At 42.3% G+C, this 72089-nt stretch overlaps 1 pseudogene; it reads right to left on the minus strand.

Annotated features, from left to right (window-relative positions):
- Positions 1 to 42403: 42403 nt before the first annotated feature.
- On the minus strand, positions 42404 to 44789 carry LOC120878796 (annotated as a pseudogene).
- Positions 44790 to 72089: the final 27300 nt, after the last annotated feature.

The raw sequence follows: 72089 nt of genomic DNA on the forward strand, positions 1-72089 counted from the left end.
ACATAGAACATCAGTTTTTTTTCCAGAACTACAAGACTTCCACGTTCCTGTGTTTGAATTTCAAAGGCCGATAAGCACTTCTTAGCCCAAACCAAATAAAAGGTATCTCCAGGGTATCGAGGAAAATCTTGGGGACACACAGAACCTGGAAAACACCTGCTGTTGGTGGAGCCGAAGCTCATGGTCTCTGAGGATAGCCTGCAGGGTGATGTAAGGTGATCTGGAGGCTGCGGTGACCGTGGTGGACACCCCAAAATATGATGTCCATTCAGGGCTGTGTTAACTGAACTTGACTTAAGCACTGGGTTAAGAAGTTTCTGGGGGGTGGACGTGTTGCTGGAAGTCAATGCTATCTGATCCCTGAGGAATATTCTGGAATAGTGCCTCCTGAGTGGAGATGGAATTGCCCACAGGATGGGGAGGGCAGTATTTGCAGCAGAGATTATGTCACGCGAACATGGCATGACAGAAGGGGGCTGAACAGAAGGTTGGGCACAAAGGAGGCTGTGAAGGCCAATGGAAGGGTCTGAAGGGCTGTTTGAAGATCGTTTCTTGTGAAGTACAGCCCTTGGCAGCTAAAATCAAAAAGTTCACTCCAACAAAGCCAGAATTATAGAATTCAGGAGACAATCTCCTTTCTCAACCTAAGGCTTTCTGCCCTGTCAACCTAAGACTTTCACCATACAATAAGAGGGTGGGAGAAGTTACCAGGTGATGGAGAGCAGTTCAAGGTGACTCATAGCGGAAGATATTGCAGCCAATAAATGGCATCAACCACCACTTGTTCTCTACAGGAGTGAGCATATATAAGACTTTCCCAATTAACTGAATTTAAAAACCAACAAGGACCTACCGTATTGCATGAGGAACTGTAGTCAATATTCTGCAATAACCTATAATGGAAGACGACGTAAAGAAAAAAAGAATATGCATATTTATGGTGGTGGTTTTCTCTGGGTTTCCCTGATAGCTCAGTTGGTAAAAAATTCACCTCAATGTAGGAGACTCTGGTTCAATTTTTTGGGTCAGGAAGACCTGCTGGAGAAGGGATAGGTTACCCACTCCAGTATTCTGACCTGGAGAATTCCATGGACTGGATAGTCCACAGGGTCACAAAGAGTTGGACATGATTGAGTGACTTTCACTTTCACTTTCACAGTGGTGGTTTAGTCAATAAGTTGTATCCAACTCTGACTCCATGGACTGTAGCCCACCAAGCTCCTCTGTCCATGGGATTCTCCAGGCAAGAATACTGGATTGGGTTGTCCTCCAGGGGATCTTCCTAACCCAGGGACTGAACCCTTGTCTCCTGCACTGCAAGCAATGTCCTGCTTTGCAGGTGGATTCTTTACCAGCTGAGCCACCAGGGAAGCCCCTGCGTGTGTGTGTGTATATATATATAACTGAGTGCTTCCCAGGTAGCACTAGTGGTAAGGAACCCGCCTGTCAATGCAGGAGAATTAAGAGATATGGGTTCAATCCCTGGGTGGGGAAGATCCCCTGGAGGAGGGCATGGCAACCCACTTCAGCGTTCTTTCCTGGAGAATCCCACGGACAGAGGAGTCTGTTGGGCTACAGCCTATGGGGGTCCCAAAGAGTCGGACACGATTGAAGCAATTTAGCACACACGTGTATAACTGAGTCACTATACCATGCACCTGAAACTGGCACAACTTTACAAATCAACTGCATTTCAATAAAAATCTAGACAATGATTAGGCAGATACTGTGGAAGAGAGCGGAGGCAGGGCAGCAAGGACCATATCCCATGCGATGCTAAACCTTCCTCTGCTCTGGCTCTGTATCAAGGGGATTGTTTGCCCAGGACACTTGTCATGTTTCAATGCAATGTGCGTGCTAAGTCACTTCAGTCATGCCCCACTCTCTGTGACCCCATGAACTGTGGCCTGCCAGATTCTTCTGTCCGTGGGATTCTCCAGGCAAGAATACTTGAGTGTGTTGTCATTTCCTCCTCCAACGGGCTCTTCCAAGTCCAGGATCAAACCCAGGTCTCCTGCATTGGCAGGTGGATTCTTTACGAGGGCCACCTAGAGTCATCTAAAATTTGTCGTGAGGGTGTGGGTGTGGGGGTTGGTATTCTTCCCTCCAGAGTGATTTTTGGCAGCCTACTGCAAGAATTTAATAACAGTTCTCTACCTTTCCAAAGCCACAGGCCTGATCTCCTGTCCAAATCAGCCTGTCCTGGTTCAAAAACCCAGTTCCCCATGAGTGCAGGTCAGTAGCACTGCCCACTGCCCAGCCTGGCTGTCACACGATGCCCCAGCCCTCAGCTACTTCTCTGCTCCACATTTGAGGGTCACCCCTCTCCCTCATGGGCTACATGGCACATATCTTTTCAAGAATTTGTCTGTGTTTGTAAGACAAGATTTGCAGCTAGTTACCAGAATCATAACACTACTGTTTAACTTTAATTAATTGAGAAAGTGTTGTCAATACATTTTAATGTAATTTCTGTTTTGTTTCTGTGTGAGAGCATTAATGCTGTCATCTTATGCATTTTTCTCTCACAGCCCTTAATATAACGTAAGTAGCCACATTTCACAGGGGCTACTTGCTGACTGAAATTCTGTCAGGAAAACTTCCGCTGTCACTGATTTGGTCTGAGCTTTTAAATTGCCTTCAAATGCAAAACAAACATGATCTGTTTTTGGTAAATAGCACTGGCTTTGGGATGTGTAGTACTAACAGTTAAAACATCAAAAAAGTTTTGACAATCAAAGAAGGTTTTGATTCTGTACACCTGTGTTCTAATTCAGAAACAGCCCTGCAACCCAACAACCCTTCCTACAAGTGGAAGAAGGGAAAAGAGAAAAGGGAAGAGGTAAGACATCAGTATCAGGAGGGCCAAGAGGAGCCACTCCACGTTCAAGGTCAGGAGGGGCAGAGGTGAGGAGATACCCCTCGTCCAAGGTAAGAGAAACCCAAGTAAGACGGTAGGTGTTGCAAGAAGGCATCAGAGGGCAGACACATTGAAACCATAATCAAAGAAAACTAGTCAATCTAATCACACGGACCACAGCCTGGTCTAACTCAATGAAACTAAGCCATGCCCTGTGGGGCCACCCAAGACAGGTGGGTCATGGTGGAGAGGTCTGACAGAATGTGGTCCACTGGAGAAGGGAATGGCAAACCACTTCACTATTCTTGTCTTGAGAACACCATGAACAGTAGGAAAAGGCAAAATGATAGGATACTGAAAGAGGAACTCCCCAGGTCAGTAGGTGCCCAATATGCTACTGGAGATCAGTGGAGAAATAACTCTAGAAAGAATGAAGGGATGGAGCCAAAGCAAAAACAATACCCAGCTGTGGATGTGACTGGTGATAGAAGCAAGTTCCAATGCTGTAAAGAGCAATATTGCATAGGAACCTGGAATGTCAGGTCCATGAATCAAGGCAAATTGGAAGTGGTCAAACAGGAGATGGCAAGACTGAACATCAACATTCTAGGAATCAGAGAACTAAAATGGACTGGAATGGATGAATTTAACTCAGATGACCATTATATCTACTACTGTGGGCTGGAATCCCTTAGAAGAAATGGAGTAGCCATCATGGTGAACAAAAGAGTCTGAAACGCAGTACTTGGATGCAGTCTCAAAAATGACAGAATGATCTCTGTTCGTTTCCAAGGCAAACCATTCAATATCACAGTAATCCAAGTCTATGCCCTGACCAGTAATGCTGAAGAAGCTGAAGTTGAATGGTTCTATGAAGACCTACAAGACCTTTTAGAACTAACACCCAAAAAAGATGTCCTTTTCATTATAGGGAACTGGAATGCAAAAGTAGGAAGTCAAGAAACACCTGAGGTAACAGGCAAATTTGGCCTTGGAATACGGAAGGAAGCAGGGAAAAGGCTAATAGAGTTTTGCCAAGAGATCACACTGGTCATAGCAAACACCCTCTTCCAACAACACAGGAGAAGACTCTACACATGGACATAACCAGATGGTCAACACCGAAATCAGATTGATTATATTCTTTGCAGCCAAAGATGGAGAAGCTCTATACAGTCAGAAAAACAAGACCAGGAGCTGACTGTGGCTCAGATCATGAACTCCTTATTGCCAAATCCAGACTTAAATTGAAGAAAGTAGGGAAACCACTACACCATTCAGGTATGACCTAAATCAAATCCCTTATGATTATACAGTGGAAGTGAGAAATAGATTTAAGGGCCTAGAACTGATAGATAGAGTGCCTGATGAACTATGGACAGAGGTTTGTGACACTGTACAGGGGACAGGGATCAAGACCATCCCCATGGAAAAGAAATGCAAAAAAGCAAAATGGCTCTCTGGGGAGGACTTACAAATTGCTGTGAAAAGAAGAGAAGCGAAAAGCAAAGGAGAAAAGGAAAGCTATAAGCATCTGAATACAGAGTTCCAAAGAACAGCAAGGAGAGATAAGAAAGCCTTCCTCAGCAATCAGTGCAAAGAAATAGAGGAAAACAACAGAATGGTAAAGACTAGAGATCTCTTCAAGAAAATTAGAGATACCGAGGGAACATTTCATGCAAAGATGGGCTCAATAACGGACAGAAGTGGTATGGACCTCACTGAAAGAGAAGATATTAAGAAGAGGTGGAAAGAATACACAGAAGAACTGGACAAAAAAGATCTTCATGACCAAGATAATCACAATGGTGTGATCAATCGCCTAGAGCCAGACATCCTGGAATGTGAAGTCAAGTGGACCTTAGAAAGCATCACTATGAACAAAGCTAGTGGAAGTGATGGAATTCCAGTTGAGCTATTTTAAATCCTGGAAGATGATGCTGTGAAAGTGCTGCACTCAATATGCCAGCAGATTTGGAAAACTCAGCAGTGGCCACAGGACTAGAAAAGGTCAGGTTTCATTCCAATCCCAAAGAAAGGCAATGCCAAAGAATGCTCAAACTACCACATAATTGCACTCATCTCACACGCTAGTAAAGTAATGCTCAAAATTTTCCAAGCCAGGCTTCAGCAATATGTGAATCGTGAATTTCCACATGTTCAGGCTGGTTTTAGAAAAGGCAGAGGAACCAGAGATCAAATGGCCAACATCCGCTGGATCATGGAAAAAGCAAGAGAGTTCCAGAAAAACATCTATTTCTGCTTTATTGACTATGCCAAAGCCTTTGACTGTGTGGATCACAATAAACTGTGGAAAATTCTGAAGGAGATGGAAATACCAGACCACCTGACCTGCCTCTTGAGAAACCTATATGCAGGTCAGGAAGCAACAGTTAAAACTGGACATGGAACAACAGACTGGTTCCAAATAGGAAAAGGAGTACGTCAAGGCTTATATTGTCACCCTGCTTATTTAACTTATATGCAGAGTATATCATGAGAAATGCTGGGCTGGAAGAAGCATAAGCTGAAATCAAGATTGCCGAGAGAAATATCAATAACCTCAGATATGCAGATGACATCACCCTTATGGCAGAAAGCGAAGAGGAACTAAAAGGCCTCTTGATGAAAGTGAAAGTGGAGAGTGAAAAAGTTGGCTTAAAGCTCAACGTTCAGAAAACGAAGATCATGGCATCTGGTCCCATCACTTCATGGCAAATAGATGGGGAAACAGTGGAAACAGTGTCAGACCTTTATTTTTCTTTGGGCTCTAAAATCACTGCAGATGGTGATTGCAGGCATGAAATTTAAAAAATGCTTACTCCTTGGAAGGAAAGTTATGACCAACTTAGATAACATATTTAAAAGCAGAAACATTACTTTGCCAACAAAGGTCCATCTTTTCAAGGCTATGGTTTATCCTGTGGTCATGTATGGATGTGAGAGTTGGACTGTGAAGAAAGCTGAGCTTTGAAGAATTGATGCTTTTGAACTGTGGTGTTGGAGAAGACTCTTGAGAGTCCCTTGGACTGCAAGGAGATCCAACCAGTCCGTTCTAAAGGAGATCAGCCCTGGGTGTCTTTGGAAGGAATGATGCTAAAGCTGAAACTCCAGTACTTTGGCCACCTCATGCGAAGAGTTGACTCATTGGAAAAGACTGATGCTGGGAGGGATTGAGGGCAGGAGGAGGAGACGACAGAGGATGAGATGGCTGGATGGCATCACTGACTCGATGGATGTGAGTTTGCGTGAACTCTGGGAGTTGGTGTTGGACAGGGAGGCCTGGTGTGCTGCAGTTCATGGGGTCACAGAGAGTCGGACATGACTGAGCAACTGAACTAGACGGAACTGAAGACATCAATATAACATTATTCATGGGGATGTGTTTGGTTTCTAAAACGCATTCAACCCTCCAAAGAGTAACTCAGATCAAGGATACGTGAGTGTGTTGCCAATCTTTTCTCTGGGGGATCTTCTGGGCCCAGGGATTAAAACTGAATCTCTTGCATCTCTTGCATTGGCAGGTGGATTCTTTATCACCGAACCATCTGGAAAGCCAATATACATCAAAATATATGGTTAATGTCTCTATATATTATACATGAAAGCTTGCACACGTATGTTTTCTATAGCTGTAATGCACACACACCTCTTGCCATGCCAGTGATGTGGTTTCAGTGTGGCTAATAAATTTGTAGTTGTGTGATTTTCATGACATTTGATATGTGAAGTTTATATTACATTTTCAGAGTATTATGTGTGGAGAGATTTAGGAATCATGCTCATCTAGCTTCCAATATTCTCCACACCAAAAAAACCCCACAAATGTTACAGATGTAATTAAAAGACTCACCTAGTTTAACAACCTTTGATAACCGATCATGTGGGGCTTAAACCATGTCTGCCCTCTGGGGACGATGTGGTTCTTCCAGTGAGTCTTCACATGCTGATGGAGAGCAGGTGGAGGGTGCGATTATTGCCCTGGTTCTCCAGACCTGAGCTTGGATACTGTGCAGCTTTTACCTCGGGGTGGGGTGGGGGGAGGTGGTCTCCTCACTCCACAGACTGGCTTTGTCCAAAGAGATGTTGGCAGAAGTGACACAAGTTGAAGCTTGAGATGCGCTGCCATTGCCCTGACAGTGCACGCCTGCTGGCCCCTGGTCCTGTAGGTCCCTGGAGGCGGAGACACAGAAGCCTCCTGACCAAGCCTGCAGCTCAGAGCCGGGCCCTGACGGCTCATCCCCAGACACACGGACACAGTAAACACTTACCATTTTAAGCCATAGGATTGGGAGCTTGTTTACTGTCGGTAATATTGGGTCAATACTAAAACTGGATAAGAAATTATTAATTACAAAACAGAGTCACAGATGTAGAAAACAAACTTGTTACAAAAAGGTAAGGCCGGGAGTGGGGGGAGGAATTAGTACATGGATTGGCATTGACATGTACATGCTACTATGTACAAAACAGATGACCAATAAGGATCTACTGTAGAGCTCAGGGAACTCTGCTCAGTGCTCTGTAATGACCTATATGGGAAAAGAATCTAAAAAAAGAGTGGACATATTTATACATGTATATATATATATATAACTGATTCGCTTTCACTTTACTGTACAGTAGAAACTAACACAGCACTGTAAATCAACTATATTCCAATAAAATGTTTTAAAGATATGCCTAATAATTTTGAGTTAGATAGTCTATTGAATTTAAGGCATAGCATGTTTTATATTGATTTTTCAAGAAGTTGATTTTTATGATATCTTTTCATTATTCAATTATTATAGGACATTTGATTTCCTTCTATTTAAGTAACTGTTCAAGCCGCTTGATTATCTGTGTCAACAAACATTAGGTTTTTAAGTTTCAGTGGTATGTTGTTGTTTAGTCACTAAGTCGTGTCCAACTCTTTGCCACCCCATGTACTGCAGCCCACCAGGCTCCTCTGTCCGTGTAATTCTCCAGGCAAGAATACTGGAATGGGCTGCCGTGCCCTCCTCCAGGGGATCTTCCTGACCCAGGGACAGAACCTACACTGATCATATCCCCTGCCTTGCCAGGTGGGTTCCTTACCACTAGAGCCACCTGGGAAGCCTGGAATACTTCATAAAGCTTCTCAAAAACTAACAAGCTAGTAAGAAATTATAAGACCAAAATCTAAGGGAAAGATCTCTGATCTTTAAGATCAACATTCAAAACTGCTTTTGCCTAGACCAAATTTATTAATATTAATCCAAAAGGAAGTCTGGAACTTTAAAGGGGCATCCATATGGTTGAAAGAAAACCCATACCCCACACCACACGCATAAAATCACTTCATGCACATCAAAGACCAAATGGATCCATCAAAAACCTGAAATTCATATTGGAGCATATCTTTATGACACAGATAATCAAGGGACTTGAACAATTACTTAAATAGAGGGAAATTGGATGGTAAATAAAGATATAAAAATGTCCCCCATCTCATCAGAACCTGGAGATGTGCCTTGAATCCACATGAGACACCATCCCAGAGTCACGAGTTTGTTTAAAGTTAAGGAGCCTGACCACACAAAATTGTAAATTTCTATCCAAACATTAGTTACTCTTATGATCTAATATGTTTGTAATTCATTTAATTAAATATATTCCAAATCATTTAAAAACACTTCTATAATAATTTCCAAAGAAATCTCTAAGGTTATCATTTACACATTTCAATATTTCCAGTATGTTTCTCAGCCCAATATTGTCTAGTCCTGAAATGTTCCTGCAAGCACACCTCAAAGAACAGAAATCAACAGAGCCCCAGCCAACATTCTGAGTTCAAAGGTGACCCGTGTATTTCCCCAGACCCAGCAGGAGATGGGGACAATTCCAGCACTCTCCTCCCATGCTGCTGTCCTGAGAGGACTCTGGATTCTGACGTTCACTGTGCAGATTCCAAACCTGGGTATGATCAGGACCAACTCTGTTCCACTCGGCTTCCTGGAAAGAGGCTAAACCTTGGAAAGGTCCTCTTTTGAGTCATTTCAACAGTTGGAATGAAATTAAATTAATTGAAACAGCTGTATGTATCCATATCTAAAATAAACACCTGGTAGTTATGACTTTGAAAGTTATGACCCAAAACAATCTGAATAGCATGTCTTACTGTTGCCCCAGGGTTTTTCAAAGGCTTCCCAGGTGGCACTAGTGGCAAAGAATGCACCTGCCAAGGCAGGAGATGTAAGAGACATGGGCTCTTCATCGCCTGACACGTGGTTTTACCCACTCCCCTTCCACATTGCTTCCATAAGGATCAGATTTATTGGCAGGCTTTTTCCTCTGGAAGTATGTATGCAGAAATATGATAGTAATTTAAATACAGCCAACTAATAGATAGCATGAAATGCAATTCATACAAACACTGAAATGTATATTATTGTATATATTGGAAGTAAAATTTAAGTAATAACCCCAAGAATGAGATGGCTAAAACCTAATAAGGCACTTTCATTGGCTCTCTATATGTTCTGCTGATCTGTTTTCCCACTGAAATTTTTTTGAAGGGAAATGATATTCTAAAACACTAAAGCTTGCACTGTTTTGGGCAATTTACATGCTGGCACACCTACTATTTATAGCTTTTAAAATTATAAAATTATAAAAGCAAAAAAAAAAACAAAAACACAACAACACTGCTGTTTATACCGCCCTGGTGTAAATTTCTAGTTTTCTGAAAAATATCAACATATATTTCATTTACTCTCTCTTTGCCCTGAGCTTTCAATTGCCTTGAGCATGCAATCCACTTTCTAAGGAACTGCTCCAAAACCCCAAAGTCTTCCCTGACTTGATGAGTGAGAAATGCACATCCATCTTTTTTGAAACAAATTTTTATATCATCATTAATTTCCCCACATTGTGCAGCTTTTACTTGTAATTTCTACCTCTTGATTAAAAATAAAATCAGGCAGGCAGGGCAGTGGCTGTCATCCAGCCTCATGTTGACAGTAGAGAAATATTGACAAAATATTCTTTTTCAGGGTGTGAATTTTCCACTTTAGAGCATTATAAGAATAATGCTTGCAGCATAATTGAGACTTCACTTTTTATTACAGGCCTCACAGCAGGTGACCACAGCAAAGGATGTGTTGCCTATGAAAATCTTTATTTATATGAAAATGATACAATCATTAAAATGCAGGTGGAACATTGTTATCATTCAACACATCAGATTTTAATATAGTGAAAAATCACCTTTAACTTTTCTGCGAATTATGACCTAGAGGGACCCTTCACATAATGATTGTGCTGTTTCTGTCAAAGTCACAGTCAATTCTGATACATTGTAGAAATTGAAATTAGATCCAGAATGAACTTGTGAAGGGTTGAAAGATGATTGGAGGTGTGAAATGAAAATATCTCCTGCCATATCAATAAACAAGAAATATCACAGCCATCAGCGATTCCTGGCCTCCAAATGTGAATGAGCGCTCCCCAAACTGTGACCCAGAGAATTCTGCCACTCCCTCCATGGTGACCACTAAGGAGCTCGGGGAATGCGAGAGGCAGCCACCTGTCACTCCTCAAGGCAAACAAGGAAACAGGATTGGCCCCAGATAGCTGAGGTGCACGTGAAAGGAATGAATTCAGTGAGCTTGCATATTCTATACACAGAATGTGAAATTCCTTAACTTGATATCTCATCTAAGATATTCAGACCGCCTGCTACCTTTGTTGCAAACTTGTATATAGTCTGACTCCACCTCTTGCCTCCTTGGAGCAGTTTTCTCAGGGCGACTGAGATGCTGTCTCCTGGGCTCCAAGTCCCACCAAATAAACCCTCCCACCAAATAAAATAATTCTCTATTTTCAGGTTGTGACTAATTTTTAGTCTACAGAGGTTGAGATTGCATCCCATTGGCAAGTTTATCCTCCAGGAAAGAGCAACATGCTGAGTGTCCTTATCCTTGCTTTGCTAAGCTTTCTGGGAGGGTTGAAGGTTAAACCTGGGTCTGAAGGTAGGGTCTAAATGTACATGAACATTGGAAAAAAGAGAAAATGAATTGAGATGGCTAAGCTGGAGGAAACAGATGCCAGCACATACCTTAGACGACAAGCCTGAAGCTGTTGCTACTTCCCAGTATCAGAACAAAGCCACATGCAGCTGTAATGGCCATGTCTGGGGTTGCAGGACATCATAGATAGCTGCTTGTGGGGGGGGGCGGGTTGTGACTGGGGCTGCATCTCATAGCAGAGGGCTCAGCCAGACCACACAACGTGGAGGGCAGGGTCCCCCCTGCCGGACAACCTTGGCGCTAGAAGCCACCCTGGGCTTGGTTGGCTCACGGTTCTCAAGGGAAAGGCTGAGGTCCTGGGTATCTGACTTGTTAGGGTGCAAGGAGCCACGTTTAGATGTAGACGTTGCAAAGGAGAATAAACCAGAGCCGCTGGCTCCTGGGGCCCTGCAGCCACATCAACAGGGGCAGCACAGACAGCGTGCTGCCGTCTCCAGGATGTGAGTGCTTTCTGTCCTTGAATACGGAGCTCTGTCACTACGTGAACTACTGTCGGCTTCCAGCTCCAAGATCCCTTGGAGAAGGGAATGGTGACCCACTGCAGTATTCTTGCCTGGACAATCCCATAGACTGAGGAGCCTGGTGAGCTACACAGTCCACGGGGTTGCAAAAGTTGGACACTACTGAGCGACTAACACTTTCATATCTAATATGTGTTCAAATAATCTCATTCAGTTATCTGCAGTTATGTAGATACAGAAAGAAAATGGTTTACATGCAGATTGTACATGATTTTAGCAATTTCAGATTTATAATCTTACCCCCAAAATTAGTGTTTTTCAACTGCCTTGTGTACGTGTGAGTGAAAGTTGCTGAGTTGTGTCTGATTCTTTGCAACCCCATAGACTATATAGTCCATGGAATTCTCTAGGCCAGAATACTGGAGTGGGTAGCCTTTCCGTTCTCCAAGGTTTCTTCCCAACCTAGGGATCGAACCCAGGTCTCCCACACTGCAGGTAGATTCTTTACCAGCTGAGCCACAAGGAATGCCTTGTGTACATGTGATTGACATAAATTTATTATACTATAGAATTCCAATCCAACAGGTGGCATTTCAGATATTTGTCAAATAAACTAGCCAGCTTCAGAGTAAAAGTAGACCAAGTCAAAAGTTATAGTTCTATATTGCCATAAATACAGTATAAATCCATGGGAAAAAAGTTATTCTATGGAGGGCTGAATAGGAGGGGGATTATAAGAAGGAAACTGTCATTCCGTTTACCTCTTAGCTCTGCTATAAGCCTGAGCTTGGAACTTCAATTGCTCAAGTTTGAGAATAGCTCTTCATTTGCTACTCATAGTTTTGCAAGTAGCTGAACCTCAGCTTTAGTGTCAGTAAAGAGAGGATGATAGAACTCAGAGGAGTGCATGGCATTTAGAAACAGCAGCAGATGTAGCTATTATTACTATTACAATAATAACAATAGCCATTCATCAACATCATGATGGTTGCCTTCCTGTGTCCAGGCAGCTGTGATGTGAAAATGCCTCATGTTGAGGAACTTCATAAGAACGTGGCCACTTCCTGGTAACCTACGCCTTGACAAATGATTCTTGTACATCAGAAAGTAAGACTGTTTCTTCCAAAGGTGAATAAATTCAGGTGTGTTGGTCCAACACAGGCACTGAGTGCAATGCTAAAGAGAATAAACACACATCTAAAAGGCAATAAACTTTCACAAGTCACTGAATTTAAACGTCAGTTAAATTACTTCACAGTGTACCTTGTACCAAAAGACATGCTGCTTAAAAGATAATTAAAAGTCTGTAATGTGGATGAAGCCGCATCTCCTTCTCTAAGTAATTTAAACTGTATTAACTTGGATCACAGCAGGAAGCACAGAGACAAACTCGGTGTGCTCTTATGCTCTTGGAGGCCTGCGAGCCTGCTGTGGCTTGTTTCTGATGTCAGGGTGTGTGTGTGTGTGTGTGTGTGTGTGTGTGTGTGTGTGTATCTCCTTCAGGGTGGCACTCTGTTCTCTAGCAGGCACTGTGCGCAGGTAAGCATATGGCATCTGTGTTCTCATATCAAGGCCACACAGAATCCCTGTGATGGGAGCGTCCTACGCAGCTGGCCTTGCTAGGTGCCTCTGTGATGAAATGTGACCTGAGCTATGGGAGGCATTTCTGAAGAAAAGGTTGGGACTGTTCAGCCTTGTAAGTGCCCCTGGGCGATCACCTGGGAAATGCCCTTCTTAGTGGAGTTGTTTCTATAGACAAGGGAAACAGTGTGAAAGACAAACCCTACTATTTACTGAAAGCTGTTCAGCAAAGACTTTAGGGGCAGGGGGATGACAGTGACTCTTTCAATTTGTTTTCTTCTAGAAGCTATTGGCTTACAAACGGCTAAGAAAAGGAAGAAGAAATGACCATGTACATGATTTTCCTACCTGCTTACACTTAGGATAGTTGCCTGACCCACGTGTTCTGAGTAAGGAACTGGTGGTGTTCGATGGGCAGTCTTTAGCATACAGGGTTCCTTTTCCCCTTAGCTGAACCACAGACATCATTACGTTTAGTGGGCTTCCTAGGTGGCACAGTGCCAGTGCAGGAGATGCAAGAGATGTGGGTTCGATTCCTGGGCCGGGAAGATACCCTGAAGAAGGAAATGGCAACCCACTCCAGGATTCTTGCCTAGGGAATCCCATGGGCAGAGGAGTCTGGTGGGCTACAGTCAGTGGGGTCACCAAGAGTTGGACACAACTGTACACACACAGAGTGGCCAGAGACTCTGATAAGAGCTGTGACACTTTTATCAGAAAGAGGCATGTATATGCTCCCATTCAACTTACATGGCTCATAGGAGCCCCCGTGTTCTAACATTTCAAGGACCCACCTGATGCCTGTGTGTGTAGCACGTAACATGCGTAGCCCCCTCCAGTGTAGATCTGCCTTTGTTCATTGTAACGAAAGCTAACCAAATTAGGAGTCATACTGACATTCACGTGACAGTCTGCATATTAAAGGTAAATGTTGATTAGAATGGAAGGTAGGTTAAGTGTAACTTCAGGGAACTAAATAATCAGACTTGACCAGCTGTTCTCTTGATGCTGAAATCAGGTACTTTGTGGCGATCCCTGTCAGAGTAAGCCTGAGAAGCACATTCTGAGCTTTCACAAAGGATACAGTTTCCCATTGCATCTTAGCAGTAAAGGGGACCAGACTGTGCTAGCCCAAATCATGCCAGGATGGCAATGGCAATGAGAGGTGAGGGTGAGGGCAAGTGAGCAACAGTGACAGAGGGGAACCCTGCTCAGTTGTGTCCATGGGATTTTCTAGGCAAGAATACTGGAATGGGTTGCCTTTTTCTTCTCCATGGGATCTTCAAGACCCAGAGATCAAACCCATTTCTCTTTCTTCTACCTAAAAGCAGAGCATAAATTCCTCTTTGTGAAGGGGTCCTTCTCTACAGCAGAAGAACAGAATAACTCTTATACGAGGACACTGTCTCTGGACTCGTTGCTGACTTGAGTCTATAAGCAAACTTCCCGAAATAACTCTTATCTTCTATTAGCTATCCTCAAGAATTTCCTCCCATGATTCACCATCCCTCCATGCCACACCCCTCTTCCTCCTCCAGGCAGTCTCCATGATGTATGGTCCTTTGTTAAGAGGGAGTATCAGCTGCCAAAGGGCTTCTTTGGGGGGCTACTCCTTTTCTGTGGAGCCACTCACACAGACGTAGAATAAACCTTTTTGCTGTGAATCTGTCTTTTGCCAGTTTAAATAGCAGGCTCAGTCACTGAACCTAAGGAAGTTGAGAAGACTTGTTTTTCTTTCTCTACAGTAGCTAGATACAGTCCTTTCCTAGAAATATGAGACGATTAACAACACCGCATCTCTCCCTTCTGCCAGCTTGCCCCCTTTCCTGGTGCTTTCTCCCCTTTAAAAGTTAGCACAGACAGAATGCATTGATTTTATCTGTCTATCTCGTGGCCAATAGTGTAACCCCACATCCATTCATCGAGTCAATTCACAGAAGACAGGTTGTTGTAGTCTTTCTTAGTTTCCTCATGTTTGAAGATTCCTGCTTCATTTAAAAAATGTTCAGTAATGATTAATTCAGCCAAGCTTTTGATGGTTTTGCAGACAAAATCATGCTGGCTAAGGTCAGATGGTGGAAAATTCTGTAAATTAGTGTATCACCAGTTGACTTGCCTCTGGATTTAAATTAATAATTTGGGCAAAGTCATAAATTAAGTTTAAAATCCTAAATTTATTTTCCTAGTAGGGGTTATGTTAGATGTTTGTGTTTCCTCCCCTCCCTGGAGTTCAAATAAACTAACAGCTAAGGATCTGGATGAACCGTTTTGCCTGATTTAGCACCATGATTTCTCGCCAGCACCACATGGGCTTCTGCAAGCCTTTTCTCTGTCCTCTCACATCAAGAACTTGAAGGGTCTGAGCGTCTGCCCTCCCTGAAGCTAAGTGAGCCTGTGCACTTGAAGAATGCTGGCCAAAGATTCAAGACTGGAGCCAGAAACCAGGGGCCTTTTACCCAGGACACAGCAAACAGAAGGAGCCTTGGGTTCACATCCATTTCTCTTGTCCTTCCGCCCACAGGGATGCTACAGGTGGTGGGGCTGCTGCACACACTTTACACGGGTCAGGTCTGTGTTATAGTGGAGAAACTCACGCGATCCCTAGTTCATAAAGTGGCTGCAAGCAAACCCGCTCAACTTCTGCCTCCTCAGGGGGACACTGTCTTGATTATCCTGGTCAGGAAATATCTTCCTTCCACTGTGCCCCTCTGCATTCCATGGACATTTGCTGTGCAGACATCCTTGAAAAACTGAGGCAGGACAGAAGCTGTCACCAGATACGTAGCACCTCTACAGAGAAACCCCCCATCCCAACACCTACTTCCCTTCCTCGTAGTGGGGATGAAAGACACTTGCCTTTTAAATCAAAGGTGGGTGTGGGTAAGGAAGAAAGAATCACAATAATTCTTATAAAAATGTTCATTTTCTACCATCACTATGTTACTATGTTATAATTTTTAAACATACAAATTCTTACTCATGAATATTTCTATGTCACTTCTGATCCAAAGGGACTTCTATTCTAAATGATTTTGAATTTAACATGACAGCCTAGAGCAGACACTTATGCCCATTTTTTCTATTCCAAACCATTACTTATTTGTTGCATAAAAATTCAGAAATAAAATATGTGTATAAACATATATTTGTCTCCAAAACTGGGGTAGTATTAACTAGGCTTTAGATGGAAAGTAACTCTAATTATTGGTATGAGACATAGTGTCTCTCTTCTCTGTGGATGAATTCCAGGGTTTTCTACTAATTCTTGAAAAATATTTGCTTTTCTCTAGGTAGAATGCATGGAGGCAAAATAGCAAATGTTTAAGACTCTATACAAAATTTCTACCCATGAGGCCAAGGGTCCTGAGGAGGAGACGGGAGTAGGGGGCTCACTTTGCAACATGGATTTGATTAGCTATGTTATTTTATTTATTGGATCCTTGATTTGAGGGGACTTCCTAATAATGAAATATAGCATTACTAAAGTCTTAATTTCTTTCTGTAACTGGAGTAATTGCCATTGATCCATTTATTTTTCCTTGAATTCCTTTCTATTCACACCTTCCTGGCTATGTTTTGTGGCTGGGTGGGAAATGGTGGGGGGTGTATCAAGGCAGTGTGATGCTCTCTCACCTGCACTGTCCTTCACTGGGAACCCAGGGCTGGTCCCGCTCCCTGTGGTCACTACAGACAGGTCTCTCCTCCACTGCTGCTGATTCTACACTCAGAGAAGTGCCCAGCATTATTAGTTACCTATTTTTATATAGAACAGGGAAATACTCAATACTCTATAAAGACCTGTATGGGAAAATAATCTAAATAAAAGGGGATATATGTATATGCATAACTGATTCACTTTCAGAGAAGCCTCAGCAAGAGAAGCCCCAAAGAACGTTCAAACTACTGCACAACTGCACTCATCTCACACGCTAGCAAAGTAATGCTCAAAATTCTCCAAGCCAGGCTTCAGCAATACGTGAACCGTGAACTCCCTGATGTTCAAGCTGGTTTTAGAAAAGGCAGAGGAACCAGAGATCAAATGGCCAACATCTGCTGGATCATGGAAAAAGCAAGAGAGTTCCAGAAAAACATCTATTTCTGCTTTATTGACTATGCCAAAGCCTTTGACTGTGTGGATCACAACAAACTATGGAAAATCCGTAAAGAGATGGGAATACCAGACCACCTGACCTGCCTCCTGAGAAATCTGTATGCAGGTCAGGAAGCAACAGTTAGAACTGGACATGGAACAACAGACTGGTTCCAAATAGGAAAAGGAGTACGTCAGGCTGTATATTGTCACCCTGCTTATTTAACTTATATGCAGGGTACATCATGAGAAATGCTGGGCTGGAAGAAGCACAAGCTGGAATCAAGATTGCCAGAAGAAATATCAATAACCTCAGATATGCAGATGACACCACTCTTAAGGCACAAAGTGAAGAAGAACTAAAGAGTCTCTTATCAAAGTGAAAGAGGAGAGTGAAAAAGTTGGCTTAAAGCTCAACATTCAGAAAACTAAGATCATGGCATCTGATCCCATCACTTCATGGCAAACAGATGGGGAAACAGTGGAAATAGTGATAGATTTTATTTTTTTGGAGGGGCTCCAAAATCACTGCAGTTGGTAACTGCAGCCTTGAAATTAAAATACGCTTGCTCCTTGGAAGGGAAGTTATGACCAACCTAGACAGCATATTACAAAGCAGAGACATTACTTTGCCAACAAAGATCCATCTAGTCAAAGATATGGTTTTCCCAGTAGTCATGTATGGATGTGAGAGCTGGACTATAAGGAAAGCTGAGTGCCAAAGAATTGATGCTTTTGAACTGTGGTGTTGGAGAAGACTCTTGAGAGTCCCTTGGACTGCAAGGAGATCCAACCAGTCCATACTAAAGGAAATAAGTCCCGAATATTCATTGGAAGGACTGATGCTGAAGCTGAAACTCTAATACTTTGGCCACCTGATGTGAAGAACTGACTCATTTGAAAAGACCCTGATGCTGGGAAAGATTGAGGGCAGGAGGAAAAGGGGACGACAGAGGATGAGATGGTTTGATGGCATCACTGACTCAATAGACATGAGTTTGAGTAAACTCCGGGAGTTAGTGATGGAGGGAGGCTTGGTGTGCTGCAGTTCATGCTGTTGCAGAGTTTGACACGACTGAGTGATTGAACTGAACTGAACTGATTCACTTTACTCTACAGCAGAAACTAACAAAATTGTAAATCAACTATCTCCAATAAAAGTTAGAAAGAGAAAAGTGCTGGCAAGCGGTCTGCAAAGAGAAGTCACCCTGTATCATTTGCTAACTGGCTGCTAAACAAAGAGATGAAGGGACACAACGAGTGACTATCACAAAGAGCTGTTGTAGACTATTAGAATCTCACAAGAACCAGGGGCTGTTTAAATATAGTGGGGGTGCTGCTTATACAAGTCTTCCCAGGTGGCTCAGTGGTGAAGAATCCACCTGCCAATGCAGGACACTCAGGTTTGATCCCTGGGTCAGGAAAATCTTTTGGAGAAGGAAATGGCAACCCACTCCAGTATTCTTGTCTGGAAAATCTTGTGGACAGAGGAGCCTTGAGGGCTATAGTCCCTGAAGTTGCAAGAGCTGGACTCAACTTGACAGGAGCATGTACTATCCTTATAAAGACAAACCCTGATTATTAACATCTTTGAAACTTGAGATGGCAGAGTATGCTCTTAGCACAATTTGGGAAAACATCAGAAGGCACAGACAAATTTTGCTTCGTACACAGACATCATTGCTGGTTATGGAATCTTTGTCTTGCTTTTTTCAGTATTTTTCAATATAGAAGAGAAACTAGAAAGAGTAAGAAGAGAAGGATGAGGAGAGGAAGAAGAAGGAAAAAGCCACAACAGAATTATGAAAACACAGAAGAGAAGAAGCGACTGGGAGCAAAAGTAAAGGAGGAAAGACAAAAATAAAATAAGATTGAAATATAAACTTCTGGATATTACAGATGGTAAATAAACATCAGCCAGAAATCTTAGTACAACTTTGAGAAATCAAGACTCCTCTTGAACATGACAATCTGTACTCAGAGGGAGAGAAGTAAAAAATTTTTCAACTAATTAAGAGTGTTAATAAAAACATAGAGATATAAAAACTTATAGAACATGCAGTTGCTTGGCATGAAAATATTTCTCCGACTGAATTCATATACTGTAGTTTATATGTATAGTTTTTATAGAGAAACTATACTATTTAAATTACACACACACACTCTAAAATGAACTTTATTCCAAGATGATAACCACGTTTGGCCTTTATTCATAAGATTCTGCAGTGCTAGGGGATGGCCGGGCTGGGTCTGTGTTAGCTGAGAGGACCTAGCTCTACCAAACAACGTTTCTTTCCCTCTAACTAGCTTGTCCTTTTTTCCTGGTTGGAAAAAGTTCAAAAGAGGACGAAAGGGTTCAAGGGCTCTGGACACCCAGATCTGGCAGAAACACATCATCACTTCTGGAATTATTGATAACAGCAAATCCTGAAACGACACTGATTCAAGGGGTGGAGAAATAGATCCCAACTCTTCATGAAAACTGCAGAGTATCATTGCAAAGTATGGATACAGAGAGGCTATTGATTAAATCTGTGAATTCAGTCAATCCAATTGCTAGGTAAAGGTGGATGGATGTGCTTTATACATGGATGTGTTTCTGAACTGAAGATTGTCTGTGGTCTGTTGTGTAGACAGATTAGAACTCAGGCAACTCAGTCTGCCTACCTGCCAGAGGTTGGTTTCTTTATTTAAGAGATTATGACAGGGCAACAAATCAATGTGAAAAGACAGCAAGAGTTGTATACAATCCATAGTTATGGGAATCCATCACAAATTTATATTTTTATATGTTGTCCTTGGTATTGTGTTTGGTTCCAATCATTATGGTAAGTACATATGTATTTTAGAAAAGCAAAAAAAAGACTTTTTGTTTACTTGTCTTTTCTTTTAAACTGTCTGCTATGAAAACCTGAGTGAGTTTATGTTTGGAATGATCTTACTTAAAATAGATCTGAACTTTCCATGGAGGAACTGAGGAGAGAACTGAAAGACATTCTGTGCTCATCACCCAGAGAAACGTGGCTGGAAATGTGCTTTCACCTCACTCAAGTGGCATTTTGGGGGTGATTTGACTTTTTTTTGGTGTGTTCTAGCATTTACAGAACTCGTTTTTGGGGTACTGGGAGTAGACTTTGACAAGACAGATGGTTATCCTTGTGAATGGTTGAAAATTTAATATTACAAGAAGTGTGCAAAGTGACAACACATATTAAGAAGTGGAAAAAGCAAACAAACAAATATAAGCCCACAGAGAGAGTCTCAAGGACGTGAAATCAGGCTTCATCTCACATTGTAAACAGTGGGTCCTGGAGAGAAAAACAGCAAAGCAGCATTTATTAAATCACGTCCATGAGGTTCAGGGTCAGTGATATCCCCAGTGAGGCAGGGTGGTCAGGTAGCTTCCTCTCTTACATTCTCTGTCACTCACACACACACACACACACACACACACACACACACGACATATACTATGAACCATAAAACAAGCAACTACTTTAAACCAGTATTTATATTTCTTTGGCTCTCCCATCCACAAAATCATGCAAATAATAGGGAAGGTATTCATGAAACTCTTAATATAAATAATATAAAAATCCAGTCTATGTCCTAAAATAAAGATATGACCAATTATGTTACTTTCACATTATATGTAGCCTTTAAAAGTGAGGACAAAGATCTTATAACAACAGAATAAAATCTTACATATTTTATTACATATTAAAATCTTACAAACTGAGTATTAGTAACAATTGGAACTAAGCTGTGATACTTTAACAGGGGTTGAGATGATACATTGAAACATGTTTAGGAGAAAACACATTAAAATTGTGATGTAATTGGTAAGGATGTGCCAGGCTGTTTTCTTCATTCTTTCCTAGTTTTTCCATAGTCATTATACTTGCTGTTATAATAGTAGATGCATTTATAAATAAAAATAATTACATAACTATTCTTTATACAGAAGCAAAAATAACAAAAGCATAACAAATGCAGAGCAAAGAGAATTAGGGGAAGGTTGAAAATAAAATCTCTGCCTATGTTCTTACTTTTGTTTTCTCCAGACAATGAATAATTTTTATAATTTTAAACATGAATATCCATCTAGCTAATTAGCTGAAGATTGTAATTATGGAAGCATATGAAGTGAAATCTCTCTAAAAATAAATCCTTATTAAACCTTGAAAATACACCTTTGATAGTTTCAAAATAAATGAGCATATTTTTTTAAAAGCTATTGTTATTAAAAAAAAAGTAACCACAGTGTTAAAGCTCTTACTCCTGTAAATAACAAATATTTTGCAGTTCTGAAGAACAAAGACATCATTTTGTTTACTGTTGTACTCTTAGCAATTATCACAGAGTTTCCACTGTTCATGGGGTCGCAAAGAGTCGGACACGACTGAGCGACTGAACTGAACTGAACTGTTTATGGAACACCTGCTGTGTGCTGGACACTGTTTTTCAGGAAGGGGACTCGGAAGGCACCAAGGTTTTGCTTCCCTGCTGTCCAAGTTATAGTAGGAAAGAAGAATCAATATGAAAAAAAAAAACACTAATATGTTCCCAGAGCAGTACTTGTTATAGACCTTAAGACATCTTGATAGATGTTCAAAGAGACTGGGGGGAAAACTTGAACTGGCTGGTCAATGGAGGCCTCTTTGATCATGTGACCTCTGAGCCGAGACTTAATGGCAAAGAAGGAGCCAGACTTGTCAAGATCTGTGGCAGGGGGGTGGATGGGGGAGTTGTGGTTCAGGTTGGGCGGTGTATTTCAGGCAGGACTGAGCTTGGTCAATACGAGGACTTGGGATGAAGGTGACCAGGAGAAGAGAGTGGTTGATGAGAGCCACATCAGGCTGCCAAAGCAGGGTGTTGTCCCCAGGGCACTGGGAAACCCTGGGCGTGTCTGAGCATAGGTGTGACATGGAAGGATTCATGTCGTCAAAAATGCATTCCTGCTGCTGTGCAGAGAAGGAGTCCCAGGGAACAGCGGTCACCCTGAGATCAATGAGTGGACTATGGCCTTTGGATAGGTAAGAAATTACAGCACCTTGCTGCTGCTGCTGCTAAGCTGCTTCAGTCGTGTCCAACTCTGTGCGACCCCATAGACAGCAGCCCACCAGGCTCCCCCGTCCCTGGGATTCTCCAGGCAAGAACACTGGAGTGGGTTGCCATTCCCTTCTCCAATGCATGAAAGTGAAAAGTGAAAGTGAAGTCACTCAGTTGTGTCTGACTCCTACTGACCTTGAGCCAGAACAAAAAAGTTATCCTAGAGGAAGGGGGTGGGTTGGAAATATTTTAGGAACAAAAGCAAACGTCCTTGCTGATTGCTTGGACATGTGAGGGAGGGAAGACAAACACTGAGGCGTGGGTTGTTGACTGTGAGCTTTGAGTGTGGGGGTGAGGGGTGCATTTACTCCATAAAGACTGTGGTCAGAGAAACAGCTTTTCTGGGGTGATGACTCCGTGCTGATTCAGGCAGGTCACGTTTGAGATGTCTAGAAGCATTCAAGCAGAGATCTCAAATATGCAACTTGTATCTCTGTATATCTGGAGCTCAGTGGATGGATTTAAGAGTCAAGGTCATATAAATGATATTAAGAGTGGTGTCATTTGAGATGGATGAGATCACTTAAGCAGAGATGACAGAGTCAGAAGAGTCAAGACCCAAGAACTAAGTCACATGAATTTCCAAAGTGAAGGGGTTTGAGCATGAAGGTACCAGCAGGGAAGACCAAGGAAGAACAGCCACAAGTGTGAACAACTTCACAGCAGCTGCGGGTATTGAGTTTCAGGGATGTACTCACCAAGTGGGTGGAAGCATGCTCTGGAGTCTGGTAAGAGAGCTGAACACAGTGAAGGCAGAGTGGTGACTGATGGATTGGAAATAAAGCAAGCACTGGTGACTCTGACAGAGGCGTCTAATCAGATGGGTCCCAAAAGAAGGCAGTATAAGGAAAGGAGAAAGAAGAAAAGCTGTAAATGAGACTCTCTAGGTAACATTTCCAAGACATTTTTCTGCAAATGATTGGGCACCAGCTAGAGGTGTCAATGTCATATTTATTTATTCTTATCTACATATATAGACATATAGACACAGGCATGCACCATCATACACACACACTTTTTTTTTAAGGAAATTACTTGTATAAAGCGCAAGTGTGTGTGGGTACACGGTCATGTCCATCCCTGCAACTCCATGGACTATATAGCCAGGATCCTCCGCCCCGGGATCTCCCAGACTGGAATACTGGAGTGGGTTGCCATTTCCTTCTCTAGATCTTCCTGGCCCAGAGATTGAACCCATGTCTTCTGCATCTCTTGCGTTGCAGGCAGATCCTTCACCACTTGAGCCATCAGGGAAGCACAGTTATGCCTTTAGTGGTTCCCTTGTCAGTTTCTCCTGGGCCATCACGAGTCCCCCCCACCGCCACCCCCCTCCACTGCCCAGAGAGCAGGGCTTGCTCTCCATGTATGCATGCTTATTAGAAAGAATGTATGTCACTGGCCAGTGTAAAAAATTTGCCATTGTAAACAAGCTGAATCAGCAGGAGGCCCTTTAAAGATGGTTTTGTTTTTTTTGTTAGCAGTTAGGAACTTGCCACCATGGAGGACTTGATGACCTGTGGGTGATTTCCACAGCACTGAAAACCTGCCCTGCGATCTCTACATCCTTGTAACAGTTCTATTTACATGGATGCACTTCGAATAAAGCTGTCCCCTGCTTGATGTGAATGAACAAGAAAGTCCTCCCAGGCACTGTTTCTGTCTGTCCAAGAGGCGGGGAGGGGCATGCGTCATACCTGGAGCCCCAGCCACAGGCTATCTACCAAGGCTGCTCAGTAGCTTGCATTATTTCCATTTTGAAATGAAGTAGACTCAAAACAGTCTAGTATCTTACCCACATAGTCTAGTATCTTACCCACGTAGCAGAAAGTAGCATTCTTTTTGAGGCAAGTCAGACTGAACTTCCCGTTTTAAAAAGAAAGATAAAAAATGAAAAGCTCAGTGCTCAACCTACACTGTCTAAAATGAAATCTCCCTTCCAGGCAGTTCCAGTTAATGTCCTGAGTTTTTCTGACCTCTCTTGTGACACCATTCCCTCCCCATCCTGCTCCCCCAACACTGAAACAAAAACCACATTAAGCTAACCAATGGATCTTTGCACTTCAATTAATCTGAGGTGAGTGGAATTCTGAAGTTATTTGATACATTCACCTTTTTCCTGTAGCTGGAGACAGCTGAGCTCAACTATCACAGAGGGAAATGCACGTGAAGCTGTTAGCCAAGATCTGAGCAATGGAGACCCAGTTGAAATAAAAAGGTGTTTATTTGTTAGGACTAAAGCCCAGGAGACACAGATTCAAGAAGCATTTGAATTGTGTTCCCCTGACTTCAAAGTGGGGGAGGCTTATAAAGGAAAGAAAAAAAAAATTGCAAGGTTACTGTTGGTTCCATGAGTTTTTTCTCAAGAGTTATAATTGGGGCTGGTGAGGAGTAGGCTGCTTGTCAAACAAGGATGGTTGGGTCTGAAAGGCTTCACAGCAAGAGGTCACCTTGAGACAATAAGGCTGCAGCTGTCAGTTGCTGTTCCGAGTACATCTGGTGGTGTACTTACAGCTGGAGCAGTTCAGAGAATGTTCAAGTTCTCAGTGGAGGTAGGACCAAGGTTGAGCCCAAATCCTCCATGACCACCTGACTCCATGTTTGTATGTCTGATCTGATTGTTCCATCATAGTTTCAGTTTGTCATGGAAGTCCTCTAGACTTATTTGGTGATGACTCAGTAGCCTAGAACACCTTGGCCAAGTAAAGTAAGACCCCTTGAGGGAGGGGTCTTAAATGAAAAGGGGCAAAACAATGTACCCTCAGCAGCACTTCATTAGAAAACCCACAGAAGTAAATAAATAGGATCACTGTTCCAATTCAGAAATATTTGGTAATGGTTAGGTATTAATATTTAGCTGTACTTGAACACAATAAAGAAAATCAGCTTGAAATCATACTGGCCATGTTGAAACCATGAAGTGAGAAGGATTCAGATGTGAATATTGAATTCATGTAACCCTATCTTTCTAACAGGAGACACAAAGTGAAGCAAATAAGAAAAATATGTTAACCAAAACCAGAAACCCTAAATTTACCAATCCACTCTCGAAACTGAGATGTAGAAATCGCAACCAAGGGATAGTCCATAGATGATAATATAACCTATTTTTACAGAAATATATTAGGATATATGACGTTTTACACACATTTTTGCATATGGTAATTCAGTGAGGTTAGCAGACATTTTATGGAGTCAAAATGGCTCAACTCAGCCAGTGTCTGAGTTTCACATACAATGACTGTTACTTTATATCATAGCATATAGAGGTTTTGATATGTATTTCAAATTCCGTCTTCCAAAGAACTGATTCCAAAACGTTTCACAAACTAATACAGTGTTCTAAGATTCCTACACTGTGAAGGGTGGGCTGAGTGGGTGGCCATTGTATTCTAGTTTTGTAAACAGTGAGACTGAAGGACCTAGTTTCAGATTCACAGTAATCACACTAGGGTACAAAATTTTCTTGTGAAAATTATGCTTCATAGATTGTATTGCTTTGAAGATTTACATTCACATTTTACTATGCTTATATTATAAAAATAATAACAAAATTTAACATTTAAAATGAACCTTAAGAAACTGCTTTAAGGGTGAACTTTCTTTAAATAGTTCATGTTCATCTCAGTTTATCTGTCCTCTGGTTTGTGTATTTATATTCATTTGGAGCATCAGATGTTCAGTTCAGTTCAGTCATGTCCGACTTTTTGCGACCCCATGAATCGCAGCACGCCAGGCCTCCCTGTCCATCACCAACTCCCGGAATTTACTCAAACTCATGTCCATCGATTCGGTGATGCCATCCAGCCATCTCATCCTCTGTCATTCCCTTCTCCTCCTGCCCCCAATCCCTCCCAGCATCAGAGGCTTTTCCAATGAGTCAACTCTTCACATGAGGTGGCCAAATTATTGGAGTTTCAGCTTCAGCATCAGTCTTTCCAATGAACACCCAGGACTGATCTCCTTTAGAATGGACTGGTTGGATCTTCTTGCAGTCCAAGGGACTCTCAAGAGTCTTCTCCAACACCACAGTTCAAAAGCATCAATTCTTTGGCTCTCAGCCTTCTTCACAGTCCAACTCTCACATCTATACGTGACCACTGGAAAAACCATAGCCTTGACTAGACGGACTTTTGTTGGCAAAGCAATGTCCCTGCTTTTCAATATGCTGTCTAGGTTGGTCATAACTTTCCTTCAAAGAGTAAGCGTCTTTTAATTTCATGGCTGCACTCACCATCTGCAGTGATTTTGGAGCCCCCCAAAATAAAGTCTGACCTTGTTTCCACTGTTTCCGTATCTATTTCCCATGAAGTGATGAGACCAGATGCCATGATCTTCGTTTTTTGAATATCGAGCTTTAAGCCACCTTTTTCACTCTCCTCTTTCACTTTCATCAAGAGGCTTTTTAGTTTCTCTTCACTTTCTGGCATAAGGGTGTTGTCATCTGCATATCTAAGGTTATTGATATATCTCCTGGCAATCTTGATTCCAGCTTGTGTTTCTTCCAGCCCAGCATTTCTCATGATGTACTCTGCATATAAGTTAAACAAGCAGGGTGACAAGATACAGCCTTGACATACTCCTTTTCCTATTTGGAACCAGTCTGTTGTTCCATGTCCAGTTCTGACTGTTGCTTCCTGACCTGCATATAGATTTCTCAAGAGGCAGGTTCTTGTGAAAATTATGCTTCATAGATTGTATTGCTTTGAAGATTTACATTCACATTTTACTATGCTTATATTATAAAAATAATAACAAAGTTTAACATTTAAAATGAACCTTAAGAAACTGCTTTAAGGGTGAACTTTCTTTAAATAGTTCATGTTCATCTCAGTTTATCTGTTCCCTGGTTTGTGTACTTTATTTATATTCATTTGGAGCATCAGATGTTAGACTGCATTTAATTTCCATCATGTTAATTTCCATAACTGGTTACACAACTTGATGAGGAAAATTTGGAGTAGATATTGCTTCTCCTTCCAAAAAAAAAAAAAAAAAGACATCAAACTAACCTGATCTTACTGGGACTGACAGTTCAAATTAATCAATACTTTCTTTTTTTCTCTTCCTGGCAGAGACAGAGGCAGGGGAAAAGACTGAGAGACTTTGAGTCCCCGTCAACCAACCCCACAAAGGCAATCTCTCCCTCCAGGTCTGAATAATCAATGGCATATGATTTAATTAGTCACATCTTTGTGCCCTGAGTCTTATTTAAATACGGTTCTTTTATCTGATGTGTTAAATTTCTGCGATTATCCTTGTTTCTGCTTGTCGGGAGAAGATAACAGACGCCATCAATCGCATCAAGCGGGTTAAATTCTGCGGAGAAAAGCGTTCTCACCCACTTGCTCCCCAAACAGTCCGAGCTCCCCAAACCTGGAAGCGATGTGTTTGTCCTTTCACAAAACCCGCACTTTGTGAAGCTTGTCTGTGGGGATGGCACGACGTGTCTCTGCAGACACTAGAGACGCATGTGTGTCTACATCTGTCCAAGGAAAAGAGAAACTTCATTTACCAAGATCCCCAGCAATCTACTTTCACGCGGACCCTAAAGCAAAACACACGCTTCCACATTCGCCCCAAGTAACAACGTTCTGAGTAGCTTTGGGGGTCTAGTGAAGGCGGGATGGCTCCATCTGACGCGGTGTGAGAGCTCCCTCCGCACCTGCCACCGGCGCCCCAGTCACCAGCGCCCCTGGTCAAAGGCCCGATAGAGGGCGGGCGACGCGCCCCTTCCCACCGAACGAGCAGGCTCCCCAGCGCAGCTCAGCGGGTACTGGAGGCCTGTAGTGAGTCGGACCCTCGCCCGCCGCCGCGCCCCCCTCAACCCGCCTCCCCTGCGCGTCTCCAGCCCCAGCGCCCCACGCCCCTCGCGGGAACCCGCTCGAGCCCAGGCGGCGGAGAGGTGGCTCAAAGTATAAGGAAACCGTGGACTTCCAGGGGTGAATAACGAGCCTGTCGGATTTCCATCCCAGGTGATCCCCGGTCCAGTCCCGTTTAGCCTTGAGGGAGCCAACCGGAGCCGCGTTGGCTGCCGCCTCCCACGCCGTCCCCCACCCCCAGGTCCTGGGGGAGCCCTCTGGACGCGCGGCGCCAGCCCCTTGGCTCGGATACCCCGGGCCGGCGTGGAGGACGGCGCTGCGTCCACGACTCCCTCTGCTGTCGGCATCCCGGCACGAGGACTCTGAACGCCCGGCCGCGAGGAGGGCCTGGGACCCGCGTCAGGAAACCCGCGTTTATCTCCAGCGCCCTCACTCCACACCTGGTCCTTCCTTCTTGAGTTCCCTCCCAGGTCTCCAACAATCTCCGGGCGCGGAAAATGACACTCGTAATCTCAGTGCCTGGAGAGGTGCGCGGTGGTACGACCCCCACCCCCAGCTACACTTTCCCTCTTTTCTATGAGTCCTTGGTCGTAATTTTGATCGGCTCTCTAGCAGTTCCAACGTAGTGAATTTCGGTCCCCCGCCTCACCCCACGCGCGTCCGCACCGGGTGCCGAATGTGGGCGGCGGAGCCCTCGGTGGCCGTCCCGGGGACCCCTGCGCCGCCCCTCCTGGTGCGGGGGTCGGCAGCTGTGAGAGCCAGTGCCGCGGGCAGAGGTGGGGTCTGCGCGCCGCGGGGGCGAGGGGTCGGCGAGGCCTGGGGGCAGCGAGCAGAAGCAGGCTAAAGAGCGGAAACCCGAGCCGGGACCTGCTGGCTGCGCTGCGTTCCGGCATTAGAAGGGCGGGGACGGCCGATCTTTCCCGCTGACTTTATCGTCCCCCGTTCGGCCCTTGAGAGACCGCCTCCCCCGCTGCCCTGCAGGGCCCGGGGCTGCGGACGCGCGCCAACCCGGCCTCGGGGAAGGAGCCTGCGCCCGGCGCGCATCGCTGCCTCCCCGGCTCGGAGCCCCGCGCTCACGCGTCCGCGTCCCGCCCGACCCCCTCCCAGCGGCTCGGCAAGGATTTCCAGCCAGTTCAGCAACGCTTTACAAGGTATCGGGGCCTTTTCTTTCTTTCTTTTTCTTTTCTCATTTTCTGTGTTTTCATTGAACAGTACCTGTCGTTTCTGCTCAGAGGGTCTCGGTGCTGTGTCTAACCTGGGAATTTCACAAGGCGCTTCTCAGAATCTAAACGCCCCCCACCCCCCTCCCCTGGGTGATGGAGATTGAGGAGTCTTCCGAAATAGCCCTTTCCATCTTATGTAATTAGAGACCCACAGAAGCGCTGGATTTTCCACGGTACATAATCTATATTTATTCTCTCTCCCCGCCTCCCTCTCTCGTGCGCGCGTGTGCGCGCGCGTGTGCGTGCGCTCCCGTTCATTTCTAGCATCAGGAAACTCGTTCGCGGCCACTGAAAAGTCAGGAGAGGCTCACAACTGATTTCCCACGGATTTCTGCTTCCAACGGCAGATGCTGTCCGGAAGCGGTGCCCCCAGACAGACATGAGACCGTTATCTTGGAAAGCCGGTTAGCCCTGCCGCGTAAGAAGCGCCAGGGGAGGCGAGCCTGAAAGAACAGCCAACCGATCGCGTTCGCCTGTGGGAAGAAGTGCGGCGCGGGGCCGGGCCTGGGGTTCGGGCCCGCACTTCAGCACCGGCGGGGATGGACAGCGTCTTTGGACCGGGCCACAGCCAGGACCCCACTGCGCCGCCACGGTCCTCGCTGCCGCCGTCGTCGCCGAGGGCAGCCCGGCTCCCAGCCAGGAGCAGCTAAGGGGCTTCGTCTCCGATGCCCCGGCACCCCCCTGGCCGGCCGTGACAGACCGAAAGGTACCTTCTTCTGCCTGCTGCGACCCCTGCGCAGGGCTCAGAGAAGCTCACCTGATCCACAGATTAAACTCGGCAGCAACTTCCAGGAAAATTGTCGACAGGGGCCGGAGGAGCACCGGCAGCCCAGAGAGGCCGAAGTTGTCCGGCCTCTGGGAACCATGGGCTCTGCAGACTGGGTCCGAGCGCTCTGAGGAGGCCCGCGCTGCTCCAAATAAACAGGATGCTCCTGAGCGGGCTGCACCTGTTTTGGAAATAGCTTTGCGAGAGGAGCTTCTAGACCTACTCCCAACCTGGCGTTAGAGAAACTGGAAGATTCTAATTTCTTACTCGGCCGGTAAGTGATAATACTATTATTACTGCTTGTTTGTAACTCAAGTGACCCCCCCGCAAGATTTTAACAGAAAGATTAAAACAGTATTATTTTTTCCTTGTGGATTAAGATGATAAACAGTTTGATTTTTAAATGGTTGTTCCTGCGTAATGATCTTTGGGAAAATCTTGCCTAGTAAAGTAGTTGGATGTTTTACTTATCTGAAGTCCTTTACGTGACAAGAATATTAAAAATGATATGTGTGTGTGTGTGTAAGCCTATATAAATATAGTAAAATTTTAGTTGGATATTTTTATTGATGATCTGGTATCTTTTTGAATCTGTGTCCTTGTTTTCCCCCAAAAGAATACAATGTGGCATTTTGTAAGTTTTTTTTTTTTTCCCTCTTGGTGTTATGCAGGTAGTTTAAAGTGATCCTGTTTGTATTACATAGTATGCAAGACTCAAAAAGTTACTAGTAGTGATGGTTTCACCATCTGGTCTGTTATATTTTATATGAATATAATGTGCCAAACTGTACACCCGGTCCCTCTCTCTACCCCAATCCAGAGTATACTTACACTTGTGGATCTTAACCTACAGAAATACACACATTTTTATGCAGTGTTGTCTTTCTAGCCTTCTAAAGACTGCTTACTCAAACCAGATCTGCCAGAAGGCAGAAAATGAGAAGCTATAGTGTGCCTTTTTAGGAGAACAGGTTTCCAAAGCATTCTTAGTCCTATGAAAATGCATTTGTCACTGAAATCCACAAAGTGGTGGGGGGCCAAGAGTTTTTGGACTAACCATAAGCTTTAAAGTGTTTATGAAATCTATTTTCTGTTGACTCTTACTTCTGTAGCTTTAGAACTGCAATCTTTCGCAGTGACCTTGATGAGCATTCTGCTTTAAGAAAAGGGCTTCACAGGGTAAAGGCACAGATTTATAGCCCACACCTGACATTTCACTAAGGGCTCGGTGGGTTCCACCAAGCACATCCAGTTAGTGGGGAGCAGGGCTTGGCAGGACTGACTCTGACAACCCTGTGAACACATGTGATGCTGTGAGCACGACCAGCCCTGTGGGGAGAGTTGGCCCTTTTGAAAAAGCACAGTTCTTCAGGTTCTCCTTTGAATTTCATAGGGCATCTATAATCGATCATAAAATACGTATCCATACTGCCCTGTTTTTCAATTTCATCACTCAAATCCTTGAAGGCAGTTAAGATGGCATTGGCCAGTATGCTGAAGGGCCCTTGTTTTGCGTTGACTGAGAACAGAAACTGCACTTTAGGGACAAATTGTTCTTAACTGTCACTTGCCACTTACCACAAACCTGCTTACTTAGCAGAAAGGGAGAGTGGTGTCGGCGTCATGGAGCTCCTTGGGGGCTCTATTGCCCTATATGGGTCGGAAACGGCAGTCTCAGGAGGAAAAATGCACTATTGATTTGGAATCCTTGCCAGGAGACCTGCAGTGTGCCCCTGACAAACCTGCTTTTGTGTGTTTGTTTTTTTCCCCTAATCTGGAAGATGTGAACATGAAGTTGCTACATATACTAATTAATTATGTTTTGAGAGAGTTGCAGCCTGTTGCTAGACTCTGAGTGTGGTTGTCAGTTAATAGCACAGACAGACTGCCTGGTCAGCAGAGCATAAGATGGAAGCAGGCCTGTGGGCACGTGGCCGCAGTTACCTTCTCAGTGGCAGAGGGGGCAGGCTTTCTCCATGTGTGACAGAAACAGCACAAAGTAAAAGTTATCCTGGGCTCATCTCTTTAGAGATTTAATCACAGAGATAAAGAACTGATTCACCGTTCCAAGCCCAGGCAAGCTGCCTGGAAGCTCTCCTTATCTGTGGGGAAATGCCATTGCATTGAGACAGCATTTTGTAAACCAATTTAGTGTCTATGTAAATTATAATCTCTCACTGCCCCCAGTCTCCCTCACTCCACAAAAGGAGTGGGTGGGCTAATGCAACCATACTGCTTTTTGCACAGAATCCCTTGTCTATAAAGAGAAATCAATACTTAATTCTAGGACATCCATATCCTATTAAAATAGCTCTTTTTCCTGATGTTTTGTTGGTCTGTTACCAAAAAAGGATGCATGAAGTTTGAGAAGTATCAGACACAGTATTCAACATCCCATCTCAGAGGAAGGAGTTCTGTTGGTGGGGGTCAGTGTTTTTGTGTTGCTTCTATTGGAGACTCAGAGGAGAAAAGTGAAGTAGAATTGCATAATGAGGACAATGGAAAGTGTATATAGGACCACAGGATAATTTGAAATGAGTTCTGGAATCTGGTAAGTTACTTTTCTTCTTTTAACAAGAAATGGTCTGCATGAGAGTGGGACAGAGATTTCTGGCTTGAACCTTTAGATTATACAAATATTATAGAAACACTTATCAGTCAGTATTATTACTTAGATCATCTAATTATTAACACACGACTGAGCTACTTCACTTCACTTCAGTGTGATTATTGACGATCAGATCCTATTGGATTGGAAGGTCCACAGTTTGCCTTTGAAATTGCTTGCTTGGGTTTGAACCAAGTTATATACATGTTTACAAAAAATGTAGAAGAAGAGATGATTATTTTGGAATTTAAGAAGTCCCTCAATAATTGATTGTTATTTTCATACTGATTAAAAGATTCTAGGCAAGAAACTTGGTTATTCACCCAATTCTATTAAGAAGGAAAAGCCACTGAAGAAAAGTGTATCCTAAGCCAGAAATTATTTCTTTAGTTATCTCACCTCCAGTGAGTCATAGACTGGCACACAAATGGAGAGACCTCTCATTTGTATTTTCTTCCTGTTTAGCTTGGCAGAATGAGTTGTGCACGCCATGCACGGAAAGAGACAGCATCCTGCAGCATGAAGTATGTTATGCATCATCATGTAGCAGAACAAGACTTGTTTGACAGTCAGGACATGGGGATTCTTGAAATGCTGGTCATAAGATCTTGGGCAAGCCACTCAACCCACTACTCAACTTTTTCTACCTAACACGGGGTGCTTTATCTACCAATTAAGATGCAGTCCTCTACATATTGTTGACATCTAGGTGTTTGTGGACTAAATGAAGAGATGCATATGCTGGAATATTGGAAAGTCTCAATATGGTGCTCTTGAGAGTATGTTGGAAACTTAAGTGCTATATCTTTGAATTATTATGTCATCTCTTATAGCAATCATTCCTTCACTCCTCAAAAAACTCCCTTCTGATTAGTATATGGCAACATGCTTCTTGCATTTTAAGAGCTTAAATGTAGGGAATATAGTATTTCCCTGGGAATTCAGCATCAATTTTCTTATATCTCTCAATGGAAAAAGTATTTTAATGCAGGGAGGACTTCATTTAAAAACAGTATTCAATTTTTTAAGGAATCTCCACACTGTTCTCCATAGTGGCTGTACTAGTTTGCATTCCCACCAACAGTGTAGGAGGGTTCCCTTCTCTCCACACCCTCTCCAGCATTTATTGCTTGCAGATTTTTGGATCGCAGACATTCTGACTGGTGTGAATTGGTACCTCATTGTGGTTTTGATTTGCATTTCTCTAATAATGAGTGATGTTGAGCATCTTTTCATGTGTTTGTGTCCGATGCAGGATACGGCATGCTTGGGGCTGGTACACGGGGATGACCCAGAGAGATGTTGTGGGGTGAGGGGTGGGAGGGGGGTTCATGTTTGGGAACGCATGTACACCCGTGGTGGATTCATGTCAATGTATGGCAAAACCAATACAGAATTGTAAAGTAAAATAAAAAATAAATTAATTAATTAAAAAAAATAAAAATAAAAACAGTATTCAAAAATTGACATCATGCTTTAAACCAAATAGGCAAGACTAGGTCAACGTGACACCCAAGTTCATTTTAATTACCCTTGACCCTTGAGCAATGCAGAGGTAAGGAGCTCTAACTTTCTGTGTAGTCAAAAATTCATATGTAACTTTTGACTCCTCCCAATAGCTTTCCCAGGTGGCTCAGTGATAAAGAATCCACCTGCCAGTGCAGGAGACCTGGGTTTGATCCCTGGGTTGGGAAGATTCCCTGGAGGAGGAAATGGCAACCCATTCCCGTATTCTCACCTGGGAAACCCCATGTACAGAGGAGCCTGGCAGTCCATAGGGTCACAAAGGTGTCAGACATGACTGAGCACAACGTGTATACAAACTGACTGCTAATTGCCTACTTTGACCAGAGTCCTTACAATACTATAAATGGTCCATCGACACTGGGTGTTGTATATTTTATGTATTTATAATATGCCTAAGTTTTTCTTAGTTTTTAAGATTTTTTTATTTTTGGCTATACATTTCTTCAGATCATCAGCGATCTCAAAAAATTTAAATGTATTTATTGAAAAAAAACTTGGGTATAAGTGGACCCATGCAGTTCAAACCCATGTTGTTTAAGGGTAAACTGTACTTTCATTTTGACCTGAAATGAATCAACCACTGCATTTTTGTCACAATTTTCTGGTCTGTAAAGGAGAAATAATGTTCTCCATTAGTTATACCAATAAGGAAGCTCATAGGATTAAGTGGTCTTTAAAAACTCAACATTTGATAATACATCCAGAAAGCAATTTGTCTTGCTTCACCAACTAGTAAAGATGGAGTGGAGGGTAGACAGTGTGGGGCTGGTCCATGGGCAACCCTGGAAATGCTGTGGTCTTGGTTTAGTCCAGATTCTATTCATAGGTATTTCAGGAAATCTCCAGTTAAGTGACATCTCATGATTTATTTTTTTCCACTAGTTGCAGTTTTAAAAGTGGCTATAATTTTTTTAAAATATAATTGATAAGCATTTGGTCTGTATAGGTTTCTAGAGTATCACTAAAATTATATCAAGAGTAAGCTTAAGAAATCTAAACTGCCATTGATGTTATTCAGTTTCCGTATAGTCTGGTGGTTAAACTACTTGACTGAACTGGAAATGGAAAATTATATAATTGTCTAGTCAGTGATACAATGATGATAAGTTTTTGGTTTGATTTGTTATCATGTACCAAAAAAGAAAAAGTAAATAGTAGAGGAAACAAAAACAGGAAAAAAGCAATGGTTGAAAAGTCATTAGAATGATGTCATTTGATCCAGAACCAGATTTTGGGTGAAGTCTCTTAGTTTTTACCTGATTTAATTGAAATAAAATGGACTGCAAGCTGGACTCGGCATAGAGCCGCGGATCATGACTACTCTGATTTCAGTACCATTTGTTAAAAACCAAAACTGACATATTTTGTCAGTCTTTTTCCAGTCCTTTCTGTCTCTTTCTAAAAGTGGGAGAATGAATCAGGACTTGGCAAAATAAAACTTCATGTTAATATCTTTTAGAAGTTTACAAGAAAATATATCTCTAAAAATGAGGAGTGGCTGAGAAGAAATAACCACTCCATTTCTTTGGTCAAAATATTCTGGGAAAAAAGTCCCAAGAACAGGCAGGAATGTAGCCAGATCAACAATGTTCCATGATGTGTCTCTTCTGGCAACTATTCCCCTTCTTTGTCCTCTGATACTTGCAATAGCAGCTGTGAAAAGTGAAAGTTAGTTGCACAGTCCTGTCCGACTCTGCGATTCCATGGACTGCAGCCTGTCCTGCTCCTCTGTCCATGGAATTCTGCAGGTAAGAGTACTGGAATGGGTTGCTGTTTCCTTCTCCAGGGGATCTTCCCGTCCCCGGGATCAAACCCAGGTCTCCCACATTGCAGGCAGATTTTTTACCAGCTGAACCACAAGGGAAGCCCACAATAGCAGCTGTAACCGGGTGAAAACCTTGGGGAACTGTAAGACCAAGAGGAAAACAGAGAACCAGCTGTTACTATGGTCTGTTAAATGCAGAGCTGCCTCCAATACAAGTTTTGATGCAGTTTTCAAGAAAAGGGGAGAGGTTATATTATAAGGTGGAAAGAACAGCAACTGTCCACTGCAGTGTCATGAAGAATTTACCAAAGCTTTCTAGGTCAGTTTCTATATCTACCGTTGATAGAATGCTCAGGAAGGTGGGCTCATAGGCTGTGGTCTCTCTAAAAGCTTGTTTTTGCAGAACGTTTTATTAACAAGATGAAATGTTCATAATGTGGCCTCAGTGTAATTAAGACACCCCAGCTTTGTAGGTGTCCTTTCAGTTTGTTACTCAGAAATGACTAATATCCAGAGGACATACAAACAGAGCCAGAGACCAATGTGGATAATAGTACTTCTGGCTGAAGAGCTTTTTTTTCTATATTAATTCCCACAGTTTTATATAATATTTCCTCATTTATCAAATGGTAAGCCTATACCAGTTTAGCTCAACTATTTATCCTTTGTTTCTCTGGTCTGATTTTAATCTTGAAGAAATAAAACTCCTAAGAGCAGATTAATTTAATTGCCTGAATACACCTCTGATTACAGCTCATATGAGCAAATAGTTACCTGGTCAGGACATTTAGAGCTCAGGTAAGTAAGATGAGGGTAGTTCATCTAATTTATTACATTCACAAACACACAGGCTGTTCATTTTTCTTTCCAAGTCCATCCTTTTTCTCTATTTACAAATCCTTTTAAGTGATTACTGAAAAATGAAACTTGCCTACTATCCACCTAAGCAATGTGTTTTTATTTTCCATTTCATATTTTGTTTCCAGGGCGGCAAATTTCTGGGAAGTCCTAAAGTTAAAGTATTTCACTGTTATATGAGGTTTTTGTGGGCCATATGACTAGGTTCCAGGCCACCCAACCTCCTTGAGTTCCCATCCTCAGTGAGACTCAGCACTTCTGTGGTTTCAGCAGTTTTGTGAAAGGCTAGGGCACTTAGCAGCAGCAGCAGCAGCAGGGCATCTTACCTAGACAGCGCATTGAAAAGCAGAGACATTACTGTGCCAACAAAGGTCCGTCTAGTCAAGGCTATGGTTTTTCCTGTGGTCATGTATGGATGTGAGAGTTGGACTGTGAAGAAAGCTGAGTGCCGAAGAATTGATGCTTTTGAACTGTGGTGTTGGAGAAGACTCTTGAGAGTCCCTTGAACTGCAAGGAGATCCAACCAGTCCATTCTAAAGGAGATCAGTCCTGGGTGTTCATTGGAAGGACTGATGCTAAAGCTGAAGCTCCAGTACTTTGGCCACCTCATGAGAAGAGTTGACTCACTGGAAAAGACTCTGATGCTGGGAGGGATCGGGGGCAGGAAGAGAAGGGGACGACAGAGGATGAGATGGCTGGATGGCATTACCAACTCGATGGACGTGAGTCTGAGTGAACTTCGGGAGTTGGTGATGGACAGGGAGGCCTGGCGTGCTGCGATTCATGGGGTCGCAAAGAGTCGGACACAACTGAGCGACTGAACTGAACTGAACTGAGGGCATCTTACCTATGAGTCTCACAGCAGGACTGAGGCAAACATTCTGATTCCTGTTTTGCAAGTGAGACAGTGAGGTCCGTAATGAGTCCATAAATGAGTCTCCATACATTGAGTCAAAATTAAGGTTTGTGTCAATATTTCATATTTTCCATACTTTGTAGGTGGTTTGGAAAGAAGAAATATCTTTTGTCCCATTGATTATATGCTTCACTTGCTTCAAATTATGATTATAAACAAACAAACAAGTGATTGTATTTTACTAACTTTTGCTTTTACTGTCTAAGGAACTGGAAGGGTTTAGATTCTCAAGGATTTGAAAGGTCTTACAGATTATCTTGACCTTAATCTTATTCAGTGGAGGAGGGAATGGCTACCCACTCTAGTATTCTTGCCTGAAAAAATCCCACAGACAGGGAAGCCTGGCAGGGTACAGTTCTTGGGTTTGAAAAGAGTCAGACATGACTGAGCAACTAACACTTTCACTTCCACAATCTTGTACAAATAGGAGGGTTTGTGGATGTTGTACTCGTATGTTGAATGTCATATTTTAGAAGCGTTGGTGAGTCAGAAAGGACCAGGGTTGATTCTGCTGCAGCGATTCAGGTTTGAGGTGATGAGAACTTGACCTCATGAGGTGAAGGTGAGCAGTGAGTCAGTTGAGACTGGAAGGTAAGGTGATGGGTGATGGACTGGCACATAGAAAATGAATCAAGCTAGGTCATGTGCTTGGTACCTGCCATGGGCTGGATAAATACAAATGCACTTGGGCATAGAACACCCACATTTGGAAGGAAAGGTATCAGACCTGACTTGGGACGTGTCTGCTGAGTGTGGAACAGGTGCAAGGACCAAATGGCGGGGAGCAACCTTTGGTTTCAGAAAGAGGTACAACCTGACATGTCCAGCTCAGAGCTGGAAAAATGGAAATGATTGCTGAAGCTGTGGAAATATAGCTTTAGTCTCAGTCTTGTCCAATTTTTTGTGACCCCATGGACTATAGCCCACCAAGCTCCTCTGTCCATGGAATTCTCCAGGCAAGAATACTGGAGTGGGTTGCCATTCCCTTCTCCAGGAAATCTTCCTCACCCAGGGATCAAACCTGGGTATCCAGCATTGCAGGCATATTCTTCATCGTGTAAGCCACCAGGGCAACCTGAAGATATATTACCTGTTTGAGAAAATGAAAGAAAACGTGAAAGTGAAAGTTGCTCAGTCATGTCTGACTCTTTGTGACCCCATGGACGGGACCTGCCAGACTCCTCTGTCCATGGAATTCTCCAGGCAAGAATACTGGAGTAGGTTGCCATTCCCTTCTCAAGGGGATCTTCCCGAGCCAGGGATTGAACCCAGGTCTCCCGAACTGCAGGCCGATTCTTTACTGTCTGAGCCACCAGGGAAGCCCAAAATATCATATCTTACATAATAAATCTAAAAGAAACACAGATAATAGTTGGGAAGAGACCTATTTAAAATCTTATTTTTTCCAATAAATTATATATTCATTTTAAGTGATCATGTAAAATATATCAAACATTCAAATAATTACTCATTTCTGTCACTGGAAGATTAACTTTCTTCCGCTGGTGATATGTAACCTGTTGTTGATTTTACTTGAAAGGCTGCAATTGATCTTCAATAATAATAAAATGTCTTTTCATTATATAATTTTTATATCTCATTGATATTAGATCTTATGTAAAACTTCCATATTTTGCTAAAAGAAATTTCTGAGGGTAAAAATAAGTGCAGTGTTCTTCAGATCAATCTAAGTGTCCTTAGCACTTTTTCTCTCTCATGAGCTGAATAACTTCCATGGGACTGACTAGAATTTTCAAGCCAGGCCAGGCAAACAGAAATTTGTTTTTGTCTCATTTTCAAATTCCTTTCTCCAGCCTCTCAGATTCTCCAGATAACTTCCTGACTGTATCTTGGTATAAAAGGAATAAGTTATCTAGTTTCTGGTGGGCAATTAAGTTTTCTAAGCCAACAGTGTGCCTTTAGCCAGTTACCTTGCAGAACCCTAAAAGGCCTCTAGTAATGTGCAGGAGAGGATATGCCACCAAACAGTGGGGGGTACCCCCTCATCACTGATGCAGTCAGTGGTTTGGTACATCCACGGGAGCTACTTTGACTCAAGGAGTCACATTTGCATCAACATGGGGGTTGAATCAGTGAGTCTGTGCAAGGTTGGCCCACAGAGGTTAGGAGATATGGACAGGGGAGCAGAGCAATGTGAAGGGGTACCCCACCCTTGAGAAATGCAGCTATGCTGTCAACTGCTATCTGCGTGGGATCTCTGTGCCATTGTCTGTATAGTTGGCAACCATTGGTAAGTCAGTCACTCACGGCTACAAGAAATTATCTGATTATAGATTTGTAAAGATGTGTTCTTTGTGAAGTAATCAGCTACTCTGCAGCTGTGAAATTAAAAGATGCTTGCTCCTTGGAAGGAAAGGTATGACAAACCTAGACAGTGTATTACAAAGCAGAGACATCATTTTGCTGACAAAGATCTATATAGTCAAAACTGTGGCTTTTCCAGTAGTCATGTATGGATGTGAGAGTTGGTCCATAAGGAAAGTTGAGCATGGAAGAATTGATGCTTTCGAACCGTGGTGCTAGGGAAGACTCTTGAGAGTCCCTTGAGCAGCAAAGAGACCAAACCAGTCAATCCTAAAGGAAATCAACCCTGAATATTCATTGGAAGGACTGCTGCTGAAGCTCCAATACTTTGGCTACCTGATACAAAGAGCCAACTCATTGGAAAAGACCTTGTTGCTGGGAAAGATTTAGGGCAGGAGGAGAAAAGGGAGACAAAGGATGAGATGGTTAGATAGCATCACCGACCCAATGGACAGAAGCTTGAGCATACTCTGGGAGATAGTGAAGGACAGGGAAGCCTGGTGTGCTGCAGTTCATGGTGTCGCAGAGTTGGAAACAACTTGGTGACTGAATGCAACAACTACTCTAGTATTAATGTAGTGACCATGGCTATTTTTGTCCTTGCCTTTTTGACTAATGGAGTAATTACTTTCTGCCAGTTATAAAATTCAATGACCTCAGTGTAGATGGATGGTCAACACCGCTCTGTGGTGAGAACACTTCTGGTGTTTCTTAGTAGTTGCAGTGATTCTACTTGGCTGTTTACTCTTATGTTCTGTCACTATTCCACCTGAACTATCCTTTGGGAACCTTTGTCCTTGTACCTCTAGGTCATATTCTGGGCAGTATATGCATATAAATTACATACTGTCCTACCCACTAAATCACAGTTGCCTACATTTTTCAGGCAACTGTCAACAGTATTGATGGGTGTTGATACATTGGCCATGCTTATGAATGCATAAAACAGTTTTGAGAAATAAGCAATTCTCTTACATAGAATTCAGTGTGTCTTTTCTTCCAGTGAAAATGAAATTTCTTTAAATCATATCCATACTTAATTTTTCTGAAGTTTTCTTTTTTTGGTTATGTATAAAAGCAGTAAATCATAAAATAATCAGTTAAATGGAGGCTAGAAATTTGGGCTTCCCAGGAGGCTCAGATGGTAAAGAATCTGCCTCCCAGTGTGGGAGACCTGGGTTCATTCCCTGGGTTGGGAAGATCCCCTGGAGAAAGAAATGGGTACCCACTCCAGTATTCTTGCCCAGAGAATTCCATGGATAGAGGAACCTGATAAGTTACAGTCCATGGGGTTGCAAAGAGTTGGACACAACTGAGCATCTGAATAACAGCAACAGAAATCATTTACATTATTTTTACAAGCATATAATTCACACCACTAGGCTATTTTCTCCTGAGCAGAATTAACCAAACTCCAAATGAAACACACTCTCTTCCTTCCACGTGTGTCTCCAGATTATTGGCATGCGAGCTACACTTCAATATGCTTAGCTTTGCCAAATCACTGAGCTTTATCAGGCTTATCAAAGATACACATTAAGAGATTGGATGACACACCAGTGGGTAGAAGTCCTGGGCATAAATCTGAGACTATGTTATCAATATACCTATTCTTAATGAACATTGAAGTTGACCACTTGGAACAAAGCCAAAATGTGACAAAAAAAAAAAAGTGTTTGGCATCTGATGAATTACTTAGCATCCCTTTTCGTAAAGAATAAAAGCTCTCTGGCTCCCAACAAAGAGTTTGTGAGCTGTATGGCAGTGTTTTGAACAAGAAGATCATTTATAAAAGCAGTCTTTATATTTAGGAAATAATTAGGGATGCAGCTGCAGGTTTTAATGACTTTTAATAAAGCCTGTTATAAAGTGAATTAGCAATAAATGCTTAGCAGAATGATACTGAATCAGGACACGATAGAATGTTATTAGATCTGTTTATTGGATTGTTAAGGCAATATATGTTTATGTAATACCAGTGGTTTTGTCATTTTCTAGGATATTTTGAAGGAAAGTCCAAGGTGGGTTGAATTTTAATGAATGGGAGGAGTATATCAACTAGCCCTGATAAACCAGTGAATGTTTTCATTTATAACTAACTGATAAAGTGAAAAATCTGAAAGCTTCTTAAATTTCTGCAATATTTGGAACTATAGAACAATATTCATGTTGAAGATATAGTATTCTGATCATTTAAAATATTTGAGTCTTTCATAAAGAAAGTTGAATGTACTTTGTAGAAAATAATACTTTGTTAGAAATAATCTGTGTTCAAAGCTTGCTTGGTTGGCATTGCCAAAATCTAAATTTCAATGTCAAGTGCTCAGAATACTGATGAGTAGATGCACATACAGCTCATAACTCACCAGTTCCTGTATGCCCAAGTATTTTCAGGCCACCTGAGCATGCAGAATGATACAGGGTAAGAGTTCTTTTAAGGATCAAGTGTTGTCTCTGACCTCAAGAAGGCCAGAGTCTAATGAGGCAAAGCAAGGGTACCTGGAGTCATGAAGTCCTTGGAAGATAGAGCTGGCGATATAGTCACCGATCAGCAGCTTAGGAAGCTGACCCTCAGAACATTCTGGAAATTTGCAAAAAGGTTTAAATTTGGCTCATGGCTGAATCAACATAGAACCATAAATTATGGTTTAATCAGTGTTGATGCTCCAAAGATTGTAAAGGAAGATCAAATACTGTTTATGGCTCCTCCCTGAACTATCCTTCAGAGTAAATGAGCAACCCAGGATGATGAGACGCTAGAAAAGATGTAAGTCTTAAAGTCTCAAGCAGGTGAGATTGAATGTCCATCAGAGACACTGCTAGCATAGCGATGCTGTATTTGAATAATCACCTTTTAAACTTCTTGTTTATTTTTAAATAATTACAGACACAAAGGAAATGGCAGAGATAGTTCTTGTGAAGTCTTCCCCCAGCTTCCCCCAGGGGTAAGATCTTAGATCATTATAGTACTGTACCTCGACCAGATATTGATATTGCCACAGTACTGTCAAACAGATTATAAATCTTATTTACAGCTCATTTTTTAAAAAATAAATGAATCAGATTTTAATCACCTGGCTTTGTTAAACCCACAAGATCAACTTTACAGCTTTTTCTAGTCTGTTTTCCCTAACCACATGACCTAATGTATTTTCTGAAACCTTTCGTGTTTTAAGGAAAACATATTCCACCTTTCGTTTTGCAACCCCAGAGCTGATTTCCCTAACATTCCCTGTAAATGGCCAGTGTTCAACCTCAAAGAGACTGCTGGAATGTAGCTAAACTACAGTCTCAAAGACCTTCAGAATAGTTTTAAAAAAAAGAACAAAAAAGTTATTAAAGAAGATAGCCTCCAGTGTTCCCTGGAGAGGTTCTTCCTGAATGTTCCACTCACTGAAATCTTCCCTCTGGAAACTGGAATATTCCATCCCTTCTGTCGCAGGTTCTTCAGTGCTTAGACAGTGTTACACAGATGGGTCTAAGCTGTGTTTCCATAGGCTATCTATGAGGTCCATACCCACACCAGGCCAGCAGCACTTCTCAGCCTGTGTGCCCTGAGCCAGTTGAGAGCTATGGCAGAGTGAAGACTCACGATGTGCACTACAGAGTGCCTAGAAAAGCAAAACTAAGGGTTTCATTTGCTGTATTTCCCACTCTTCCTCTGGAGAGCTCCCTTTGGTGATCAGCTCCCCTGGAGCTGAGCCCCCCAGCCCTGCAAGTGACACAGGCACTGAGACACCTGCTGCCTCGCATTTGCGTGCCTTCCCGCCAAGTCTGCTCCTTGATGTTACTATTCTGGCAGAAATGTCTGATGTTCAGAGACAGAAGAGGAGTCTCCCCTTGTTCTGAGGGTATGAATTGTGACAACACAGCTCTACCATCTCAGGCAACAAACTATAAGAAATGAAAGTTTCTCCACAGTAATACTAGCGCAAAAATCTCAGGATATGATCAGGGTCGATGGCCTACATAGGGAATTCCTTTGTTGTTCAGTTGCTCAGTCATGTCCGACTCTTTGCCATCTCATGAACTGGAGCACACCAGGCTTCCCTGTCCATCACCAGCTCCTGGAGCTTGCTCAAACTCATGTCCATCGAGTTGGTGATGCCATCTAACCGTCTCATCCTCGACCACCCCCATCTCCTCCTGCCTTCAGTCTTATGTTAGATGGACCACCTTGATGATCCAAGAGAATTTCAGTCCTCTCTGCTGCTGGCAGATGGGACTGCTCTGAGTGGCCGGTTTCTGCTGATGCAGTGCTATGATTTGGTCCAGCCAAAGAGCTTAGAGTGCTAAAGCCTTGGTTCCTCTCATTCTTCACCACTACCAGCCATTGGCATTCAAGGCTTGAACAATTTGCTTCACTCTTGTAGTTCTTAGAACTCATCCTCCTCAGGCAACTTTTCCAGACTGAGTTCTACCAATTCAAAGCCATGTTTGACCACTTGAGCTTTCTCTCAATTTACACCATTTTCAGGCACTCTCTTGCAAACCAAGATCATCACCTCAGGTAACCACTATTCTGCCAGTGGAAGCCAGGAGGAAACACTATCAAGACCAGATTTTTGTGTGCTGTTGAAGTAAACCACAAATACTTGGACAGACTGCAGTCTCTGCGGTGATGAAAAATTTGTGTGGCCCCACACGCAGATTGATATCTGCTGAATACTGTTTATTATCAATGGTCTAGGGATAAAACCTCATGGTGTCATTGGCAGTCACCTCCACAGTAAGATCTTCTATTCCAAGAATATGTTGTATTAGCCGGTCTGTGGATAAGGCAGAGGAGCAGCTAGTGATGAGTGTGTGGGGAGCACCGACAGCCATAGCTCGTTCATCCATTTTCATCTGAACTCATTTGTGTGTGTGTAGTTCTATATAATATACCCTGTATGTTGATTTGCATCACTACCATCACAATCAAGACATAGTTCTTTTTAATGTCTGCAATAGAAATTCCTCATCTAACCCTTAACACTGTGACCATTCCCCACTCCCCAGAGACACTCATCCATGCTCCAGCGCTAGAATTTTGTCTTTTTTGAGAATGTCATATTAATAAGATTGTGTAGTCTGTGATCTTTTGAGATGATGTTTGCTTTTCCATTCAGCATAATGAGATCTACCCAGGTCGCTGCTCAAGTTAGGTGTTTATCTCTTTTAATTTCTAAGTAGTATTTCATGGTGCACTTGCACCAGCTTTTTGGCCATGTACTATGTGAAGAGTATCTGGGTTGTTTCCAGTTTGGGGCTCCTAGGGATGTTATGAACATCCACATAGAAGTAGTTTTTTATGTAGTAATATGTAAACTGAATATATAAGTTCACTTGAATATATCCTAACAGGATATATTAATAGTATTTAGAAGGCAGGCAGTAAGCAAAGGATTTGAAACAAGTAATGCTGTTTTAAACTCTGGCTTTCCACTGATAAATGATGACAGTTTTGTACTCATTACTTTTGCTTTGTGAGCACTGGTTTCTGATATGTAATAGGTGTAAAACAGTATTTTCTCTAAGACAATGCAGAATCTTAAACCATTCATTAATGGTCCCACATAATTATTCATTTCTAAAGAAGAGATTTTAGTTAATGTCATGTTTACTTGATTTTGTAAACACAGAATGGATTGTAGACCTAAATGTAAAACACAAAACTATAAAACTCCTACAGGACCACATAGGAGAAAATCTAGGTAATCATAAGTATGGTGCTGACTTTCTAGATACATGACCAAAGGCATGATCCATTAGACAACATAATCGAGAAGTTGGACTTCTCTAAAACTAAAGACCTCTCCTCTGTGAAAGACAACATCAAGAGACTGTGAAGGCAGGTCACAGATTGGGAAGACTTATTTTCAAAAGACATATCTGATAAAGGACTCTGATCCAAAATATGTGAAGAACTCTTAAAGCTCAACAATTACGAAAGTGATCAACTCAATTAAAAAAATGGCCCAAAGATCTAAACAGAGACATCACCAAAGATGATATACAATTGTCAAATAAGCATATGAAGAGATATTCCACATTTAGGACTAGTCCAGTGTGTAAAGGTTGAGGGAAGCAAAAATTAGTCTAGATTTTTGGTTAATAAAACTGGCCAAGGAGTTCTGAGACTTTTGAAAGTACAGATTCTAGACCCTACTCCAGGTTTGCTAAATCGTACTCTCGTCTCTGGAATGAAAGAGTGTGTGTACCTGTGTGTGTGTGCACATGTGCATGTATATGCATGCACCTGCATGTATGTGTACAGGTATATGCACGTGCAGTACACACATGCTCAAGCACTCATGTCTATATGTGACATGCATGTACAAGTGCACATACATGCACATACATGCCTGTATATGTGCACGCCTGTACACGTGTATGTGTACATGTGCATATGTGCCTACACATATGCATGCATGTGCAAGTGTACAGGTATGTGTGTTCACATACACATGTCTGTATATGTGTCTGGGTAAATATATGTGTACACACACATCTGTGCCCATGTGTGCATGCTTGTATATTGATGTGTATGTATGCGTGTCTCTACATGTGTGCATATGTGTGTTCACATGCAAGTGTGTATCTGTACCACACATGTGTACGTGCGTGTGTCTGTATGTATGTGTATGTACTAGAGAGAAACAGTACTCTGGGGTATTCGAATGTCATCTTCTGAAATGAAATGTCTGAAGAGCATCCTAATGAAATGAGGAACTAGAAGCATTTCCTCAGGGACTCCTCCATATCATTTCCCTTACTAAAGGCACTTGAAGTCATAATTCCTCTCTTGGTGTTGGGCATGGCATGTAGAGATGTGCAAGTGGAGATGTTGAGTGACTGGAAGAGTGTGTGCCCATGACAAGGGGAAGCCCAGCCAAGAAGGAATCATCACAGTAGAGGAGGTGGATCTGTCTGAAGGCGTGCTGGTCCTGTGTTCCTAGTCCGCTGGAGACAGGCCGAGGCATTGAACCAAGGAGTGAGCACCCAGCTTGGATGCAATCGCTGTGGCCTCTCTGTGGTGCACCTGTCAGGATTCTTTGTTGTCCACCTGCAGCTCTGGCCCAGTGGGCTCAAGCTCGCATCCCCACACCTCTGCCAACATAAAACCCAACACTGCAGTGCGCCAGAGCCTGGCAGGCGCCCTCGTTTCTGGTCTTTCCAGTTTATGTCCTCATCTCAATTTTCCATTCATTTTTCCTACTGGACCATGAGACATGGTTGTACCATCTCAGGTTTTTAAATACCCTGCTTCAGTTCCCCTGATTTTTCAATGGATATGGATGACAATGAACTTTGGCATTCATAGTTTTAAGGAACTAATTGATAATATGAAAAGGAACCCAGTGAAAACCAATTAGAGTTGAAATTAAAAATGTCTCTAAACACTGAATAGTATCCTAATCGGAATGGATTGTATGAACTAAGTTGGCAGTGGCTGATGTTATTTCTAAAATGCAAGAATCTTGAGGTCAGAGCAATCTAATGAATGTAATTGAAATGCTTCATGCAAGGGTAAGGGCCATTAGCAGGGTTGGCCAAAATCGTGTCAACCAAATTGATACTTATTTAAAATAAATTTTAAAATTGATTTAAGCAAAAGGAAGGTTTTCCTTTATTTTTATATGTGGCTTTCTTAATTTTTTGCCTTGAAAAATTCAGGTTGCTGAAAGCATCAAAGCTGCTTTGGCTATTTATTAGTATGAATTAATTTTATAGTGAACTTAATATTCTTAGAAGAATTATTATGCAACCTGCAATTTTAGAGAATTGTAGAAGTATCATTCATGTTTAGTAATTTAAATATAAATTGCCAATTGGTTGAAGTGAATTTTTCAGTATCTTGATTGTGGTGATATTAAATACATGCAGCTTGTTGTATGTCAGTCATCCTCACAAAGGCTGTTACAATTAATTTCATCTATTCGTTGTACTTTGGAAAGGTGACTCAGGAAATTTGAGATGATCAATGTGGCTTGTATTACATTCCTGTTGGAGAGTGCTGGCTGAAGAATCCATCTTTCAGGAAATACGGGAACGAAAGGTTCATTAAACATCATCCCCGGGGTCCAGGGAGCTATGTCCAGAAGTACGTCCAGAAGATGGAAAGTGTAGGAAGAGGGATGGGGCTTTTTCAACAAATAGAAGACTTGAGAAGCCATAGCTAAAAGCGTTTATGAAACCAGCCACCAAATGCAGGGACGTGGTTAGACCTGGATTTCCCATTTCTCTTTAGAGTTGTTCTGCTCTTGGCGACACTGTCATCTCTCCCCCTCCCTCTTTTGTATCACCTCCCCTCTTCTTTCTGGATCCTCTGTTTCTCATCCTCCTTCTGAGTCCACAGCCTGTTTCTCTGCTTCCTTTCATATCCTGCCAGGGATCCATATTTTTTTTTTAAGAAATTGAAGTATAGCTGATTCTCAATGTTGTGTTTGTTTCATGTGTACAGCAAAGTGAATCAACTTTATACATACACATATATCCACTCTTTTTTTTTTCACTCTTTCCCCATATAGACCATTAATCAGAGCACTGCGTAGAGTTGCCTGTGCTATACAGCAGGTTCTCATTAGTTACCTATTTTATACACACTATCAGTAGTGTATATGTGTCAATTCAAATGTCCCAATTCATCCCACACCACTTTATCCCCTTGGTGTCCATATGTTTGTTATCTATGTCTGTGTCTCTGTTGTTGTTCAGTTGCTAAGTTGTGCCCGACTCTTTGTGACCCCATGGACTGCAGCACACCATGCTCCTCTGTCCTCCATTATCTCCCAGAGTTTGCTCAAACTTATGTCCATAGACTCATCTCTACTGGTGTTCTAGATTCCACATGTATGTGTTAATATCTGATATTTGCTCTTCTCTTTCTGGCTTACTTCACTCTGTATGACAGGCTCTAAGTCCACGTCTATGCAAATCATTGGTCTTATACTCTTGTTTGTATTGATATTTGAATCTGCTTCTCTCCTCCACGGTTGTACCTGCGCACCCCTCACTGGCCCCCAGACTCCTTCCAAATACAAAGGACTTTCAGGTTGATTTTCTCAACCAGAAACCCCACTGTTCCCGTGCCCTTGCTTACTACCTGCACTGCTGCACACAGAGTGACTCCTCAGCCAGATTTGCCAAGCCATTCACAAGCTGCCCACCCGTCTTTAGTCCCGTGTGTGTTCCTTCCCCAGGGTGTTATCCAGTACCATAGGATCAGCTCAGCACATGCTAAACACTCTGTAGGCCATAGCTCATTTAACTTGTATAGGGAAACTGGAAGTCAGGTAGCAACTGTAATCTTCATTTTATGGATGAAGAAACAGGATGCATGTTCATTAGATCAGATTTTCAGGATGGAAACCTGATTCACTGTCATGATTCACATTATATTTGCACCATCCGGCCAGACTTCACATCTAGAGGGCTCCTCCCTCCCTTTCTTCCTTTCTCCCATTATTTTCTTGGATCTCATGGCAGGACTTTAATTAATTATACTAGTTACTATCAGTCAGTGACTCAGCCAGAAGCTGTGATCAATGATAGGTAATTTGAAGGGAATTTAATAAATGGGTTATTTACAAAGTGTGGGTGGGACTTGGGGAAACAGCAGGCACATTGAGCATCCTCCTGAGGTGCCCAAAGAGGTAAAGGACGGAGGGCAGGGATCCCACCTGGCCCCAGACAAGGGACCATATGAAAGAGCCACCTGCCATGACCTGCTTTCTTTAGAAGACATTTTGCCACCCCAAGGACTCGATTGGCATAGACTTGAAAACAAATACCCCAGACACTTTTCCCCAGCCCCCCATTTCTTGCTGGCCCCTTCAAGCAGAAACTAGAGGAAGAGAGATATAGTCTATGCAGGTCCACCTCCTGTGGCCAGAAGTGATGAAGAATACAGGTCAAAGAGTTTTTAAAGATGGGAATAGCCCTATAAAATAGGTGATATTTTGTGTGTGTTTTAAATTTATGCTACAATCCTGTTCTCTTTATGAATTACTTTCTCCAGTGTATGCAAAGATTCCATTATGTTGTTTATGTCCTTGTAAAGTTCAGTACTCCTAATGGTAAAGAATCCACCTCCAATGCAGGAGACTCAGGTTTGATCCCTGGGTCAGGAAGATCCCCTGGAGGAGGAAATGGCAACCTACTCCAGTATTCTTGCCTGGAAAATTCCATAAACAGTGGAACCTGGTGGGCTGCTGTTCATGGGGTCACCAAGAGTTGGACATAACAGCAATGAACAGTTTACACTTCAAGCGCTGCATAGTATTCCTACTAGTGAACTACCGCATTAACGTACCTGCCTACTAGTGGACTACTGTATTACAGCCGCCTATGTACTAGTGAACAAGTGCATTAACCTATTTCCCTACTAGTGAACTGTCTGCCAGTGAACTACAGTGAACTGCTACATCACACCCAGATTGCTTCCAGTGACCAATCTGATTCTGTGGGCAGTAGTCGGGTAGAGCCTCTGTCTATGTCTCCTATTGACTTATGGGTTTGCTGGGTCAGAAGGTTTGCACGGTCAGAAGGTTTGCACATTTTCAATTACATTAAGTACTGTCAGACTATTTTTGTTTGAATTTTTCCTCTCTTCACTTGTGTGTGAGGATTTCCAATTTTGTACATTTTGAACATCCTTTGGCATATGCCAGTCTTTAATTTTGCTCTTCTGTTGGGTAAAAATTAATAAGTTGATATTTAAATTTGTATTTCTATTATTACTAGTAAATTCTAGAATCTTTTCAAATTTTTCAGTCATTAAGATCCCATCTGTAAATTGTCTGTTTATAGGCAGATGCTAATGAGTAGTTTAATTGAATGAAAATGACCTTAGTATTCATCTAATCACAGCCTTTTAAGAGCCCTTTGCCACTGACCACTTAGTAGAGATGCAGTAAATTTTCATTTAATAAAATGCAATGTACCGCATTTTATTTTCTGTACATCTAATTTCTGCAATTTGCCTTTTGAGTTGGCTCAGTAACCATAGGTAACAAGTCATGAAATGACTCTTTTAAGCTGTCAGTCAATAGGCTTTTAAAACACACAGACTGACAACTTATTCTCTGGCTGTTTCCTGTGCCCCATCCACCCCCAGTTCTCCTAGTCTGCCAAGTATGTTGGGTTTCAGAGGAAATTCAGAGCACAGGGCCTGTTTGGGAAGACAGCAGCTACTGAGAGGACCTGCTGCCTGGGGGCCATGCGGGAGAGATGCAGGCTGCCTCCCCAGACCGTCCTGATCTGACGTGTCAGGAGGGAGCCTCCCGAGGCAGTGATCTTGGACTGATACACATATTTTAATGAACTTGAATTGGCTAAACCAGGGACCTTTGATGGACCAATATTTAATGCACTGTTGGGACCACCCTGGGCATTTAGAGGCTAGAACATTACCTAGATGGAATTCAGCGATAAAATGCCCTTGGTGGCGTATATCTGAGTGAACATCTATCTTTCTAAGGCAGCTCTTCACCGTTCCTCTGCATTCCAGGAACTATTATTACTGCTTTTCCTGAAGTGGTACAACTGAAGAACAAGATTATCTTCTAGAGCTAGGGATTATAGACCATCACTCGGGGTAAAAGGTGTGAATGTGGGAGCGTCCCCATCCCACCCCCCTGCCACCTCAGAAGGCCTGAGCCACCGTTGCTGTGTGTATGAGTGACACTATTCTGTCCAACTTGTAGAATTATAATCCTTGCCTCTGTTACCCCATAACCCATGTTTTTCAAATGTCACCATGAACCCCACATTAACTATGTCTTATTTGGATGAAAATATCTCTATGTTTCTTTCCAAATTATGTTGTGTGCTATATTTTTCTATTAAAATGAGTTTTTTCCCCTAGACAAACTTTTGCTTCACTCAGTGTAGCACATTTGAATTTTATTTCCATCACTATTTTTAAAGCAATCACGTAAGTTTAACTGCTTAGTTTTCGTTATCACATTAATTTAGCTAATGTATTTATTATTAATATTTTCACAAAGTTTTAAAAAATTAAAGCAAGAAAATTTAATTTCACAAGGTCTCTGAAGCATATCAAAAAGTTATAATGTAAATGTAGAGTTAAGAAATTATTAATGGCCTAAAATTTATGTATTATAATTTTGGTGTTTACTGTTTAGTAATTTAAAAAGTGATCTTTCTAAATGTCCCCTCCCAAATTATTTCAGCAATCACTCTATTCACAGTTCATGCATCTCCAGATTCTTGTCTGATTTAACCTAGTGCCAGATCTTTTCAGGGTCCCAATTCTGACACACATTACATTTCACAACTACTTCACTGGGGAAAGAATATCTCCTCAAATGGTTAAACAGGGTATCAGGTTTGACTTTGCAGAGTTCTCTGTGGGCCGTGAGTCTAGAATTCTGTTTTAAGGATGAATGGAATTTAGACTCGTTATTCTATAATCAGTAGACCCTATGTTAGGAAGAAGTAATTGGAGAAAAGACATTTGTGTCAGTTTCATAATATATGTTCATAATTCTTTAATCTGAATATTCACTACTGTTTATTACTGTGTTTGTCACAAAGTTCCCCAATAAAACATTAATTGACATGAAATTTGCTCTCGTGGTGTGATGAATATTCTGAATATATATTTAATAATTATGTATTTAGTGTTCAGATTAAGATACCATCCATTCAGTTCGTCTTTTGTCTTTGGACTTACAATATTCAGAGCAGTGTCAGAGTTTTGCCAAGTTACTTTGGTGCTGAAATGCACACACATTCCTGGGTAGATAGGTTGATAGGATCTGTGGTTAAGGACTCACATCTGACTGGAGGACCCTTCTGAGGAGGCCCTGGCAGATCAGCGTCACCCCTATGCTCTGCTGGGCACCTGGAGACAATAGAGAAGTTTTATTTTCAGGGGTATATATTCTGTTATAAGTGAAAGTGAAAGTGAAGTTGCTCAGCCGTGTCCGACTCTTTGCTACCCGTGGACTGTAGCCCACCAGGCTCCTCCGTCCATGGGATTCTCCAGGCAAGAATACTGAAGTGGGTTGCCATTTCCTTCTCCAGGGGATTTTCCCGATCCAGGGATCGAACCCAGGTCTCCCGCATTCCAGGCAGACGCTTTAACCTCTGAGCCACCATATTCTGTTACAGGACTGCTCCAAATGTTTGAGCATCCATTTCAGCTACTCTCAGTGGTCTTGTTAATCGGCTCTTCCCTCAGTAATGCTCACTGGGGACATGGTGACACCTGACCTGACCCCAGCAAGCGTTTAGCTCACATCCCTGAGTCTGCAGGTGACCCATGTCCAACTCACTGTGCTGGGCTCAGCCTTGCTCCGGACTCAGGTAAGGGTAGTTCTTGTTGCACATGTGTGCTGTGCCTTCTGGGTCCTGTTCTCATACTGACGAGTGGAGCACGCCAGGCTGGCAAGGACACAGACTCATTCATGGCCTCTGCGGCATTGGATCACAAGCGTCCACTCCCAGCAAATAGCCCCGTCCAGCCCAATGTGAGTGGAGCAGGAGGCCAAGTACTTCCTCAACAATAATTCAAAAGATCATCCCTTTTAAATCTGATCTCTGCATGAAAGCAGGTCATTATAAGCTTCCCCTTTCACTGCAGATATAGTAGCTAAAAATCAGAAAGATTAAATGTCCCAGCCTGGTGACAGTAAGGAGAAAGGCCAGCAGGCTCATCCAGTCTAATTGAGTCCAAAGCTGCTGTCTTTGCATTATTCCCATGGCTTCTCTCTGGCTCACCATCCAGATCATAAATACATCAATTTGAAAGAAAACTTCATACTCCCCTTAAGATTTCTCTTTTCCAACAATGCTACTGTTCCTCCCAGTTACCATCAGAATCTTTTAATTTTCCAGATGAATTCCAGCTGCTAAATACTGCGGTCACCATTATTTCATACTCACAATCACATTAAAATCTGCTACCACCACTAGACAAGTCATTGTATGACAAAACCAATACAGAATTGTAAAGTAAAATAAAAAATAAATTAAAAAATAAATAAATAAATAAAATTAAATTAAAAAAAATAAAATAATTTTATAGATAAGATAAATCAATATATGTCTGACCAGTTTAGGCGTCAATAGGAATCTTTGAATAAAATCTTGAAAACTCTGGGAGGTGTGTGTGGTTGTGGAATATATATATATATCCTAAGAACTTCAGTCCTTTCTGAATTTTACTTGAGTTCTGGGAAATTATTTTATAAAGAGTTTAAAAAATACTCACTTTAAAGTGGTGGTGGTAGCTTTTACTTTATAGAATTCCAGAGAAAGAGATTTCAGGGTTTCTTTTTATTTATTCATGAAATAAAAAAGAGGATATTTCCTAGTGAAAAAGGGAAAAGAGAGGCTTACTAGTAAATAAAGTCTCACAGTGTGTTTCTGTAGTCAGACTGGGCCTTCAAATGTAATCTGAGTCTGCTCACTTTTATGAAAATCTGCTGTTCCTTGACACAGTGCCTCCTTTGATCTGGACAGGATCTAAACCTTGGAATGATGAAACTTATATCTGTGTTAGATAATTCTTAGGAGATGTAACCTTTAGTTGAATTCAAATTTTGTATGAATTGCATACATTTTAAAATCTTTTCTTAAAATGAACATGCCCATAAATGTTCATATTTTCACTTTTTAAAAATTTTACTTTACAATACTGTATTGGTTTTTCCATACATCAACATGAATCCACCACAGGTGTACACGTGTTCCCAATCCTGAACCCCCCTCCCACCTCCCTCCCCATACCATCTCTCTGGGTCATCCCAGTGCACCAGCCCCAAGCATCCTGTATCCTGCATCGAACCTAGACTGGCAATTCATTTCTTATATGATATTATACATGTTTCAATGCCATTCTCCCAAATCATCCCACCCTCTCCCTCTCCCACAGTCCAAAAGACTGTTCTATACATCTGTGTCTCTTTTGCTGTCTCGCATACAGGGTTATTGTTACCATCTTTCTAAATTCCATATATATGTGTTAGTATACTGTATTGGAGTTTTTCTTTCTGGCTTACTTCACTCTGTATAATTGGCTCCAGTTTCATTCACCTCATTAGAACGGATTCAAATGTATTCTTTTTAATGGCTGAGTAATACTTCATTGTGTATATGTACCACAGCTTTTTTATCCATTCATCTGCTGATGGACATCTAGGTTGCTTCCATGTCCTGGCTATTATAAACAGTGCTGCGATGAACATTGGGGGTACACATGTCTCTTTCATATTTTCACTTTTTATATTAACATCTTCAATATATTGGTTTCCCAGGTGGCACTAGTGGTAAAGAACCTGTCTGCTAATGCAGGAGATGCAAAAGATTTGGGTTTGATCCCTGGGTTGGGAAGATCCCCTGGAGAAGGGCATGGCAACCCACTCCAGTATTCTTCTCTGGAGAATCCTATGGACAGAGGAGCCTGGCGGGCTACAGTTCAAAGGGTTGGACATGAATGAGTGACTAAACACACAAACACATAATACTCAAGATACATGTTTAACACATTTACTAAAATTAAGTACTCCTTGAATTGCTGCACAAGATTAAAGTGAAAGTGAAGTCACTTAGTCGTGTCCGACTCTTTGTGACCCCATGGCCTGTAGCCTACCAGGCTCCTCTGTCCATGGGATTTTCCAGGATTTACAGGAGACTAAAAGCCTGTCCTCAGTACAGCTATAAATTATCCTCAGTGAGCATTACAGGCACAAACAGGACTGGAGGGGAGGCTGGGCTTGGATGTGGCTCAGAACTACTGTGTCCCCAGAGCAGGGCCCTTCCTCAGTGTCCCCACACTTGGAAGTAAAAAAAGTCATAATAATAATAAGACATCTAGAATTTGAAATGACATAAATGAACTAAACATTTATGCAAGTTCTGTCCTGTGGAGGCTTTGTGAGTCTTATCCTTCTATAAGCACCATAGTTCATATGTTCTCTGAAATATAAAACTAGGGATATTGATACAAAAAGGTACAATATTAGCAAGTGTTTGATATTTTCTAGTACATCCTTATATTTTAATATGTATGTTAAAAAGTTCTTTAGAAGTCATTCTAAATATGAATATAACTATGTAATGCTTGGATTTATACCTTAACTAGAATTGGCATAAATATTTATGCTACTTTTGTCTCTGTATTTCAATGTATGAAATATGATCACAACATTTGCCTTTAAAATACTTCATAGAACATGAAAAAAACAGAAATAACTGGCAATGGGATATTTGATCTTATTCCATATTTACAAAATTACATGAAGAAATAATTCCCCAAATATCTATTTTATCTCTTTAAAGTATTTTGGGCATTATGCAAAGGCTTCTTAGAATCCTAAAATGATTACTGGAAAAAATAAGCTAATTCATTATTTCATTTAAAAAACTTAATAGCCCATATAAACAATTAAACCAAGAATAACAACAATATAGTGATTTTTTTTTTTTTAAGTTTTGACCAAAAATTCGTTGTGTTACTCCTTAATCTAGGAATGCCCTTTTGCAATTATTTGGTCCTTGTGATACTCAGTTTCTTCTTCGTTTTTAAAAATTATTTATTTATTTTTTTATATTTGGTTGTGCTGAACTCTGAGAGTTGATGATGGACAGGGAGGCCTGGCGTGCTGCAATTCATGGGGTCGCAAAGAGTCGGACACAACTGAGCAACTGAACTGAACTGGGTCTTTGTTGCTATGGGGGCTACTCTCTAGCTGCGGTGCACGGGCTTCTGACTGTGGTGGCTTCTCTTATTGGCAGAGCACGGGCTCTAGAGCACACGGGCTTAGTGGTTGTGGCTCCCAGGCTCTAGAGCACAGGCTCAGGTTGTAGCTTACAAGGCTTTGTTGCCTTGGGTCATGTGGGATCTTCCTGGATCAGGGATCCAACCTGTGTCTCCTGCGTTGGCCGGCAGATCCTTTACCACTGAGCCATCAGGGAAGCCCGACACTCAATTTCTTCATCAGTAAATTAGAAATGATGCTTTTGATGATACACATCCAAGGCCTCTATAAATTTGAGATGAGGGGCTTCCCTAGTGGCTCAGCAATAAAGAATCCTCCTGCCAATGCGGGAGATGTGGGTTTGATCCTGAATTGGGGAAGAGTCCCTGGAGAAGGAAATGGCAACCCATTACAATAATCCTGCCAGGAAAATCCTATGGACACAGGAGCCTGGCAGCCTACAGTCCATGAGGTCACAAAGAATCAGACATGACTTACCAACTGAAAAAAAAAAATGCGTGAAGCACCTAGGAAACTTTAGTGCACTGGCAAAACCATCACCATCACTGACACATCGTCTTTTTCAGGAGAGTAAGTAAACCCAGAGGTTAGCTCCGCATGTTGTTTTTTTAATGAAAAGGATATATTTTGCTTTCTCCAGTGATAAACTTGATTATGTGGTAAATGTCTGGACAGTTGGTTTTGATTTGGCATGGAGAAAATCTGTCAGTTTTCACCCTCACTGTCTGCCAGGTGTGGGTCTTACCAAATGCTTCCCAGGCTTCATTAATTTCTCAGAGCTCAGTGACAAGTGAATCTCTCCTGGGGTTCCAGGAAATACTGTCATTGTTTTGAAACTCTGCATTTCTCCAGCCATGAGAAGCTCGCATCATACTTTTTGTTAACATTAAATGAGGTAAATCTGTTGTCTAAACAATGCCAAAACTCTTTTTTCCCCTTTGATTCCTCATAAAACCCTTATAATCTTAGGGTTATCAGGTCACATTGAGTTTATCTACTCAGACACTTTCATTTTCGAGGATAGTGAAACTGAGACCAAGAAAGATGTCTTCATTGCCATCTTACACAGCTAATTAGTGGTCAAAGACAGACTAGAAATTAGGTTGCTGATATCTAGTTCATCCTACTATTATGTGATATTTTACTGGTGAAATGAGAAATAAAATAATCAGTGGAGCAAGAAATAAAATTATAATAATAAATAACATAAAATAATAAGTGTAATTAACTGAATGCTTGCTATATCCAGGCTTTAAATACACCATCTAGATGGGTTCTCCCAAATTTAATGGCAGGTATAATTGGCCGGTTTCCCTGCTGGCCACATCCAGGCAGAGAGAGAATCCAATGATCACGGTCACATGAGCAGGAAGTGGCAGCAACTGTCATTGGAAAGTGCAGATCTTTATTAATAGCCATGTAAATTCTTGAGGCCATTTGTGAACATAGGGAGTGGTGACAGGAGTCATCAGTAAAAGCATCACCTGGAATATTGCTTGTTGTGTTAAGAGAATAATTGGAACTGAGTGGCTCTCAAGACAACTTCAGAGTCTAGAGAAAGGTTCCCACCAGCAAGACCACTTTACACTTGTCATCACCATGAACAGACTTTTCATACAGCAAACTATTGCTTGTCTTCATTAAACTACTGTAGACTGTCCCTTGCCATGATGAATAAAACAGAACCCAGAGCAGACTCAGCCTCATTCCACAGAGCTTCCCAGACCAGGGGAAATTCTAGCAGTGGGTGATGCTGGGTTAGTGGTAAGTGAGGGGAGGGAAGACTTCCTCCAGCAGTGAGAAAGGGAGAGGAGGACCCGTCCTGCACAAACAGTGTGCGAGACGTCCACAGGAGAACAGCTCACACACGTGGGGAGGCGGGAAGGATCTTGGCTTGTCCAGCGAACCAGAGGTTGCTGTGGCCTTGGCTTAGGGGTGAGGGTGATGGTTAGGATGAGGTGGAGAGACAGGCAGGTGAGGGGTGTAGCTCATCCAGTGTTTTTATTGCTGTGTTGATCGGTGACCTCTGAGAGATGCCTGACCTGGGAGGGCGGAGAGGTGGGGTCAAGCACAGTTGATGCCATGCAGGGTCCAGGTCACCATCGGATGACTGGGCTCAGATCGTAAACCATGCATGGGCAGATGGCGAATGTGTTGTTGGTGTTGAGTACAGTACTTGACAGACTTAATTCGAGGCTGAGAATAAAGAAGGGATCAAGGAGAAATTCTTAGGGATTTTCCTTGGCCAACCAGCTGGTTGTTTCCATTTGCTAAGAATACCTTGGTTAGGAGCACGTTTTGGATGGTGCAGTGGGAGGACAGCGAGTTGTGGTGGGAGGACAGTGAGTCTTCAGTGTCAGGCATATTCCTGTTAATAAAATCACTTCTTTCCAAATGGAGGTGTCAGTGAATGGGTGGATACAAGAAGCTGGAGCCAAGAGGAGTCTAAGCTTTATGTGCATGGCCAGAAGCTTATCAGGGGATTTTATCCATGAGAATGGATGAGACGACCAATGGCGCCAAGGAGCCAGAAGTCTAGGAGGAGCCTGAAGGGCTCCAGCATTAGCAGGAGAAATGAGCAGGGAGACCATTTCTGTCAAGGTCTCGACAGCAACACGTGGTGGATCAAATTGGAAGAGTTTACCCTCTGGGGGACCAAAAGTCGATGAGTCACTGCTCCTCACCCTTGGGGATGGCAGACCAGTGGGCAGGAATCACAGCTGTACAGGGCACTCCTGTCTTCCCTTGATATGCCTGTTGGACAAATAAGCTGAAAGCTGGAGGTCCAGAGCCTGTGGATGGCAGGTCAGGCAGGACAGTGCCTCATGGGGGAGAGGGAGGGTTGGGCATGGAGAACAGCAGGGTTTAAATCAGGGGGATGGAGCCAGCACGCTCTTTCCTCATCTCTAATTGTATATAGTGCAGGGGAAATGTGGAAGTTATCTGCTTTGTTATCTCCCCAGGGTGTGGTGAGAACTAAATTACTTTAGATGCTGGAGACTGCCTTGAAAATTTGAAGCCTTACGTAGTGGTTTAGTACTTGTTGTCGCTGAGGCCAGGTCTCCCACTGAGGGAAGGAAAACATGGCCTGGGTCACAGAAATGAATGCAGTTTTGTGGAAGCTCAGTTCATTTCTTGAAAAAAACCAGATCCCTGAACAAAAAGACTATTACAGCACCCGGGTAGGAAAACTGAAATTATTTTAAGTGGCAGCTACAATTTTCTGCCTTTTCTCCTCCTTATTTCTCAGGTACTTCTAGTATATTTCTAATAAAAATTTTCTGTGATTAACAAAGAGGTAGAAATGCAAGCATCATAGCGTATTTTTACTATATTTCTTCAGTGATGAAGTTTAAGGATTGAAATCACTTACTGTGTTTTCTGTTACAGTCCAAGCCTGGGAGTAGAAGATAAATATGATTAGAAATGCTATGAGAGTGGCTTGATAGAAATAATTGCAATAATTTAACATCTATTTTCATTTGATCTTCACCCTGCTAACAATTGGTATTAGATGGGTAATATTTAAAAGAAACCCAGCTGGGAGAGTGTGTGGAGGAAAGGGAACCTTCTTACACTGCTGGTGGGAATGCAAACTAGTACAGCCACTATGGAGAAAAGTGAGGAGATTCCTTTAAAAACTGGAAATAGAATTGCCATCAGTTCAGTTCAGTTCAGTTGCTTAGTCGTGTCCGACTCTTTGCGACCCCATGAATCACAGCACGCCAGGCCTCCCTGTCCATTACCAACTCCCAGAGTTCACTCAGACTCACATCCATCAAGTCAGTGATGCCAGCCAGCCATCTCATCCTCTGTCATCCCCTTCTCCTCCTGCCCCCAATCTCTCCCAGCATCAGAGTCTCTTCCAGTGAGTCAACTCTTCGCATGAGGTGGCCAAAGTACTGGAGTCTCAGCTTTAGCATCATTCCTTCCAAAGAAATCCCAGGGCTGATCTTCAGAATGGACTGGTTGGATCTCCTTGCAGTCCAAGGGACTCTCAAGAGTCTTCTCCAACACCACAGTTCAAAAGCATCAATTCTTTGGTGCTCAGCCTTCTTCACAGTCCAACTCTCACATCCATACATGACCACTGGGAAAACCATAGCCTTGACTAGATGGACCTTAGTCGGCAAAGTAATGTCTCTGCTTTTCAATACGCTATCTAGGTTGGTCATAACTTTCCTTCTGAGGAGTAAGTGTCTTTTAATTTCATGGCTGCAGTCACCATGTGCAGTGATTTTGGAGCCCCCCAGAATAAAGTCTGACATTGTTTCCACTGTTTCCCCATCTATTTCCCATGAAGTGATGGGACTGGAAGCCATGATCTTCATTTTCTGAATGTTGAGCTTTAAGCCAACTTTTTCACTCTCCACTTTCACTTTTATCAAGAGGCTTTTTAGTTCCTGTTCACTTTCTGCCATAATGGTGGTGTCATCTGCATATCTGAGGTTATTGATATTTCTCCTGGCAATCTTGATTCCAGCTTGTGTTTCTTCCATATGACCCAGCAATCCCATTGCTGGGCATACACACTGAGGAAACCAGAAGTGAAAGAGACACATGTACCCCAATGTTCATTGCATCACTGTTTACAATAGCCAGGACATGGAAGCAACCTAGATGTCCATTGGCAGAAGAATGGATAAGAAAGCTGTGGCACATATACACAATGGAATATTACTCAGTTATTAAAAAGAATGAATTTGATTCAGTTCTAATGAGGTGGAGGAAACTGGAGTCTATTATATAGAGTGAAGTAAGTCAGAAAGAAAAACACCGATACAGTATATTAACGCATATATATGGAATCTAGAAAGATTGTAACGATGACTCTATATGCGAGATAGCAAAAGAGACACAGATGTAAAAAATAGACTTTTGGACTCTTTAGGAGAAGGCGAGGGTGGGATGATTTGAGAGAATAACATTGAAACATGTATATTATCATATGTGAAATAGATCACCAGTCCAGGTTTGATGCATGAGACAGGGTACTCAGGGCTGGTGCACTGGGATGACCCTGAGGGATGGGATGGGGATATGGGAGGGGGCCTTGGGATGGGGATATGGGAGGGTGCCTCAGGATGGGGAACACATGTACAACCATGGCTGATTCATGTCAATTTATGGCAAAAACCACTGCAATATTGTAAAGTAATTAGCCTCTAATTAAAGTAAATAAATTAAAAAAAAACATTTTCCTATCAAGAAAAATAAATAAAAGAAACCCAGCTGGAGAGAGGATTCCACGTGGCCAGAAAGTACAGTTAAATGTGTAGCAATGAAATTAGTAGAGCGCGTTCAGAGAGATGTCAGCTAACAGTTCACACATGATTAGAGACTGTGTTGTCATCGTTCAGTCGCTCAGTCGTGTCCGACTGAGTATACTGTTCATATACTTCGTGTCCGACTCTTTGCGACCCCAGTGACTGCAGCACGCCGGGCTTCCCTGTCCTTCACCACTCCTGGAGCTTGCTCAAACTCACGTCATTGAGTTGGTGATGCCATCTGCCCATCTTATCCTCTGATGTACCCTTCTCCTCCTGCCCTCAGTCTTTCCTAGCATCAAAGTCTTCTAATGAGTCAGTTCTTTGAATCAGGTGGCCAAAGTATTGGAGCTTCAGCTTCAGCATCAGTCCTTCCTATGTGACCATGTTTAAGACACAAAAATTACTAACATGCTCCTTGGAAAAGGTTATTTTAGGCTGTAATGTCTAGTGAGCAAGATGAGTGAAACCCAACTTGTAAAGGCTGCTATTTTGAGGAAGAAAGGTGACCCAGTTTCTATTGCCTTAATTCTGTGTTAAAATATAACAGAGAAATAGGAAGTCAAAATAAAATTTAAAAGAATTAGAATGTTTTTTTCCTTTCTTTTAATCTTTAATTTATGGTTCTAATAAAATCTGCTATTTTCTTGATATTTTATAGGATAGAGCTCTTTAGTTAAATTAGTAATTCTCCTCTTCATAATATAGAGAGCCAGAGAATAAATGACCAAGTTACTATTAAGTTTACAGTATTTCTCAGAAGGACTAACGTATTTCCACTAGTAGTTTTTCCAGTTTCCTTAGAAAAAGACAAAAGCTTATTGACTTTTTAGGATGCAATATTGTGTTAAATATATATGTCATTGATTGCTTCAAAGGATCAGAAAAACAGTATTTTTAGTTATCAAGATGCATTTATTACAAATATTTATCCAGCTTTCTTTTAAGCAGAAGTATTTATTAACTGGCATCTGTATAATTGGCAATGTAATATGACTCCAAAATAGTGAAAATATTTCAAGTGTTTTCATCAACATCAAAAGGATATTTTGGGACTTCCCTGGTTGTCCAGTGGTTCCCAATGCAGGGGGCATGGGTTCAATCTCTGGTCAGGGAACTAAGATCCCACATGCTGTGTGGTGTAGACAAAATTTTTTTTACAAAGAATAACTATTCTGTCATCATTTTAATATTATATCTGTTGTGTTCTTATTTCTTAAAGGTTCTTGATCCGTAAATGTTATAAGTGAACACTTACAGGCCCAGTGTTTGGCATCCTTCTTTCATTGACATCCAGAGCATGTATTTCAGTGCATATTCAGTTATTTTAAAAATCTTTTGCTTGTAGTAGTAATTGGACAAGTCACTTTTCCTCTTTCAGCTATTTAAAGTAATTTTTAACTTAAAAGGGCCTCAGTAGAGTGTCTGCAGTAGTAAAGTTCTTTCAGCAGCACCTTCACCCACCCCTCGGCTGGGCCTTGGTGGCAGGCGTGGTGAACGCCCAGCCAATGAGTTGAGCTCAGGCCCTGCCCGCAAGAGCCGGACTGTTTCAGGTTCAAGTGCGCAGTTGGGAGGTAAAGTGCTTACAGTAACAGATCAACTGGCAAAGACCCATGGCCGCCCGTCATCATTTCCTTCCCTGTCACGGGAAATGGATGAGTGTGACGTGCCTTTTCCATGTATTCAGTATTCCTGTGATTGGAAAGGACTTTCTGCTTTAAGATGTCATTAACTCCCATGGGAATCAGTCTCTGCTCTAAGAGACCCAGGCCCTGCAAGAACATGGTGGTCCCCACGCTGCTCAGGGATTTTCCACAGCTGCATCTCGATATCAGTGCAGAGATAAACACCAATCTATGAGCTTTTCTCAGACTTGCCAACTCAAAGGCCAGCAGGGCTCTGGGAGGTCCCTGGCTGGATTCCTAAGTCCTTGGCAAAACAACTCTAGGACACTGTATGTCATCTCATCTTCAGTACCGCTGTTCTTTGGCTTTCTTTTGATTGACACCTGTCTCTTTTCAGTGTCATATTTGCCTTATATCCAACTAGAAAGATTTCCTCATCAAAGAAATCTCCTGCAGTGTTACATGGATCAGTTGCTACTTATTTCACAGACAACACACAGACTTAAAATTTATATTTGGATGATTTTACATTTTGCAGGCAGAAATTTTACTTCTTACATGGACAGTGATAAAAACATAGTTATGAGCAAAATGCCTTGTACAACTAATGAGTTGAAGAACCCCAGTGAGCCCGTTTGTGCAAGAAACACAAAACCCTAAAACAAAAACCCCAGACTGTGTCTAGAGGTGGAATTCCCTAGATCACAAAACCTGCTCTTTCCAAACAGCTGTGTATCTCCCACTTCATTTTGCTACCTTGTAAGTAGAGTCCCATTACTCAATAGAGCTGAGTAATACAGCTCATCAACCTGTATTAAAATAAGTGTAGTATGAAAGCTGGGCTTCCCTGGTGGCTCAGCGGTAAAGGGTCCACCTGCCAATGTAGGCTCTGCAGTAAAGAATCTACCCACAATGCAAATTCGTTGCCTGGGTTGGGAAGATCCCTTGGAAAAGGAATTGGCAAGCCACTCCAGTATTCTTGTCTGGAAAATCCCATGGTCAGAGGAGCCTGGTGGGCTCTTCTTTGCCATGGGGTGGCAAAGAGCTGGACATGACTGAGGCACTAAACAAGTATGAAAGCTGGTTCAAAGTGTGATGATCTGCGTACTGCCCTGGGTGGTGGGCAGCGTAGCTTGGCTTTGAAGAGATCATTACTCAAGTTTATCTTCAGACACATCCATGAAAGTGGGAACTCAGGAAGTAAGGTTAATAAAACGCTGACTTACATAGGTGATGACAGATTCAAGTCTTTTAGAGATAGACCTTCCAGATCTTTAATCGATGCCCTCAGGGTGACCTCCAGGAAACCCACCTATTAGAGACAATGCTTCTGCAGCCGGACTCAGGTCTCACAGGGGGCTTGTGAACAGGAGTGAGGTTGCCTCATGCTCACACTTTCTCAGAAACAGTGATATTTTGTAACCAAGAGCGGGAACAGCAGAATGAGCAAAATGCTGTTTTCCTGAGCTCATTTTAGCTATGGTTGTCCCATCTATAGTACATTTTTATTGTATTAAGTGCATTCATTTTTCAGTGTGAATATTACCGATTGTGGTTGTCACTCATCTTTTTGTTCTTTTTGTCATTACTGATTATTAATATTTTGTTTTGAAGTATTTCTGAGCAGTTGGAGTTGCTTCAGCCACGTGTAGAAGTGTGAGAGCCTCATAATTTGGACGTCCCCACAGGGGTTGGGAGGGCAGATAAGGGAGGAGGGGCTGCCAGGGGAGCCAGGGCATTCTTGGCAAGGATATGCTGCTGGAAAGAACGTCTTCCAGAAGCCCAAGTCCCCCAGTTCTTGTCCCCCAGGATCCAGATGAAGATGAAACCTGGAATATTGGCCAGGTCTGAAGGAGGTGATGCATCGTCGCTTTCCTCTTTCATGTAATTGGATTTGGAGAACTGGCTGGAAGAAGAGGCAGGGGCTTTAAAACGATGAACATGACGTAGGGCCCATGGACCTTGATGCTGGAAGCCTTGCCCTTAAAAACATCTTTGCTGCCTGTGATTCAGGCTGAATGTCCTCAAGTCAGGCTTTAGCTCTGGTCTAATAAGAGGTCATGGGGAGACCAGGGAACGAAGGTGGATGAGGGACAAGGCAGTTGTGACAGACACTGTCCAGTGAGAGGGCTGAGCTCTTCTTGAGGGACCACAGATGCACACTGTATACTCATCCCAGAACCAAACTCAAGGCAAAGCCCCCAGAAGGTAGAAAGGACCCACGGGGTCCACTCACGTAGGGAGGGACTCTGACGAGGTACAGACCTGCACCCCCAGGCCTGGTTGGCTTGTGACTGTTTTCTTTCTGCTGTGAGGATTTACTGCCATGAAGCCTAATTAAGATCATTTTAGGTGAAAAAAGTGAAGCATATAATCACAGGTGAATCATTACTCGTCACGGAGTAGAAAGGTGACACTTAGCACAGAAATATTTCTCCATTTGGGGCTCCAAAGCAGAGATTACAGCCCTCATAAAAGTGAAAATATAGCTTCAATCAGACCTGAAATGATCTCACGGTTGAAAACATGCTTCAAAGCCTCCGCCTCATCCTTTCTGGTCTTCCAGTCCGTGTGAATGCAATGAGCCTCCTTGCAACAGGGAACTGTAGTTCATCTACTTAGCACTTTGGAAAATTTGTCTGGTTCAACATTTCTTAAATACTAAAATGGGGCATGTGGATTAGAGATCAATTTCTTGTGAACATAATTTTTGTAGTCAAAGAACATCTGCAATGTTATTTAACAATTACTAATAAACATATTGGACTTCCCTGGTGGCTTAGATGGTAAAGCATCTGCCTACAATGTGGGAGACCTGGGTTCAAGTAAACTGAGCCACCTGGGAAGCTGCATAGCAAAGTGTACACCTACTTAAAGTGTGCACTTCATTGATTTTAGAATATATACAGAGTTGTACAACTATTCAGTTCTTCTGTGTATTCTTGCCACCTCTTCTTAATATTTTCTGCTTCTGTTAGGTCCATACCATTTCTGTCCTTTATCGACCAAGATAATCACGATGCGATGATCACTCACCTACAGCCAGACATCCTGGAATATGAAGTCAAGTGGGCCTTAGAAAGCATCACTATGAACAAAGCTAGTGGAGGTGATGGAATTCCAGTTGAGCTCTTTCAAATTCTGAAAGATGATGCTGTGAAAGTGCTGCACTCAGTATGCCAGCAAATTTGGAAAACTCAGCAGTGACCACAGGACTGGAAAAGGTCAGTTTTCACTCCAATCCCAAAGAAAGGCAATGCCAAAGAATGCTCAGACTACCACACGATTGCACTCATCTCACACGCTAGCAAAGTAATGCTCAAAATTCTCCAAGCCAGGCTTCAGCAATACATGAACTGTGAACTTCCAGATGTTCAAGCTGGTTTTAGAAAAGGCAGAGGAACCAGAGATCAAATTGCCAACATCCACTGGATCATCAAAAAAGGAAGAAAGTTCCAGAAAAACATCTATTTCTGCTTTCTTGACTATACCAAAGCCTTTGACTGTGTGGATCACAATAAACTGTGGAAAATTCTGAAAGAGATGGGAATACCAGACCACCTGACCTGCCTCTTGAGAAACCTATATGCAGGTCAGGAAGCAACAGTTAAAACTGGACATGGAACAAACACTGGTTCCAAATAGGAAAAGGAGTACGTCAAGGCTGTATATTGTCACTCTGCTTATTTAACTTCTATGCAGAGTACATCATGAGAAACGCTGGGCTGGAAGAAGCACAAGCTGGAATCAAGATTGCCAGGAGAAACATCAATAACCTCAGATATGCAGATGACCCCATCCTTATGGTAGAAAGTGAAGAGGAACTAAGAAGCCTCTTGATGAAAGTGAAAGAGGAGAGCGAAAAAGTTGGCTTAAAGCTCAAGATTCAGAAAACGAAGATCATGGCATCTGGTCCCATCACTTCATGGGGAATAGATGGGGAAACAGTGGAAACAGTGTCAGAATTTATTTTGGGGGGCTCCAAAATCACTGCAGATGGTAACTGCAGCCATGAAATTAAAAGACGCTTACTCCTTGGAAGAAAAGTTATGACCAACCTAGATAGCATATTGAAAAGCAGAGACATTACTTTACCAACAAATGTCCATCTAGTCAAGGCTATGGTTTTCCAGTGGTCATGTATAGATGTGAGAGTTGGACTGTGAAGAAAGCTGAGTGCCGAAGAATTGATGCTTTTAAACTGTGGTGTTGGAGAAGACTCTTGAGAGTCCCTTGGACTGCAAGGAGATCCAACCAGTTCATCCTAAAGGAAATCAGTCCTGGGTGTTCTTTGGAAGGAATGATGCTAAAGCTGAAACTCCAGTACTTCGGCCACCTCATGAGAAGAGTTGACTCAGTGGAAGAGACCCTGATTTTGGGAGGGATTGGGGACAGGAGGAAAAGGGGACGACAGAGGATGAGATGGCTGGATGGCATCACTGACTCAATAGACTTGAGTTTGAGTGAACTCCGGGAGTTGGTGATGGACAAGGAGGCCTGGTGTGCTGTGATTCATGGGGTCACAAAGAGTCGGACACGACTCAGCGACTGAACTGAACTGAACTGTATAACCACTGGGCTTCCTCGGTGACTCAGATAGGAAAGAATATGGCAATAATGCAGGAGACCAAAGTTTGATCCTTGGGTCAAGAAGATCCCCTGAAGAAAGAAATGGCAACCCATTCCAGTATTCTTGCCTGGAGAGTCCCATGGACAGAAGATACTGGCAGGCTACAATGCATAGGATCGCAAAGAGTAGGACACAACTTAGCAACTAAACAACAACAATGAGGAGGCTCAAGATAGGTGCCTGTCACACATGCTAGCTGAGCATCTCTCTACAGACTCTCCTGGGAATCAAACAGGAGACTGGACAGGAGGGTGTGATAGTTCCTCTGGCACTCTGCCTGCTTCTCATCTCGGCAGATCTGATTTTGTTTTGGTTTATATCGTGGGCTTGCTATGTTCCTTTATAGACTATGATTTCACAAGTTTATTATCTTTTTAAAGTCATAGTTTGTAGGGACATAAATTACTGTTTCAATGCAACAGAGTTTCTTTGTTAGTGTTTACTATATTTTCTGAAAAATTAAGGATCATTTAAGGGGATGACCAAGGATGAGATGGTTGGATGGCATCACTGACTCAATGGACATGAGTTTGAGCAAGCTCTGGGAGATGGTGAAGGACAGGGAGGTCTGGTGTGCTGCAGTCTTGCAGAGTCAGACACGACTGAGTGACTGAACAATAACAACGATCTTGCAGGCAGGCATTGTTCCTTGCAATTCTGTAAGTCAGGTAGGATTCAGGTCTGCTGCTTATGGGCTTGGGATTCCTTTTCTATGAGCAACTGGTCTTTAATACCTTTGGATGACTATCTGAGCTCAAATTCATGCAGCACTGCTATGAATAGCTCCCAATTTATTTCAGTGAGTTCTGAAAACTGTTAAAAATAGGACCTTGCTGAGACTTCATATTCTCCTGTTTTTCATAGCTGATCTGACAAAACATGTCTTTGTAAATCTTTTCAATTTAGAAAGAATTTTGCTTTACCTCCTCAATAATGTCTGATTTTTAAAATTTATCTCTAAAACTCAACATAAAAAAAATGGTATGAGTCAAATCTGTTAAATTTTCCCCACTTATTTTCAACATAACACAAGTTAACTTGAATACCTATTTCACACATCCCAGGGCTTATACATAGTAGGGCCTCAGTGGGATTGTTAATTTTGTATGTCAAGACTGAAGTACCCAGATAATTGGTCAAACCTTATTTTTAATGGTTCTGCAAAGGCATTTTTAGGTGATGTGTGTGCATGAGTGCTGTTATCTCAGTCATGTCCAACCCTTTGTGACCCTATGGATTGTAGCTCCCCAGGCTCCTCAGTTCGTGGGATGCTCCAGGCAAGAATACTGGAGTGGGTTGTCATTTCTTCCTCCAGAGATCTTCCTGACCTGAGGATCCAATCCACAACTCCTGTGTCTCCTGCATTGCAGGCAGATTGTTAACCCACTGAGCCACCGGGGAAGCCCTTTTTATATGCTATTGACATTTAAATCAGTAGACTCTGAGGAAAGCAGAGTGCTCTTCCTATGCCTGGTGTGCCTGACTGGTCAGTAGAAGACTGGCCTCCCCGCGTGAGAGGATATCCTGCAGCTGATGGTCTATGGACTCAGCTCACCCCCAGGTCTCCAGCCTGCTGGTTTACCCTGCAGACTGCCATGATCATGGGATCCAATTAAGCTAAATCTCTCTGTGGACACATGTGTAGACACACACACACATACATCGTCTGGTCTGTAGGTCTTTTCTCTGGAGAACCTTGACTGACTCACTTAGTGACAATGAGTTTACTCCTTCCTTCCTTCTCATGAGGTTGCAAATTCTGGTCCAGGTGTGCCCTGCTCAGCTTTGCAATCTTCCTCCTGAGCACAACCCCTGTACAGGGAAGAAGCAGTCATATTTGTTGAAAACAAGGTTAGGATGCTCTTTTTTTTTTTTTTCATTTTTATTGTGTTCATATTTTCTTCTTTTTGACCAGAATTATTGTATTTATCCACATCAATGACAATCAGTATTCATTTGTGATGTTCTTGATGCATTGAAATGTTTTAAATATTATCTCAGAAATCTGCAGAATAGAAGGAATTATGCTCAGTGTTAATTGTGAAGTTGTGTCTGTGTTGTTTCTTCTGTAATTGGGAGCCGTCAGTGACACACAAAGTGTTGCCCAGGTATAAATTAGAGTTTATCTGTAGAGTATTCATGGGGGCAACAGGGAATTATTAATGACATATGGAGCAGGAAAGGGCATGGGGTTTCTGACCTTCGTTTTCAGGTAGGCCAGCACTGGTTTTGTGAAGTTCAGGGCCATTCACCAGTTATTGCTGAAGGTCTGTGTTTGTCACTATCATCCTGGTAAATGAGATACCAGAGCTGAGACTACCTGCCTCAGGTAAATAGCACGGGCTTTGGCCGCTTTCCTGAATGGACTAAAGTGCCATCATTTGCCTGGATAGATTTTCATTTAGTAAATGCTGACAGGCTGCATGCTGTCGGCCCTGAGAGCGTTATTTTCTACTGCAGAGTGTAACGTCTTGTCAGAGAGCAAAATGGTTAACAGGTGACATTAATGTGGTGGTTAACAAGACGGTTAACAGGTAATGGTAGAACCCAGGGCCCCTTTTTCTACTCCTGAGTATGTACTTGTATGCAGTGGACACGAGTGTACATGAATATGTATGCATATTGTGAGATTCGGAGGCCCTAGTGTACCTGCCAACATAACAACTTGCTGTGCAGTCAGTCTGTTCTCTCCCCAAGAACATCTTGCTCTGATTGTCATATTTACTCACCTGAACAGGGAATGCATTCACAAATTGAATAATTTAGAAAGAACACGAGCATTCTTGTCCCAGACCCCAGGACAATGATCTCTGTAGAGATTTGAAATCTAGATAACCAAAAACTTTTATTTCCTTGAGGTGGATTTCTTGTCATGGATCTTAGTCATTGCTCCCTCCCTCCACGAGAAGGATTCAATTTTCAGATAACAGAATTTTTAAATGAAAACAGGACAAATAGGCACCACTTTGGCTTTTGTCATCTTGAAGATATTTACAACCAAACATTATATTACAAATTTTTAGTTTTTTTCCTCTCCCTTTATCTTTTTTTTTCTCTAAATGTTATTTTTACTAATTCACTGAGATTTTTTTTTCCTTATCTTTGTTCTGAGGTCATTTATCATCTTTTATTTGCCCTTTAATGACTACTACTGTTGTCAATGTGTTGCTTGTTGTTTCAGCTTCTTCTGTCAGCCCTTCTCATTTTTCTGCTTCATCTGCTCACCTAAATGTTGGTGAATCTTCCAGACCGTGGGTTTCTTTTCCAGGATCTTCAGCATGTAGTATTCATTCCGCAAATGTGTTTGGTTTCTATTTGACTGAATTTTTATTTGTCCAAGTCTCCAGTGTTCTATTTTTCTTAACTCTGTTAGGAAAACGCATGCCTGCATGCGCGGTTGTGTCTCACTCCTTGTGACTCCATGGACTGTAGCCCGCTTGGCTCCTCTGTCCATGGAATTTTCCAAGCCAGAATTCTTAAGTGGGTTGCCATTTCCTTCTCCAGGGGAGCTTTCTGACTCAGGGATCAAACCCACATCTCTTGCACCTTAGGCACTTTCAGGGGAATTCTTAGCCGTTTGCCACCTGGGAAGCCCATATTAGGAGGATGGTGGGGGTGAAAATGGACTTTGGAGTCTGAGTACTTGGGTCTGAGTCTTTGGGCAAATTGCTTCTTTAATGTCCCAGCTTGGATTTTAGTGCATAGAGTTGTTAATTGTGGATTTGCACTTGAAATGTAGTCAGTATTTTAGATGTAATAGTTACCATTATTGTTTTTCTTGTTTAAAACAGTCTGCTGCTTATTTCAGTTCTTTTTAATAAAACATAGATTTTTGCCTCTGAAAATGATTTAGTTTTATTTCATATTTTCCT

Source organism: Oryx dammah, unplaced genomic scaffold (genome assembly GCF_014754425.2).
Source record: "Oryx dammah isolate SB20612 unplaced genomic scaffold, SCBI_Odam_1.1 HiC_scaffold_19, whole genome shotgun sequence".
Lineage (NCBI taxonomy): Eukaryota > Metazoa > Chordata > Mammalia > Artiodactyla > Bovidae > Oryx > Oryx dammah.